At 42.4% G+C, this 72,089-nt stretch overlaps 1 protein-coding gene across 2 annotated transcripts; it reads left to right on the top strand.

Moving 5' to 3' along the window:
- The first annotated feature begins 1,080 nt into the window (after window positions 1-1,080).
- On the top strand, window positions 1,081-57,126 carry STAM (signal transducing adaptor molecule). 2 transcript variants are annotated; one of them, XM_077490907.1, is made up of 14 exons: window positions 1,081-1,423; window positions 18,927-19,011; window positions 20,929-21,004; window positions 24,765-24,860; window positions 26,101-26,247; window positions 29,189-29,279; window positions 32,015-32,201; window positions 35,167-35,261; window positions 37,280-37,368; window positions 40,217-40,304; window positions 40,475-40,529; window positions 42,889-43,042; window positions 43,198-43,370; window positions 46,093-57,126. In XM_077490907.1, the coding sequence occupies exons 1-14, from the start codon at window positions 1,384-1,386 to the stop codon at window positions 46,307-46,309; spliced, it is 1,593 nt and encodes a 530-aa protein (XP_077347033.1). In that variant the 5' UTR covers window positions 1,081-1,383; the 3' UTR covers window positions 46,310-57,126. The 2 variants fall into 2 exon arrangements, with proteins under 2 accessions (XP_077347033.1, XP_077347034.1); XM_077490908.1 differs by having other exon boundaries at window positions 43,198-43,375; window positions 46,093-46,230.
- The last annotated feature ends 14,963 nt before the right edge of the window (window positions 57,127-72,089 follow it).

Raw genomic sequence — 72,089 nt, forward strand, 5'->3', positions numbered from 1 at the left:
GAGGGACACCTATCAGCAAAAGTATGTTGTAATAGGACACACCCCCTGCCACGCCCCCTTAAAGGAGAATTGTACAAAAAAATAAGATTGGTTAACATGGTTGTAAACCCTTACAGACCACTTTGACCTACAGGTAAGCCTAGATTAAGGCTTACCTGTAGGTCCATGAAATATCTCCTAAACCGTGTGCAAAAAGATAGGCACCGCTGTCTACGGCACATGCGCTGTAGACAGTGGCGCGTAGGCGCACTGAGCTTGCTGCTCCTAACAGCGATATGCCGTTAGTGGCGGCTCCTGTGCGCATGCGCGGGAGTGATGTCATCGCTGCTCCGGCGCTCTGAGTGGCCGGAGCAGCGATACCCGGAAGAAGATGGACGATCCGTACTACAGGGGACAGCGGTGACATCGCTGGCTCCTGTGTCAGGTCGGTGACACATAATGGGCTAACATGCGATGCATAGTAGTCCATTATGCTTTACCTTTGCAGGGAGACAAAGAGGAAGTAAACCCATCAGGGTTTACTTCCTCTTTAAACTCACAGTCACTTTTTTACCACTACTGTTCATTTATATTGGCTTTTGGAATTTACAAATACAACAATTTAGAAATCAGATGAAAGGTTTAGCGCTGGAAAAACCTTTTCATTGCTAAAAAGTGCATTTTTTATACAACTATATAGATCACACCAAAATGAGGGACAAATGAAAAGGAATGAGGGACAGAGGGACATTGCTCCAAATCAGGGACAGTTGGGAGCTATGTGTAAATGACTGAGTGACTGAAGACAAGGAATGGATGTGTGTATGTCATGTATAAGGAGCTTTGCATGATTATTCCTTATCCTTAGAACACAGGAGAAACTGTCTGAGGTCATTATAAGAGATCAATAACGAGTCACATGACCGGGAAGACATCACGTGGTGTTCTGTTTATGATCAGGTAACAAACGATCACATGACCGCATCACATTTTTTTCTACAGGGCATTCCCTTGCGCATGCGTACAACCTGACCATCCGTCAGCCCTCCCTACCCTCTGCAGTACGGCTGCGCAATACCTGGCCCCGCCTTCTCCCCTGAGGGAGCGTCATCAAATGCCAGTCCCAGCATCAGCCCAGGGAGCCGCTGACAAGCTCCTCTCCCCGTCTCCTTTGTTTCCCTATTATAATTAATAAGAGGGGACAGCCCGGCGCCGCTGACCTTTTTTGTGGTACTGCTGGAGACAGGCAATGGAATAGACAGCCGCATTTCCCGGCATGCTCAGTGGCCCAGGCAGCTGTGTGGCCCCTCTGAGGAGCTGATGCTCAGGCAGGCAGGATCAGGGGAGTGATCAGCAGGAATTCCCGGATCCAGCATCCTTAGGAGACCCTCCAATCCCGCAGCCATGCCGCTCTTCACCTCCAACCCCTTCGACCCAGATGTGGGTAAGTCATTGTCTGCAACTTGTGAGCATCCCAGGCCCATCCCTAACAGAACCGCAGCACCTGTGTGAGAAGCCTCTGATGGAAGCAGTCACATTACTGGGCCAGGGTTGCTGACAGCATCTTCCAGCAGAGGCTTCTCCCTCAGGTGTTTTCTCCTGGTGGGGACTTCCTTTGCATAAGGAAAAGTGCATAGAGGAGAACTTGGTAACCAATCAGATTTTGGCTCTTTCGGGTAGTCGAGTGAGTGGTTGCTATGGGTTAACGCGCATGGTCTGCTGCTGCTGGGCTCACTTAGAGCTGATGCAGAGGGGGTAAGAAAACAGGTCAGCAAAATTCCTACTGACCTCGGGGATCCCTCGCCGCAGCCTGTGCGCTATAAAATGCGCCCCCTGCTGGTGTGCGATGTGCAGGGGCCGTGCCGTCCATCATTACTACACAATGCACTGTTTGCTTTTATATTTTAAACACTTTATTGAAGTTGTGGTGACAAGTAAGGATGAGCTCAGGCGTGTTCACATGAGACACGTGTAGAGCCTGTTAGGAAGTGGGTGCAGCGCTAATCCCAGGCAGTGAGACATTGTCCCGGTGTGCGGCTGCAGAGATCGGGCAATGTCTCACTGCCTGTGATTACCGCAGCGCTGACTTCCTGGCGGGCTCTGTACGTGGAGCATGCCAACACGCCGGAACTCATCCCTAGTGAAAAGCGATGCTGTGCGTTTCACTGCTTTTAAGAAGAACTCTGCCCCTACCTAGCCTAAAGCGGGGGGCTCCACCCTAAAGGAGAAGCTCCACTTGACTGCCTCCTCTACACAAAGCTTCACTGCTGATTTTCCTTACCCAAGATTAAGGATGAGCTCTGGTGTGTTGGCATGCTCCACGTGCAGAGCCCGCCAGGAAGTTGGCGCTGCACTAATCACAGGCAGTAAGACATTGCCCTGATGCCCGGCTGCAGAGATCGGGAAATGTCTCACTGCCTGTGATTAGCCAGCACCGACTTCCTGACGGGCTCGGCACGAGTGTGCGAACACGCCAGAGCTCACCCCTACCCGACATGGCCTCTCCAGCACCCGAGAACTGATTTAAGAATTGGCTTGGGTGAGGACAACGCAGGATCCCTAGATGGGTAAGTGCCGTAAAAGTCAGCAGCTACAGTATTTGGGGTGAGGATTCTCTCCTACATGTAAAAATCATAATTTTTTATTTATTTTTTGCTAGAAAGTTACTCGGAACCCCTAAACCATATCATATTTTTTTTTTTGCAGACACCATAGGGAATAAAATGGCGGTCATTGAAACTTTTTATCTTGCACGATATTTGCGCAATTTTTTTCAAACGCCCCTTTTTTATTTTATTTTTTTTGGGGGGGAAAAAAGCGGTTTCATTAATAATTAAATAACAAAACAGTAAAGTTAGCCCAATTTGTTTTGTATAATGTGAAAGAGGATGTTGCGTCGAGTAAATAGATACCTAACATGTTGCGCTTTAAAACTGCGAACACACATGGAATGGCGCCAAACTTCAGTAATTAAAACTCTCCATAGGCGAGGCTTTGAACATTTTTACAGGTTACCAGTTGAGAGTTAAGAGGAGGTCTAGTGCTAGAATTGTTGCACACGCTCTAACGCACGTGGCAATGCCTCACATGTGTGGTTTGAATGGTGTTTAGGGCTACCGGGGACAGGGGCGTTTTTAATTTTATTTTTTACTTAAATTTTTAATTTTTGCACTTTTTTTTTTTTTTTTTTTACATTTTATTTTTATCACTTTTATTCCTATTGCAAGGAATGTAAACATCCCTTGTAATAGGAATCTGTGACAGGTCCTCTTTATGGAGAGATGTGGGGTTAATAAGACCCCACATCTCTCCTCCAGGCTGGAAAGCATGAGATCGGGGAACAATCAAAAATTCACAGATCTCATTCTGGCAGCCGCGATCGCAGCTTTGTTTACTTCCAGGAACCCGGGCGTGATGTCATAACGTTGCGCCCGGGCCTCCCGACGGTCATGGAGATGATTGGTGACCATTTGGTCACCGGAAATCTCTATCATTGTCATCCGGCGCCGGCCGATTCTTTCTTCGGGCCCCTGATGGTACGGGAGAGCCGACAGCCGCTATGATCGTTCTTATCATGCACAGAATTGCCGGTTTGAAAAAAATGATATCTGAATGATGCCTGTAGCTGCAAGGTATTGAAGTGTTTAAAAAAGAATGCATTGAGAAGAGGGAAAAAAAAGAAAGAAAAAAAAAACCTGTGTGTAGCTCCCCCCACCTCCCTCCTAAATACTTACCTGAGCCTCTGTCCCTAATAAGTACATTGACCCTTGAGTTTTGTATAAAGCACTGTCCTAGTGATGCCAGGCTGTAATGTCCCCACCATATACCATCACAGACTCTGCAGAACCTTTTCATGCCACTGTATGGGTTTTTGATTCCAGCATTTGAACCTGGGACCCGGGTGCTGCAGGGCAGTAACCCTTGCCCCTGTGCCTCCATGCTGCACATGGTGTCATTGTGGCGAGTTGTTTTCGTCTCTTTACATAGAAGCGTTCACTGTTTCCTCCAGACAAAACCCAGATCCATAAATACATCAGTGTTACAATTGTAAGAGGAGATCTCTGTTTACTCCATTCAACATCGGGGGGAACTTGTGCTGAGCCGCAGCCTCCAGCAGTGATGGTCAATTGGACCAAAGGACAATCAGCACCAAGTTTGTTTTTATGCTGTTAATTGGAGGGAGAAATCTCCATGAACAAAGCATCACTTAACTGTCACCTCCCCGAGACAGGAGTCTGCCCTGAGTGAGCTCTATATATATATATATATATATATATATAATTTTTTTTTTTTTAAAGCGCATCAATACTTATTAGTACTCGCGGATACCAGTGACTGATTCCTACTGCAACTGTTTTGTTTACACTTCAGCTGTCAGCAGTGGTACAAAGCGTTGAAAAGTTATTTACAAATTTTTTTACATTTTTGCGTTTTTTTTTTTTTTTTTTTCCCCCAATTTGAAACCTCTAAATTAATGTTAAAAGTGTAAAACTATTAACGAACAAAGCAAACAATTTTTTTTTTTTTTATTAGTTTATAAAATAGAAGTTAAAAAAATTAGCAGGAAAATAAATGGAGAAGGAGAATAAGGAGTTAATTAAGGCAGATTAGCATAAATTAAGGGTTAATAATGGGTTAAACAGGAACATTAAAAAAAAAAGAAGCAATGGGGGTTATTTACTAAAGGAAAATCCACTTTGCACTGCAAGTACACTTGAAAGTAAAGTCGCTGTAGATCCGAGGGGGACATACAAGGAAACTAAAAAACAGCATTTTTAGCTTGCACATGAGTGGATGATCAAATCAGCAGAGCTTCCCCTCATTTCAGATCTACCCTTTAGATTTAGAGCGACTGCACTTCCAAGTGCACTTGCAGTGTAAAGTGGATTTGCCTTTCGTAAATAACCCCAATGTTTCTTTTTAAGCAGCTGAACAATGTTGTTGATAAACATTGCCCGATTTTCATTTACATTTCAGCTGTCATAAGGGAAAGACCACTGACGGCTGAATGAGTCATTGGTTGTTAAGGACACGGCGGCCTCGCTCCTTAAAGCGGTTCTTCACCCTAAAGGGGAAGTTCCGCTAGTATTATCCCTCCCCCCCTCCGGTGCCACAATCGGCACCTTTCAGGGGGGAGGGGGGTGCAGTTACCTGAATAATCCAGGTAACTGCACCCACTTCCGGCCAGACCGCCGCAGACCCCCGCATCGCTCCGCCCCCCCCCCCCCCCCCCCCGTTGTGTTCTGGGAAACACACAGTTCCCAGAGACACAGCGGGGGACCATAAGAGAAGCGCAGCGCGACTCGCGCATGTGCAGTAGGGAACCGGGCAGTGAAGCCCTCATGCTTCACTTCCCGATTCCCTGACAGAGGATGGCGGCGGTGGCTGCAGCGAGACGAGCGATCGCTCGTCATCTGCCGCCGACATCCCTGGAACCTGGGACAGGTAAGTGTGATATTATTAAAAGTCAGCAGCTGCAATATTAGTAGCTGCTGGCTTTTAATATTTTTTTTTTTTAGGTGCAGCTCCTCTTTAAGATAATTGCCAGCTTTCCTTCTTTTTTTTTTTCTCCCCATTTTAGCTGTCAGTTGGGGAATTCCGCTGATCTCTAAAAGATCCAAGCCAGAAAAGTATCAGTTTCGGGTATTGGAGCATTTGCATGAGTACTGATACTCAAGCAAATGCTTAGGCCCCTTTCACACTGGGGCGGTTTTTAGGCGCTACTTTAAAAAAACAGAAAAAAAAACGGTCCCTTTCACTCTAGTGTGAAAGCTGGAGGGCTTTGACACTGGAGCGGTGCACTAGCAGGACCGTGAAAAAAGTCCTGCTAGCCGCATCTTTGGAGCGGTGTATTCACTGCTCCTACCCATTGAAATCAATGGGGCAATGTGGCTATACCACTGACAAAGCGCCGCTTTGCGGGTGGTTTTAACCCTTTTTCGGGCCGCTAGCAGGGGTTAAAACCACCCCGCTAGTGGCCGCAGACCGCTGCTAAAACGACGGTAAAGTGCCGCTAATTATAGCGGCGCTTTACTGCCGACGCCGCTCCCGCCCCAGTGTGAAAGGAGCCTCAGTATCGGTGCAACCCTACATGTGACAGTGTTTGGAGCATTGTCACATGTTTCCTGATATCTGAAAACCTCAATTTGTGACACGGGACAGGGAGGCGGTAAAGCAGGGCGGTTGGATGGGTATACTTGCTGGGGATGGGGGGCGTTTATCAGGGGCTGCTGACACTATTGGTGCCTCCCGGTAACTACAGGACATACAACCGGTGGAGTGAACAAGCATTCCACTCATCCCATGACTCGGGACTTGCAGTGGTCAATGAACAAGCCAGTTATTTTCTATACACAAGCTGCCAGGTAGGTAAGTAGGTATGTTCTTTCTTCTTGGGGTAATTTCACATTGACATTAAATCCTCAGCCGCTTTATAGCTTACCACACCGAGTACAATAAAATAAACATTCCCCAAGTAAACTTTATTTTTTTAGCTTGGAGTAGGTGAGAGAGGAGCAGTGAAGTGGAGTGCTTTGCTGTCCTAGGCTAGGGGGAATGTGTGTTTCTATTGCTGAACACAGTGTAGGGAGACACAACTGTAGCCCATGCATGCAAGGGTGACTCCATAGGATACTGCAAGAGAAAGGAGCCACCCTGAAAAAGGAAACCTGGGTCATGGCACCAACTTAAGTTCACCCTTACAGAAAAAATAAGTGCATGTAATTTTGCAGAAAGAAAACGTGCATTTATTATACTTTCTTGCAGGAGCCTGGAAAGCATTGGTCATGGGTGCAATGTGGGCTCCTGCAGACATGTCCTCCCGCTCTTCTGTACTCCTGTACGCATTTTCTGTTTGAAATCCAGTGGACTACGAGAGCGCTTATCAGCACCCCCACAGCCCATTGAAACTTGAAGACTGTCTGCTGCGGTGGCAGGCTATACTTGCAGTTTATTAATCGCAGGAATCTGTAAATGATGCGGCTGTGTGGGCGGAGCCCCGTTGTGCTATTCTTAAACCGTCATTGTCACAGAGAGAGGGTACAGGAACTGCAACATGTTTCAAACATAAACTTATGCTTTAAACTGTAAAATAGGCAATGGATGTGTTTATAAAGAAGCCACATACTCCGTAATTGTTTCATTAGGGCTCATTCACACAGACTGAAAAAAATGCTTCGTTTAGATATATATTTTATGCATGCCAGAAAGATTCTGCGTAAAATACACACCTAAAGTACTTGTGTTTGAGTAAAATATGCAGATCTACACATTCTACAATATGCTATTGGAAGTTCTGGTTTAAGAATTTATCCCCTGCCCCCCTCTTCTCTAACACCATTGGAGGTTTCTTTTTTTGGGGGGGTGGGGGGGCTAGTGGGTACATCATTTTGGTTGGCACCCGCTCTCAGCTTCCGCTGGAATCATCTAGGCCCAGGCGAGGATGGCACTGGATCCCTGGACACAGCGGATAGGTAAATTTTTTTTTTTTTTTTTAGGGCTGTGAAAATTAAAGATTAATTCCTCGATTCATTTTTTTTTTTTGATCGGTACTCACCTCTCCGCTGCCTTCAGGGAGTTCTGTTGGAGATCCAGTGACGTCACGACATGGATGTCACTGGACTCCTCCCCCCTTCTCCAAGTGCCTCCGTCCCCTAACGAAGGGAAGGGGGAGGAGTCCGGTGAGCTACGCATGACGTCACCCGCTGCTGCCCTACGGAACTAACACGATTGTCGGCATTACATGCTGTGTTTTTATCATCTTTATGTGAGTAGTTTTGTGTTTGAACACAAAAAATTAAATCTTATACTTAAGCGATGATCGCTTGGATCTTTTCTTTCTACCCATGACCTGGCGTCCTTGCTGAGATCTAAGGAGACGTGAGAGAAGTTTATGGTCCGTGTTAACCCTTTTAGTACCCGCTTGCATGACCACCTGTTTGCACAGGGGTCCATGCTATAAGGTGAGAGTGATTAGTTAGACTGGAGGTGGAGGGAATGTCACGCTACTGTGGAAAAAAAGATTACTTTTACGGTTTGAATTTAAAACTTATTTGTATGAACTGTGAAGTTAAAGCGGAGGTTCACACAAAAATTGAACCTCCGCTTTTTGGAAACCTCCCCCCTCCGGTGTCACATTTGACACCTTTCAGGGGGGAAGGGGGTGCAGATACCTGTCGCCAGCAGCAGCCAAGAGCCGATCGATTGCTCAGCTTCGGCTGCCGACATCGCTGGACTCCAGGAAAGGTAAGTGTCCATTTATTAAAAATCAGCAGCTGCAGTATTTGTAGCTGCTGGCTTTTAATAATTTTGTTTTAGGTGGACTCCCTCTTTAAGTCATGGATTGTGGAAACTAACTAGTGTCAGGTGATTGTATATAGTGTATACCACATTTATCACTGACTAATGTAGAGTTTCAATGCAAGAAGTTCAGCTAAAAGTATTTGGATCTGTATGTGCGTTTTATAATTAAAATTAATCGATTAAAAAAAATCGATTAATCGAACACAAACATTTTAATCGGCAACGGCCCTAGTATTTTTATTAAGTCAGCAGATACAGTATTTGACTGTAACCACTTGCCGACAGGCTCGCGCTGATATATGTTGGCAGAATGTCACGGGTGCGCAAAACCACTCCGTCATCGGGGGCTAGCACACACATGCCTCTGGTGGTGCCTGCCGCTGGAACGTACCTGCGGGTCCAGCAGCCTCGATGTCTGCCGGTGGCCCAAGATCGTGGCACAGAGGCAGAACGGGGAGATGTAAACAAGGCATTTCCCTGTTCTGCCTAGCAACATGACAGGGATCTACTGCTCCCAGTGATCGGGAGCAGTGATCTGTCATGTTCTAGTGAGCCCATCCCCCCTACAGTTAGAACATGCTGAGGGAATACACTAAACCGTTTCCCTGGCCCTGTCAGTGACATTTCTACAGGAATCAGTGCATTTTTATAGCATTGATTGCTGTATAAATGTCAATGGTCCCAAAACAGTGTCTGATCTGTCCACCGCAATGTCGCAGCCCCGCTAAAAATAGCAGATTGCTGCCATTACTAGTAAAAAAATAAATATAAAAAATTCCCTAAATCTATTCCCTAGACTCTATAACTTTTGCACAAACCAATCAATATACACAACATTTATTTTTATTTTTTTACCAAAAATATGTAGAATACATATTGGCCTAAACTGATGAAGACTTTTTTTGTTTTGGATATAACTTTTTTATATTTATTTTATTATATCTCTCATAATTTTTTTTTTTTTTTAATAGTGCAAAAAAACACATGCAAAGGTGATAATACCACCAAAAGGGCACTGGGCTGCTGCACAGAGTTTTTTAACTTCATGCGTAGGATGCATGAAGGTTAAAAGAAAAAAACCTTCAGCCTTAAATGTGTCCCTCTCCTTCCTGAACGCCTAACCTGTGTCTGAACTGCTTGTCAGGAACAGATTGTGCGGATGGTGTATCTCTGTAATATAATGCCATATGTTGCTGAGTGTTAGGTTTCCGACCATTTCTGTTGCTGAAAGAGACGATACAGCTAAAAGGCTTCTGTTAGACTGACAGCCCGGTGCCTGCAGTGCCTCCTGATTGGCTGGCGATCAGCTGGTGTTTGTGGGAAGCAGATATCAAGATTTTGAACAATCAAAAGTGCAGCTATTACGCTGACAGCTGGAACACTTTAGATTTCCCCTCCTCTTCTCTTCTCAGAGGAAGTAGGAAAAAATCTCCTCAATCTCTCCATCGGACTCACGTGTGTGTGATGTGGCCCCGGCTCGGTGGTTCAGAAATCATATCTGCATCACAGCCAGGCAATTGGCATTTCCATTTCTTTTGTCACGGGGTTCCTTATTAATCATTTAAAAGAAAAAGAAGGAAGGCTGACATGGAAAATTGCATTGGCTCACAGGATAATTAGACGTGCAAAATGTCCAGTCAACGCTCTGTAAATGTATATTTTAAAAGGCTGATCTTTTTTTTTTTTTTTTTTGTGCACTTGTGTAAAATATAGGGGTGTATTTACCAAAGGCAAATGGACTACAGTTGTACTCATTTTCCCCAGAGTTTAGCAGGTGTGGAGAAGCTTCACTTTGTCAAGAATATCCAATCACGTGCAAGGAATATAAAAAAAAAAAAAAAAAAAAAGACAAATAACAGGATTTTTGCTTGCACATGACTGATGGAAATCGGTAGAATTTTACCACATTCCCTAAGCTCTAGGGAATATGAGTGCAACTGCTCCTGTCTTTTGTCCCATAGAGGGGTTGATTTACTAAAGTTAGTTTGCAAAGTGAAATTGCTCCAGAGAGCTTAGGCCAGGTTTACATATGTGTGAGTTGGATGCGGTATGTGAATGTGAATTGTGTTAAAATAGTGACCGGTAAAACACCTTAAAACAGCTGCTCCTTTCACTCCAGTGTGAAAGCCCTCGGGCTGCCTCACTGGAGCGGTGCGCTGGCAGGGCGTCAGAAAAATTCCTGCCAGCAGCTTCTTTGGAGCGGTGAACTCCCTGCTCCTTCATCACTCCTCCCCATTGAAATCAATGGGGCAGCTCTGCGATACCTCCGGCGTCGTTTTCAGGGCGGCTTTAACCCCTTTTCGGGCGCTAGCGCCGGGGGGGGGGGGGGTTTAAAACTGCGCTGCTAAAACGATGGTAAAGCAGCGCTAAAAATAGTGCCCCTTTACTGCTGGCGCTCAATGTGAAAGGGGTCTTGGATAAAATAGCTGTCCAAAATACCAAGTTATTGACTGATTTAAAGCGGGAGTCTGTCTTTTTTTTTTTTTTTTTTTTTTTTTTTTTTTTTTTTAAAAAGACAAATACTGCAGCTGCTGACTTTTAAAATAGTGACACTTACCCGCCCAGTGCGCCCGCGATGTCGGCACCCGAAGCCGATCTCACAATCGTCTCTCGGGTGCTGCAGCCGCCATCTTGGGTATGGGAATCAGGAAGTGGAGCCTTTCGTGTTCATTTCCCGGTTCCCTACTGCGCATGCGCGAGTTGCGCTACGCAATAAGGATGGTCCCCGCTGTCTCTGGGATCCGTGTGTTTCGCAGCGGGGGACTTTCGGAAAGGGGCGTAGATTCTGCGGAAAGGGGCATACCTTCTGCAGAATCTACGCCGGAAGTGGGTGCAGATGCCTGTACTGTACAGGTACCTGCACCCCCCTCCCCCCTGAAAGGTGCCAATTGTGGCGCCGGAGGGGGGGAGGATTCCAATGAGCGGAAGGTCCACTTTCGGGTGGACCTCCGCTTTAAAGCACCTGTGCAAGATAAAGGAAAACCTGCAAATATGGCCTGTTGGGGGTACTTGAAGACTGGTGTACACTGTGCTGTATGCAGTGCACTCTAAACTGCTTGACTGTGTATTGTATTCCACATTTGTCATCTTTGTACACTATGCTATTCGTTATATACACCGCTGTGCACGTTTTTAGAATATTGTACACTTTGCTGTATGCAGTGTACGCCACATTGCCTGACTGCGTGCACTGTCCTATTTGTTATATACTCTGTGCATTGTACGCGTGACACACCTTCCCTTTGTACAATTGGCTGGACATTATATACTGCATACAATGTTCTGTGCGTTATGCATTCTACATTCAGCAATACTACCCCCTCTGTACCATCTGCTGTATGTTGTATACCCCACGTTGCTCCCTATGACTGTATATCACTTGACTCTGTACACTGTGCTGTACGATATATACTCGGCATTGCACAACTCTGAGCATTGCTTTATGTATCCCCAGTAGGGGACTTTTGGGGGTGTTCCCTATATATGAACACACAATGCTAGGGTCTTTTAATAACTGCATGATAATGTGGTAACATGTACCGCACCACCACTTTTCACATTTTTGCTCTCTTATTGTATCCACCTTTCAGTGGGCTCTGGTGGCAGCCTGTTGTGTTCCTTTATCTGGGGAAGCAGCTGGGAATACATTTGTGCAATTAGTCACATCGTATGTGTGTGTATATGTATATATGTGTATATATATATATATATATATATATATATATATATATATATATATATATATATATATATATATATATATATATATATATATATATATATATATATATATATATATATATATATATATATATATATATATATATATATATATATATATATATATATAATGACATGGCTACCTTCATCAACATTAATATTCTAGTGCTGCAATATCCTTGGGAAGTAATCAGCCTTCACAATTTCGCTTATTTTCTTTTTTATTTTATTTTCATTTTTTTTTTTTCATTCAATTTGATTGAAATTCTAATAGTTTTCATGAGAAAGGTGATTGTTAATTTCAGTAACTTTCTTTTTTTTTTTTTTTTTTTTTTTCTGCGTGCTATCAAAGATGGGCTTGAAAAAATAAATGTGCTAAATTTTCGACGCATAATACAACTACATAGAACATAAATGGTGGAGAAAATTATCTTAAAAATATTTCTGTGAAGAAAAAAACACGACTTGAGGTCTTATTTGTGAACATAGAAAAGAAAAATATGGATGGAACGTGGGGGGGGGGGGGATTGGGTCAATGCTTACTAATAAGGTTTAATCCTTCAATCCCTGGGGCAATAAAACGGGCAATCTGATCCGTTACTTTGAGAAGCTGCTTTTCTTTTTTGCATTTCCTTTGCTGTAGGTGTTTTTTACTTTAGCACAGGTACAGTTAGACCCCTTTCACACTGAGTTGCTTTGCAGGCGCTATAGCATTAAAAATAGCGCCTGCAAAGTGCCCTGAAACAGCGGCTCCATTCACTCCAGTGTGAAAGGCAGGGCATCATAAAAAGTCCTGCCAGCAGCTTTTTTTTTTTTTGGCGCATTAGAAGCGGTGAACTCTGCACTCCTAAAGCGGCCCTGACCATTGAAGTCAATAGGCAGCGCCGCTGTAGCAGTGTTTTGCGGGTGCGTTTAACCATTTTTCGGCCGCTAGGGGGGTGTTAAGAGCACCCTGCTAGCAGCCGAATAGCACCGCAAAAAATAGCGGGGTTTTACCACCGACGCCTGGGGCGGCTCCGTGTGAAAGGACTCTTAAGACTATATAAAGATGCTTGGTGACTGCACTCTGAATTCTTTATTGTCATTTATCTATAACATCATATGCAATACGGCAGGAGAAGTGAGACCTCTGTGTTTCATGCTGTAGAGCAGGGGTCTCCATACTTTCTGAACCAAGGGCAGGTTTACTGTCCTTCAGACTTTAGGGGGGCTGCACTGTGGCCAGCGGAAATAGAAAATTTTGATGACATCAGCGGGAGTAAACCGTGCCCCACCTTTGGTATTAAGGGGATGAATTGTGCCCAATTGTTGCTGTCAGTGGGAAAAATGGCACCCCAATTTTGGTGTCAGAGGGCAGACTAGTGTCTCATATCAGTGGGATAAAGTGTGCCCCAAGGGCTGGATAAAGGCAGGCAAAGGACCACATCTGGCTCCCGTGCCGTAGTTTGGAGACCCCTGCTATATATAGAGTGCTGAATCATGAATGCGACTAAAGCTAGCCACATATATGAAACCCTGCTCCCCAAAACTGGAAAGTTCCTTGGCTAATGTGGCCATTCCCTGTGCCTCCATCCTTGTTTAATAGTCATCAGGGAGCCAGCTGTCTCTTCCACGTTCTCGCAGCGGGGCCCCCTGATGGCCTGGTACCTACTGGGGTTTTTGACAGAGGTGTCCCAGGAGGTAGCAGGAGTAGGCTTCACATCAACCTTGCATTGGGGAAATTGGAAGTTGTGGTCAGGGTCAGCAGTGAATGGCTCAAAGGGGTTGTAAAGCTTCGTTTTTTATTTTCTAAATAGGTTCCTTTAAGCTAGTGCATTGTTGGTTCACTTACCTTTTCCTTCGATTTCCCTTCTAAATGTTTTTTTTTTTTTTTCTTTGTCTGAATTTCTCACTTCCTGTTTCTCCTCCAGTAAACACCATCACCCGAGTGGTGTTTAGTCAACCAGAACAGTTTACTGAGGAGGAACAGGAAGTGAGAAATTCAGACAAAGAAAAAAAAACATTTAGAAGGGAAATTGAAGGAAAAGGTAAGTGAACCAGCAATGCACTAGCTTAAAGGAACCTATTTAGGAAATAAAAAACTGACCTTTACAACTGCTTTAAATGAAAGGAAAATAATATTAATGATGATAAAGTAAAAAAAAAAAAAAAAAAAAAAAAAGAATTGGGCTTTAATGTCGAGTGGCCACATATATGTGGCCATGGAAAACTGTATTCTGTGCTGAGGGCGCACTTCCAGTACAGTAACTAAGGAATCAAAAAAAGCTCCTGATGCATACCTGCGAATGGCTGTCACATGATCGAAAGCCCCCAATCGCAATGATCATATGATCAAAATGCCCATCACCACCTCTCCGTATTTTGCTTTTCTTGAGCTGGGGGGTGATTGGTGGCAAAGGGTTAAAGGTGCATTTTCTTTATTTATTTTAATGTTGCGTGTGGAGGAAGGATAGGGATGGAGGAAGCTCTCCTCTCTCCCTTCCAACGGTGCAGCCTCCACCAGTCTCTTCAGGGCAGCCCAAATGGAGCAGTTTTAAAAAAAAAAAATTTAATTTAATTTTTTTTTTTTTTTTTTTTTTTTTTTTTTTTTTTTTTTTTAGTATCCCCAATTTCCGCTTTCAGCCTTGGTTCACACTATTACGAACACATTGCTGTGCAGATCACATGCGATGTCTGTGCGATGCAAATTTAGCCATACAGTTGTTTGGCTGAACTCGCGTTGCATTCGCATAAAAATGCTGTATGGAACTTTATTTTTATTTTTTTTTTTTCTTCTTCCTTCCCCTAGCACTGTAATCGGATCTCATGGGTGTGATTAACTTTTATATTGACACCTGCAGCAGTTCGCAGAGGGCAGTGTGAACTGCCTGCATGGGAGATGCGATGCGAGAACCGGCACTGGAATTGCGCTGGTTCCCACATCGCATATGTGTGAACCCAGGCTAAATGTATCTTGCTAAATGAGAGCAGTACAGTTCCCTGAATTGGACCCCATACAGTCCCCTATAAAGCAGGGATGAGACTGGTAAAGGACAGTACAAGGAGACTGTTAGTTGAGCTGCGGTATAGGCTAACCAAGAACATGCTGATAGAAGGAGAGATCAGAGTGACAGATGAGATCATCAATCTGCTGCTTTTCCTTTTTTGCTGTCCGGTCAGGCTGGGGGAGGGACAAGACCTGTAAGTGGCCAGGCGGAGCTGTGTAAATCACAGGACTGGATATGGACTTGTATTTAATCTTCTTATTTAGCAGTTTGCCTGGAGTTCAGCCTTTTTAACTGCTGTAAGAAAAGAGACTTGCGTAGAAATTCATCCTTTGCGCTGTTAATAGATTAGACATGGAGATTTGCCCTGAAGGTAACATTTGCTTATGTGTTTTCTTTTTTTTTTTCTTGGATGTTCATTTAGAATTTCCTGGCTTTGTGAAAGGTTTCCTTTTACTGGACGCATTTTGCAGCATCACTTTTCCCATCCACAAAGTGCACCTCTAATTACAATTACTAATAGAAGAGAATATCATTTCTTCAAACCTAAAACATCCTTGGTTGATCCACACAGGGAGCCATTATTTACAAGTTGTCATCTAGAAAAGATGGCTTCCTTGTGGTTAGAATAAAGGAAAGTGACAGCAATGTATCTTCTAAAAGGCGAGCATGGAGGTGATCCTGCTGAGCGCTGCAGGCGCCATTCTGTAAGCGCAATTAGTGATGAAGAATGTTAGAAATCACAGCATTCCTGCGTATAACCTGCACATAAAATGCAATGCCACCTTCCTATGGGGGAGACATTAATCATTTTAATAACCTGTCCAGTATATTAATTGCTGATCACATCCAGAATTCCAGTGATGGGGAAGAGAAAAATCTCTACTGCAATGTCAGGTCTGTGAGAAGAAGAAAAAAAGAGTAATTGAAAGCAGGATATTGTTTGAAAATTCCATTTATTCTTTTTCTATGCATAATGTCATATCTGCTGATTCTATTCAGACAATTTAAAGGGATCCTAAAGTGACTTGGTTTCTATTATAAAAAAGAAAAATGTGATTGTAAGACCGCTGCTCCTCAAATACGGTGTGATAGAAAGTATTGCAACGACCGCCATTTTATTCTCTAGGGTGTTAGAACCCCAAACATTATACATTTATTTTTTATTTTTTCCAAAGTAATTTTCTAGCAAAACAGAAGCAGTTTTTTTAACTTGTAAACAACAAATCTCAGAAAGGGGCTTGGTCCTTAAGTAGTTAAACAGGTGTACCTAATAAAGTGGCCGATGAGTAGAATGTATAATATAATTTATATACATATATTGTGCAGGATCCCTAAATTACAAGGTGGGGAAAAAAGGAAAAGGAAGCCGGGGGAGGGGGGGGGGGGGGGTATACCAACCACACTTTAGAATGACACTAGGGCTGTCACTGAAGTCATGAGTTGAGTGCTCTTGATTGGGATGCCGGTGAGGAAGGAGGATGATCCGGCTGGATGACGTTGAGGACCTCGAGTCCCACTAGGAGAGAGTCAGTTGTTGGTGTCCTCTTACCCAACTGGTATTGGGAGAGCCCCATAGTATGAGACAGCATTTTCATTGTTGTCGAGTTCCTCCTTGAGATAGTGTCAATTTCATGAAGGCCTGCCATCTGGAGTAGAGACGTTTGCTAGAGGCTTTGTGGTTGGTTGAGTTCGGTGTTGAGTTTGTCTTTGTGTACTAAGTGCAGAAGCTCTCGTTTGACCTGCAACATCTTTGGACAGTGAGAAGTCCAATTTATTTTTTAAATGGATTTTTGGATGACCAGGAGACAGATCAAAAACCAGTCTTTTTGTGTGGGGGGGTTGGCATTGGAGGACCATGTTATGAGTTTGTTCCAGTACCCAAATATGAGTAGGGTGTCTTTTGATTTCAGCAGGGTTATTCCGTATATGAAGGATATGACTTGATCCCAGAAGGTGGAGATGTATGTGCAGGACCAGAAACGGGGAGTCAAGGAAGGTCTTGCCTGATGGCATAGAGGGCAGGTGGCGGAGTCCTGGTTGTTCTTTTTCAAGAGGAATGGTATATAGGCATGGTGGAGAATTTTTCAGTTGGGTTTCTCTCCAAGATTTGTTGGATCAGTTGTAGGATTTTGCTGTAGCCTAAAAGGAGTTTATCTACTATATCTGTGTCAAAGTCTCTGCTCCAATTCGCTGCTGATGAGGATGCTATAGTAGGAGTGATCTCTTACATGAGAGGTTTGTAGATGTCAGAAATGGTATAGGAGACTTTGTGGAGCAGATGATCTGTAATAGTTGCGCTTTTCTCTGCATGAGTTGCGGATGAAGCTGACACATTGCCAAAAGTGGAAGGCATGTGACGGGGATTAGAATTTTTCAGCAGTGACTGTGAGGGTATGGGGTAGCACCACTTCTATGTTGCAAAGGGTAGAAAATTCTATGAGGCCTTTTTGTTGCCAAATAGAGAAGAGTTTGTGTTCCATCCCTAGTTGGAAATGTTGGGTTGCCCTGGATTGGTAGGTGTCTGGACATGAAAGGGGAGAGCTTCAGGCATTTTCTTCTCTCCCAGGCTATGGCAGTGTCCCAAAGGAGGAGATTGTGTTGCATGGTTGAGGTATAGATTTCCACTTGCAGTGAAGAAGGGCTACCAAAGAGTAAGAATAGGCCATCAGTGATTCAATTGAGTAGTTTGGATATCACAATCCTCCCGCTATTCAATCTAGGCCTATTCGGAGAAGTTGTGTTAAGTTGTAGGCTCTGACATTGGGAAGACTAATACCCCCTTTGCGCCTGGGAAGATATCATTTTGTAAATGAATTTCGCGGCCGCTTATTCTGCCAAATAAATTTGGCGATATCTTTGTTTGTTTAGCAACTGAATATCCTCGTGTTTCAGGAGTAGTGGAATCTTTTGAAGCAGATGCAATAAGTGTACAAAGCAGACCGTTTTTACTAAGTGGCATCTTCCCAGGAGCGAGAGAGGCAGATCCATCCAGTTCTTGGGATTTTTTTTTTTCACCAGATGGTGATGGTTTAGGTGGTATATAGATGATGCCAGTTTCCCTATTTTGATACCTAGGTAAATTATGTGTGATTGGGCTACTGTGAAAGGCGAATGGGAGGACCACAGAGGATTTGAAAAGGGTGCCTATGGGGTGGGGATTTCACTTTTATTGTAGTTAATGCAAAGACCCGAACATAGTTTAAATTCATCAAATATTGTTTTGATAGAGGACATGCCAGAGAACATCGGCAAAGAGGGAGGTGCGAAGCTCATGGTCATCAATGTTGATCCCATGCTGTTGAATTTTAAATGGAGGACACTTGTCCCACGATGTCCTCACCCGAAGCCGGTCTGTTCCCTTGGCTTCGAGGTGCATTGCTAGTAAGAGCACCGGGAAGTTAAGCCTTGTTCCCTACTACGTGAGTTGGCCTGCGTGTTCTGAGTGTTTCCTGCTCTCTTCTGGGACCTGTGTGTCTCCCAGAAGACAGCGGAGGAGGGACAGGACATGGTGTAGATCGCTGCGGATACTGTGGGGATCTTTTGCCGGAAGTGGGGGCGAATACCCCCCCCCCCCCCAAAAGGTGCCAAATGGGGGAGGGGGGGTGAGGATCCAGATAGCAGAAGTTCCATTTTTGGGTGGAACTCAGCTTTAAGGAATAGGCTTGCTGAAGAATCTTTAGCCTCCTACACTTCGGGAGTGTTGGATTCCCGGCCCCAACTGAATGCTGTGTTTCCTCCAGCTGACACCCCCCTTCTGTAGGAGCTGGCGGTGGGTGAGGCATCGTGGACCTGGCATATAACACCAAGGTTTGTCGGATGCTGATGATTGAAGATGTGCTAAAGGGAACTGGTTGGAAATTTTAAGTCTGCTGCTGCTTAAAAAAAAAAAAAACCCCCAAAAAAAAACCTTTGCTAAAACTTTATTTTATTTTTTGACAGAGAAAGCTACAAGTGAGTTGAACACGGCTGAAGACTGGAGTCTGATCCTGGACTTGTGTGATAAGGTTGGGCAGTCACGTACCGGGTAAGTTCTTTCTTAATATCGGTCTACTTGGTGTAAAGGGACAGAATTCGAATATCTGCTGCGGTTGACGCTTGTTCTGTTATGTTAGCGAGGATAGAAAACATTTCGTTCTGCTTTGCAGTACAGGAGATAAATGGAGACCGCCATTGCTGAGCTCTCCTCCTGACAATGTTGGCTGCTTACTTGTCATGCTGATCCAGTGGTTTTTAATACTTTCTGAGGCACCGACGGGAACAAGTATGCAGTTTGGGAGTTCTGACTTCACGCTGTCTAATCTGCAAGCTTGTTCCAGGTCACTGACTCGGAACATTTTAGAGCGGAACTTTAGGCATACATTTTAAAATTTGCTTTTGTGCTCATTGTAGAGCAGAAATATTATATTGCTGGTGCAGTGGCAGCGAGTGCAGAAGTGTGCAAGGGGGATATTGCATGTTGGTGTAGTGGCAATGAGTGGGGTCTTGCGCCTTTCACAGTGGTGATGAGTGGGATATTGCATGTTGGCACAGTGGCGGTGAGTGGGGTATTGCACACTATGCAGTGGCGGTGAGTGGGGTATTGCACACTATGCAGTGGCGGTGAGTGGGGTATTGCACACTATGCAGTGGCGGTGAGTGGGGTATTGCACACTATGCAGTGGCGGTGAGTGGGGTATTGCGTGTTGGTAAGTGGGGGGTTGTGAATGGCGGTTCACTGGTGGTGAGTGGGGTATTGCATGTTGTTGAAGTTGGCAGTGCAGTTGTAGTGAGCTGGATATTTCACGTTGGTGCTGCAGCAGTGAGTGGGGCATTGCCTGCCATGCAGTGGCAGTGAGTTATTGCCTGTTCAGTGGCGGCGAGTAGAGTATTGAATTGTTTGGGTGCAGTAGTGGTGAGTGTACTATTGCGTGTCAGTGAGGGGCAGCAAGTAGGGAGCACACAGATCAGGGATGAGGTGGACAAAATTAGTTGCCAACTGAGGACAAACTACATGACATAACTATAAAGACCTACCGCGACAACCAGCTATCCACAGGGCAAAAGAATACTAGGGCTTTACACTTGTAGTCTGTACTACAACCACAGGCTACTCTGTCATTCAGTGCCCCATAGATCTGAATTTTTAATTTAAAGTGTTACTAAACCCACAACAGTAATATCAGTCTGTATATCTAATAAAGCATGCTTGTTATACTCGGTGTGGAATCTAAGGGATTAATCTTCTGCATTGTGTATAAAGGCTGTGTGGTCCTGGCTTCTCTGATCCTCCCCTTCTATAACTGACTCCAACCCATCTACTGATAGAACAGAGCCTTAGGTGTCAGGCTGCACATTCTCAGTGTGTGTGTATTTTTTGTGTGTATTGTTTGTGTGTGTGTGTGTGTGTATTGTTTTTTTTTTTTATTTTATTTTTTTTGGAGAGTGCATATGATCAGCACAGGGCCAATCACCACTGTCCATGGAGAGGATCAGGGGTGAATAACTCCTCCAAGCTTAGCAGACACTGATAGAAATCACAAGATTGCTGATGAGAAAAGGTATTTAGCAGTTTATATTTACTAAAACTATTGCATTTCCATGTTCTTTGGGAGACCAGATATAGTGAATACAGGTTCCTGGGTTTAGTAACACTTAAAGGCTCCATTCACACTAGTGCAACATGTCATGTGACCTTTAACACAAACTTTGCATGACAAGGCGCAGCCAATTGAGTTCCATGGCACCTGTTCCAATCTATGCGACTTAAAGTAGTGTCTCTGCACTACTTGGAAGTGACTTGCATGTAAAGTTGCAATAAAGTCACACTCCAAATCGCGCTACTAGTACTCTGTACTGTACTCGCACTAGTGTGAATGGAGCCTTAGAGTTCTATGGAACATAAATGACAGTTAAGTGTGCCCCCCCCCAAACATCCTCTCCATTTTCCTTTTTTATTTTTTAGGCCTAAAGACTGTCTGCGCTCTATTATGAGAAGAGTGAACCATAAAGACCCACATGTAGCAATGCAAGCACTAACGGTGAGTGTTATTTTTGGGTAATCTTGATTTTTTTTTTTTTTTTTTTTTGACCATTACAATTTGTAGGTCGACTTTTCCTAGAAAAATTGTGTGTCTTCGTTTTTGAGGTGATTTCCTGGAAATAGTTATCAAAATAGGAAGAAATCTCTCTAAAATATACACAGAAGGCAGTAAAAAGCTGACAGAGGTTCCAAGCCTCCTCATGGAGATCCTCCTTGAGGGGTCAGTGTGAAGTACCGACTTCCCATTGGAATGCATAACGATTGCAGTACATCTGACCCAACAATGAAGGTTTCGAGGAGAGACACTGTAGTAATGTGCAGGCCACACAGCGCAGATCTCCACAGTGATCCGTCGGTTAATTGGCTTCTGTCCAAAATTGGTCCTAGTATATGAATGGGGACCTTGGATTGTGGGCTCCTTGAGGGTAGGGACCGATGTGTGAGTGCAATATACAGGGATAGGATCAATTGTAGACACTCACTCAGGTTGAACTGGATGGACTGGTGTCTTTATTCAACCTTACGAAGTATGTAGGAGTGGGGACAGGTAGTTGTGTTTTGTAGGACTGACTAGGGAGGCAAGTCAAACCAACTTGGCAAATGTCCACTAAAAGTGAGCTTCCACGTTAAAGAGGAGCTTTTCATAACTGAGCAGGCAGGCTTTTTATTACAGAAGAGACCTGCAGTGTGTCTTCTGCAATAAAATAAACTTGCCTGCCTGCTCAGTCTTCTTTGTTATGTACACTGAGCTGCATAAGCACAACTCTGTTCACAATCTGGCCCTTGTACATGTGCAGGAGTGGCGTCATGCCGTACTGATTAATGAGGCTGCAACCCTGCATCGGGCGCTTGGGAGAATCCCGGTAGAAGATGCCCCACTAGCTGTCATAACGGGGGGTTTGGGGACCAGTGCATCTGTTGCACACTGAATATTGGGTGTGACATTTTCCAAAAGGTGAACTTATCCTTTATCCAGCTGATGCCACAAAACTGCTGGCTCCCGGCTACCCAGTAAGAGTGACCTGCCACTTATATGGGACTTGTTGGCCCCCTTGTCATAGCAGTAAATAATGGAAATAACTGTTAAATGTAAATTTTATAATAAAATATTAAATTAAATTAAAGCAACTGCGTCACCACGCACAAACACGTGAATGCAAACACTCGCATGTATGTGAAGAGCGATAGCCCCACACATGTTAAGTATAGCTGTGAATGTCAGCGTACAAATATTGTACAATATCAGAAAATTGCAGTTGTCACCATCTTATTCTACAATGCCTCTGTTTTTAGAAAATATAAAATTGTTTGGATGTTTAAAGTAATTTTATAGTATTAAAAAAAAAAAAGTGCAAACAAAATTGCTCCACACGCAAAGTGGTTAAAACAGGAGCTCTTCTTCCCCTTCCCCCATCCGATGTTAGATGGGTCATAATTGATGGAGACAGACATGTTGGTGGTCTACTCCTAAATAAAAGCTGTGTGAATTCCTTCTTGGTATACTAATAGAACATGTAGTAGACACCCAGCGACCTCATTGGTTCTATCTGCCTATATTGGACACAACCCTGGCAACCTGAGCACTGAAGCATTTGAAAATACAGCACTATTGTATTGATTACGTCTGTAGCTGTCCTTCTATCATTTTTCATGTTTTTTTATTTCCAAAACCGAGACAAAGGGAATTGTTGATGTGTGTGTGTGTGTGTGTGTGTGTGTGTGTGTGTGTGTGTGTGTGTGTGTGTGTGCACCTGCTCTGTGATAGTCTCAAGGTTCTGTTGAAAGCGCAGAGAGCATCATGAAGACCAAGGAACACACCAGGCAGGTCCGTAATACTGTTGTGGAGAAGTTTAAAGCCGGATTTGGATACAAAAAGATTTCCCAAGCTTTAAACATCCCAAGGAGCACTGTGCAAGCGATCATTTTGAAATGGAAGGAGTATCAGACCACTGCAAATCTACCAAGACCTGGCCGTCCCTCTAAACTTTCAGCTCAGACAAGGAGAAGACTGATCAGAGATGCAGCCAAGAGGCCCATGATCACTCTGGATGAACTGCAGAGAACTACAGCTGAGGTGGGAGAGTCTGTCCATAGGACAACAATCAGTCGTACACTGCACAAATCTGGCCTTTATGGAAGAGTGGCGAGAAGAAAGCCATTTCTCAAAGATATCCATAAAAAGTCTCGTCTAAAGCTTGCCACAAGCCACCTGGGAGACACACCAAACATGTGGAAGAAGGTGCTCTGGTCAGATGAAACCAAAATCGAACTTTTTGCCCACAATGCAAAACGATATGTTTGGCGTAAAAGCAACACAGCTCATCACCCTCAACACACCATCCCCACTGTCAAACATGGTGGTGGCAGCATCATGGTTTGGGCCTGCTTTTTTTCAGCAGGGACAGGGAAGATGGTTTAAAATTGAGGGGAAGATGGATGCAGCCAAATACAGGACCATTCTGGATGAAAACCTGTTGGAGTCTGCAAAAGACCTGAAACTGGGACGGAGATTTATCTTCCAACAAGACAATGATCCCAAACATACAGCAAAATCTACAAAGGAATGGTTCACAAATAAACGTATCCAGGTGTTAGAATGGCCAAGTCAAAGTCCAGACCTGAATCCAATCGAGAATCTGTGGAAAGAGCTGAAAACTGCTGTTCACAAACGCTCTCCATCCAACCTCACTGAGCTCGAGCTGTTTTGCAAGGAAGAATGGGCAAGAACTTCAGTCTCTCGATGTGCAAAACTGATAGAGACATACCCCAAGCGACTTGCAGCTGTAATCGCAGCAAAAGGTGGCTCTACAAAGTATTAACGCAAGGGGGCTAAATAATTTTGCACGCCCCACTTTTCATTTTTTTTATTAGTTAAAAAAGTTTCAAAAATCCAATAGATTTCGTTCCACTTCACAATTGTGTCCCACTTGTTGGTGGTTCTTCACAAAAAATAAAAATTTTATATCTATGTTTGAAGCCTGAAATGTGGCAAAAGGTTGAAAAGTTCAAGGGGGCCGAATACTTTCACAAGGCACTGTATGTATGTATGTATGTATGTATATATATATATATATATATATATATATATATATATATATATATATATATATATATATATATATATATATATATATATATATATATATATATATATATATATATATATGTGTGTGTGTGTGTGTGTGTGTGTGTGTGTGTGTGTGTGTTTTACACATACACTTCTTTAGCTGAGCTTCTGTGTTCAAAAAATATGTAGTGTTTGGGCATGTCTGCCTCTTCAATTCACTGTATAGCAGAGCTCAGACTTTGTGAGGGTAAGCAGCACAAGGAGCCAGTCAGTTGTGCCGCAGTGCTCATGTGCTAACAAGGGACACTGATAGGAGCAAAGTAAATAAGAGATGAATTCATTAGTGTAGGTCTTCTCCTTTACGGTTACCAGCTAAGGGAGTGAGGTGGGAGACGAGATGTAGTAGAAAGAAAGAGAATCTGGGTCTACTGTCTCTTTCCATCAGACAGGATTGTGCTGTCCTGCACAGCTGTGTACATTTTGGAACTGGATGGACAGAATTGCCAATCCTCTGAACCGGTTCTACCAGCCATATGTGTATTTAGCTGGAGTCCAGCTTTATTATGGATATGAGTTATTAAGCCACAAAACATTTTAAGTATTTGATTTATGCTGTGTCTTCTTGAACAAAATGGTGTGCACCCTACAGCCATTTAATGTGTGCGGAACCAAATCCCTTTTTGTGTTCCAGCTGCTAGGAGCCTGCGTGTCCAACTGTGGGAAGATCTTTCACTTAGAAGTGTGTTCAAGAGACTTTGCAAGTGAAGTTAGCAGTGTGTTAAATAAGGTAAGCGTATTATGTTTTTTGAGTTCCATTCATGTTTTATTTGTTCCTATGGAATGTTTTTCTAGTAAATATTTATGGGCTTGTTCTCACCATAAAGTGGGTTCTAATGCAAGCAGTATGTTAGATGTGCATGCAGTTATTTACCTCCCAACACACCTGTGCTATAGCTCATCACAGTGCAGATGCACTATATGTGTGTGTGTGTGTGTGTGTGTGTGTGTGTGTGTGTGTGTGTGTGTGTATACACACACACACACACACACACACACACACACACACACACACACACACAGAACTATTTATGTATAGAGAACTCTTGCCAGAAAGCTCGAAGAACTGAACATTTTGGATTTATTGTACATTTTGCACTGCTTTAGGCGGTTTTCCAATCTTCATTTTCCCTGCAGAATTTTACAATATTGCCGGAGTGACTGCAGTCTTTTATCGCCTATAGCACTTAGAAGGAATCCTGCAGTGGTTTTAATGGGCTGAGAAAACCTTACTGTCCAAATGTGTTGTATGTTCTCTGTGGAAGATAAATGGATGGCTTTCCTCATTCATTTCTGACATTCATTGTTCACACTCGGCTCTTTCTGGTCCCTAGTGAGGAAGAGGCAACTCTCCAATGTCTGCAGCGAACAAAATGTCTGTAAAAAGTGCCTTGTTTAGTCGCATAGCTACTAACATGTTTTCTAACTTTCCCTGATGACAAGAGATAGTCAAGGTTTGTCTTGGCGACGTATTATTTTTATTTTATATTGTTTCCTTTGGAAAAAAAAAAATGTTTATTTTATAAAGCAGATTTACATCTTACTCAGCCCTCTCTTTCTATTGGAGGGGTATGATTTATGATGGACTGTCAAGGTGTATCCAAGTGAAAAAAGGTTGGAAACCACTGCTTTAATGTATTCAGAGCAAAGTTCTGAGCCCTGACCTGAATGACGTCATAAAAAAAATAAAAAATAAATGTATTTGATGAATTTATCCACCCTGGCTACAGTTGCAGAGGTCATTGAGGGCCTAATTTTAAAACATATTTGCTATTTGTTAAGCAAACCTGAAGCTCAGAGCTACTTTAAAGGGCCTAAATGATCCAAGGCTTTATTCATCACGTTTCAGTGGGCCACAGCCCACCTTTATGAAGTCAGCTACGTTATTATTTCTTTCCATAGCCTTCCCTTTCCCTCCCTCCTCTTTCTTTTGAATATAGTTGGTAATCTCTGTTTGCTCTCTTCTACAGGGGCACCCTAAAGTCTGTGAAAAGTTAAAAGCACTAATGGTGGAATGGGCTGAGGAATTCAAGAATGACCCACAGCTTAGTCTAATTTCCGCTATGATCAAAAACCTCAAAGAACAAGGGGTCACCTTTCCGGCTATTGGATCCCAGGTATGGCTGTGAAGTCAAAGTGCACGCTTTGTCATCAGAAGTGAAAGTAGAATTGGACTGAGTAACATCTTATTACCTCTCAGGGTTTTGAATGTTCATCACTGATCAATAAATAAGTCTGATGGTTGATCCCTAGTGAACTCAACACTGTAGATGCCTTCTGGCCTCCTGACCCAATCATAAAAGCACTCTGGTATTCCCAATACCCTGGTGCTGCATTATACAAATATTTTAGCTGGGTAAACATAGTTTATTTTCCGTTCAAGTAGCAGGTTAATGGGGGGGGGGGGGGGGGGGGGGGGGAGGAGACTGAGATCCTGTATCAAGACATGTTAATGCAGGGTGCAGACAAAATATGAATCAGAAAGGAACTCAATACATGAATAGTGATATATAACTCCTGTGTAAGAAAATGCAATAGTGACACATATAACTCAAGAGTCTCTTGTGATATAAGAAATGAAAATAAAATAACTTTAAAGAAGATGGTAGGTATATCAAAATTCCTTGAAGTTTCCAACGCCACCAAGAGCAAGGGTAAAATCCCTCTGTGGTGCGAGGACCAGATGAAATTAATACTCTTACAAGAGGATTTAGACATATACAGCAGCAGATATAACCCTCTGCAGGGTCTGAGATGGGTCCCTGGACCAAGACGTATAGATCAGCCATGGACGTCCTCCTCACTCGCTGGCCACCATCCGCACGCTTACTTCCAAAAATAGTTTCAATCTCCCAAAATGAGCGTGGAGCAGGTAAAGGGGAAAAAAAAGGCTCCAATGCTGCACTATCATTTAAAACACTGCTCATATATTTATAAAAGTTTATCCATAAAATTATACAATAACAGGTTAAGAAGCACTTGCCGGCAATAAAAATTTCAAATACGAACGCCTGTGGTTTCCGGGGTCACATGAGGCATGATTACGTCGGCATGTAACACCGCCCGACATGTTTCGTCATACGTGACATCTTCCTGGGGCACGGGTGATGCACTGAGCAATCACCTTTTATACACAAGTGATCAGCAACTATATCACGTATGTAGATGGTTTTAAGCAAATTAGGGACACATCCAGGTGTGACATTCAGACCAGCCTACCACAATGGCTTAGTTGTATCAATCGAAAAATTATTGTAATATAAAATTAGATGGCATTAAAAAGGCCAGAAATCACCAATATTACTATATTAATTATATAACGTTAGCCATTTATCACACTGAAATGTGTACCCTTAATGGACATAAAGGAAAAAAGTAACACACACTATAATTTTTATAGAGAAAATAACATATATACACACACACTATATAATTATTTATTTTTTAAAAAGGGCCTTACATAGACAATGATCTATAAATCAAGAATGATCTATAAAAAAAGGCATTAATTTAAAAAGTCAGCATTTAAGCCAAATTTAAACGCGGTATATCCAACTAATTTCTAATTTGGTATTTGCACATCTCTTGGGCCCCCCTCTACAGTGTATTTTAAGTTTGTCTATCCCCAAAAATTATGGGGAAGACTCCACGTATGGCGAAACATGTCTTGCGGTGCTAAGCGCTGACGTCATGTGACCCCGGAAACCACGGGCGTTCGTATTTTAAATTTTTATTGCCGACAAGTGCTTCTTAAGCTGTCGTACAATTTTATGGATAAACTTTTTATAAATAAATAAGCAGTGTTTTAAATAATGCACCACTGGAGCCTTTTTTTCTTTACCTGCTCCACACTCATTTTGGGAGATTGAACTTTTTTTTGGAAGTAAGCACGCGGGTTGTGGCGAGTGAGGAGAATGTCCGTGGCTGATCCATGCATCTTGGTCCAAGACCCATCTCAACCCTGCAGAGGGTTATATCTGCTGGCATATATGACCATGCTGTAATAGGAGGGATAAGAGTATTCATTTTATCTGCCCCTCGCACCATGGAGGGATTTTACCCTTTTCTCTTGGTGGCTGAAAACTTCAAGGAATTTTCCATCTTTCTTCAGTCACATCACTGCAGAATTTTAATATACCTACCATCTTTAAGAGAGACTATATTTAAAGTTATTTTTATTCTTATTTCACAAGAGACTCTTGAATTATATGTGTGACTATTGCATTTTCTTACACAGGAGTTGTTTATCAATATTCATGTATTGAGTTCCTTTCTGATTCATATTTTGGCTGCACTTTATATTAGCATGACTATTTTGGACCTTTTAGTTATTGCACTTGATTGTATCGCATGTTTGTGTCGCTGCTTTTTACTTTTACAGGTGTATTGTTACTCAGTAATTTCATTAGCGCAGTATATACACTTTGAATTATTAATGTTAATGTAGGGATCTCTCCCATTCTTCTATTGTATTCAGACTGGGAATACACTGATCAGCACTCATAGCCAATGACTGCAAGAGCTGATTGAATGCTGGTTTTCCCAGCATGCCCATTTTAATAGGAGCCGATTGTTAGACCAGCTTTTGTTAAACCTACTGGTGTACACTAGGACCAAAAGCTGGCCAGTTCCTGCTGAACCGGCCGATTTTCAGGCCTTGTGTACTGGGCTTTAGGTTAGAGCACAGCCTCACTTGACCAATCAAGTTCTTAGTAACATGCAAGTATAAAGCAAACAAAGGCTGATCTAACTTCATTACCTTCCCTGCCTGGAAGATGGCTAAAAAATGACAGCAGTATATTTGCAAACTTTAGAACTGCCTGTGCCATGCTGCTATTGGTCTGGTGCAGCTCCCATGAGTGGTGCTGACACTGGAGTTAAATGCACTGAGCTTGTCTGCTACATTTGCATACATTTAGTTGGAATGATACAGCTTCACTTCTAGTGGGTATGAACAAGGGTAAGGTTTCTTCAGAATAAAACTTTACCTACTTATTTTTCCCCTTTTGTAAAAAAATAAAATAAAAAATTTTCTTTTCTTCTTTTTATTTTTTTAAGGCAGCAGAACAGGCTAAAGCCAGCCCTGCTCTAGTGACGAAGGACCCAGGAACGGTGGCTACAAAGAAAGAGGAAGAAGACCTTGCCAAAGGTGTATATATCAGTAGTGCTCAACTTGAAACCTTGAGGGCCTCAAGTGTGGCACCCGTCACTTCCAGAGGGCTGCACAGTAGTGGAACATTTTGTGCATTGTGTCAAAATGAATAGATTACAACGGATCTCAACACCCAAAATTTCAGTCTTGAAATTTTTGCAGTGTATTGCCATGCTTTCTGAAGTTGGGTTTCAGTGGCAGTAATAAGCCCCAAACATTGGTATCAGTGGCTACAATAATAACTCCCAGCATGGTTGTCAGTGGCTGCAATAATAACCCCCAGCCTTGTTGTTAGTGAAGAACACCTAGCATTGGTGTCAGTGAGTGCAATAATAACCATCAACATTGGTGTCAGTAATAACCCCCTAACATTGGTGTCAGTGAACCCGATATTAACCTACATCATTGGTGTCAGTGGATGCCTTTACCCCCAACATTGTTATCAGTGGACACCATTCACCCCCATCTCTACTTTTAGGGGGTTGTCCCCCCCCCCCCCCTGCACCCAAAATCTTTTTGTATTAGGAAGACCAGCGGTGGGGCTGTTAAGAGTGACCCAATATCAGCAAAATAAATATTCACACTAAATGGAGTGTAAGCAACACATCTGTGTGACAGCTGCAGTGGTGGAATGGGAGCTCAGCTGCACTCAGGATGGATTGTCTGTATGGATACATGAATTTATAGCAAGCACCACATGAGGAGATGCACAGAGACTGCAATGTCCGTACAGCACTCTGTCCTCAGTACAGCTGAGCTCCCTTCCCACCACTGCAATGCACGCGTACATTCTCCGTTTTGAGGATAGCCTGCTACTATGCTAATATTGGGCAATGATACACAGGTTCACAGTAACCCTGAAGGTCATATTTGAATTGGCAATTAAGGTATGTAAATATGTGAAACCTTGTGAGCTGCTATGTTAATCTAATTAAAGCTGCCTGCACTAAACATACCGTAATTATTGGTGTATAACATGGAGGGAATTTAAAAGAAAAAAACTTATGAGGGAAGTTTAAGGAAAAAAAAACAACTTGCATTTAAATGCCCATCAATTCAGCCTTGCCAGTCATTTTTCAGCCTTGCCAGTCATTTTTCAGCCTTGCCAGTCATTTTTCAGCCTTGCCAGTCATTTTTCAGCCTTGCCAGTCGATTGCAGGCTTGTCAGTGTCATTTAAAAAATGGTGCCACCGAGATACAGAGCAGATGTCCTGTTTATCTCGGCGGCGCTCGTTCTCAGCAGCTTTCGGGTATTCTCGGCCGCACTCGGGTGTTCTTGGCTATTTTTGGCCCTTCTCGCCTATTTTCGGCCGAAAATACCTGAAAAACGCAGAGAGCAGCACAGAAGGTTAGGTAAGGAGGGGTTTCGGCGTATAACGCGTACCCCGATTTTTTTTTTTTTTTTTTTTTTTCCCTGATTTTAGGGGGAAAGTGCGTGTTATATGCTGATTTAAATACGGTACTTCCTGAAACATGAATAATCAAACTAAAATTAATATAAGTGCAGCGCTAAGGTATGTACCTCTTTACAAAGAATTGTATAATGTTTTTAAAGCAGATGTAAACCTGTACTAAAAAAAAAAATCTTACAAAACAAAATGTGGGGAAGGCAATCTTTTCTAAACATTTTTTCTTTAGAAGAAAGGTGTGTGTGTGTGTGTGTGTGTGTGTGTGTGTGTGTGTGTGTGTGTGTGTGTGTGTTTTGACGCTAGCTAGATCTGCATGGAGTTGTAAACGTCAAGTGTGTCACTTCCAGTGAGATCAATGGATCAGTTTTACTCACGTCTCCTATTATTCAAAAAGGCTTTTCGGCATGGTGACCTGAAAGCGGAGTTGCACCCAAACTTCTACTTTTTGAATTCCTGGGCATAGATCACCGCGGCGATCTACACCATGTCCGGCCTCTCCTCTGTCCCTGGTAGGGAACCAGGCTGTGAAGGTGCAAGGCTTCACTTCCTGATTCCCTTACCCAAGATGGCGGCGCCTCCACCCGAGATCTGAGGGACAGATCGGCTTCGGTTGAGGACATCGCAGGGGCCCTGGACTGGTAAGTGTCCATATTTTAAAAGTCAGCAGCTGCAATGTTTGTAGCTGCTGAATTTTAAAAAATAAATAAATTTTGGCGGAACTCTGCTTGAAGTCACAAAGCCAAAGAGCCCACATTGGATTGACAGCACCACGGCTGCATTAGGAGAGCATTATTGCAAAAGTGATAGGGCTGGGAGCCACGCCGGAGAAAAGTGCATGGCAGATTGACAATGCCACCACTCACTTTGGGTGAGCATTGCTGCCCTGGAAAAATGAGCGGCAATTTTACATGGTTGATGTGAAGCAACATATTGAAAGTTACTTTATGGGTATACACACGTTTAATAATTGCTGTTAGCAAATGTACCTTGATAAACCAGTTATTCAAAATGAATAGCAAAATGCCTATTCCTTTCTCTTCTGTTTACCATAATAGGCCTTCTGCTTGAAAGTTTCACAGTGGAACATGATGGTGGTGTTTTTTTTATTTTTTTTATTTTTTTTTTATTTATTTTTTTTAACTAAAGCCATGCAGAAGAGAAGATGGTTACCCATTACTTGCAACAATTTAATGTATGTGTATCTAAGTGAGACCTAAGTGCTGGCTCTGGACAGACAAAACTTGGCGCGGTGTTCATAGCCTGAATATTGTTGAAGTGACCTCTTTGAACTCTCATGTTTTTTTTTTTTTTTTTTTTTTCCAGCCATTGAATTGTCACTAAAAGAACAGAAGCAGCAAAGCACAGTGTCTAGTCTCTACCCAAGTACAAGCTTCCTGACAAATCACAAATCGGAAGGAAGAAAAGTGCGAGCCATCTATGATTTTGAAGCTGTAGAGGACAACGAATTGACATTTAAGGCAGGAGAGATTGTTACGGTGTTGGATGACAGGTAAATGCTCTTTGAGATGTAATTGTAGCTGGGCTGCTATTCCATTTATGGCCAGCAAGTGGCATTCTATTTAAATGTTGCATTTCTATGTAACCTGTTAAGTTGCTATGCCCTCCCCAGTGAGCTTTGGCCAGTGGGGTTTGCAGGTGATCCCTAGAGGTTGGGTTGTAGCCCAATTTGGGTGAAAACATTTATAAAAGCTCCAAGCACTCATTAAAATCTGAACCTCCCAATCAGTGTTGCCAACCCCCCTAAGTGAAGCTTACTGGCAGAACAGTACTAAATATGGGCAGTCTATTACTGTGTTTTTCCCATAGCACCAGCAATAATAAATATAGAAGGATACAGAGGAAAAAAAATAAAAATATTACAGGTACTACCAATTTCAATATTATTCTTAAAGATGCTCAGTAACAGCGATATTGTGCAACCAATGCACTGGAAAATGCAACAATACCAAAATTCCAATAATAATGTAAACAATGAAGGGGAATTTGTGCAAACATCTGTACTAAAGTGCAATTGAACCAGTGATAAATATATGTAATATATTAAAAAATATATATATGAATTAATATCGTGCAAATAGCAGCGTACTCTACACCCAACCTGTGCAAATGTGCATAAATGTTACGATAGCAACAAATACCTTACAAAATAATTCACTCCAAATGCATAAATGAATAGGTATAAAAATATATAAAATGGAGCTATTTTTCTATATATAGGTCAGTAAAAGTAAGTAGACGTGTTCAGTCCATATATAAAGTGCAAAAAATACGTTTCTTAAGTGCAAGTGCTTCACTGTGCAAATTGTGTAATCTCTCCAAAGAAAAGTGACAGCATCCAGGTGTTTCTCCACTTTGTGCAAGCACACACTGATAAGTAGTGGCCCCTTACCTTGCAGCAAGGAGATTCCCGCATATGTATATAAACACATTGGATGTTTCAAATTCTTCTCCCCATGTCCACAGATATTGGTGGCAATCAATCCTTACTCCTCTTTTTCCGTGAGAGAGAAACGCCTGGATGCTGTCACTTTTTCTTTGGAGAGATTACACAATTTGCACAGTGAAGCACTTGCACTTAAGAAACTTATTTTTTGCACTTTATTTATGGACTGAAAACGTATACATACTTTTACTGATCTATATATAGAAAAACACCTCCTTTAAATATTTTTATACCTATGCATTTGGGGTGAATTATTTTGTAAGGTATTTGCTATCATAACCTTTTATGCACGTTTGCACAGGTTGGGTGTAGAGTACACTGCTATTTGCACTTGTGCACGATATTAATTCATATATATTTTTTTGAATATATTGCATATATTTATCACTGGTTCACTTTGCACTTTAGTACGAATGTTTGCACAAATTCCCCTTCATTGTTTTTACATTAGTATTATTGGAATTTTGGTATTGTTGCATTTTCCAGTGCACTGGTTGCACAATATCGCTGTTACTGAGCATCTTTAAGAATAATATTGAGATTGGTAGTACCTGTAATTTTATTTTTTTTCCTCTGTATCCTTCTATATTTTATTGCTGGTGCTATGGGAAAAACACAGTAATAGACTGCCCATATTTAGTACTGTTTTACTAGGATATAGAACAGCGCAACACCACCCCCTCTAGTCATTTTATACTTGTAGTGGATACGGTCTGATACACTTCGGTGTATGCAGCAGTCCCTTTCTTTATTTTATATATTCTTTTTACATGGTAGCGCAGGAAAATTTATTTATCATTGAAGTTTACTGGCAGGATGCCAAAATTTACAAACTGCACCAAATTTTTTTTTATTTATTTTTTCTGGCCAAAATCATGAAATTTACTGACGGAGCAACTTTTCTTTTTTTTTTGCAGTGCCAATAAAAAAAAAGTACCTAAAAATTACAGTTTTCAGTGCTAAACAGTGCAAATATCAATATCTAAACTATATAAACACATAGCTAGTGCTATTAGCAATGTGTTTTAAGTTGAATAAAAGTAAAAAAAAAAAAACTTATTTATCCATTGACATGAAGATCAGGTTACTATAGCCAGCCAGTACAGAGTTCCCCCAGTTATAGTACACACACACACACACACACACACACACACACACGTCTGACGACTCCTATGACCCTCATCCTAGCAGCGCTCTTCTCTCCAGACTCGGTAAGAGACTGCGGACATGATAAAAGATAAGATGGTCAGAGGCTGCGGATGGTAGTGTCCTCTGTCCACCCTCATTACCTCTCCACATCAGTGTGTCCTCTTCCTGTGCCCCTTTCGCTTCTCCACAGGGCAGCACATCAGTGTCCACTGCACGGCTTCACCTGCCTTACCCCCTGGCTTCTATTTAAAAATGGCGCCAGGCTGCGCTCATCCATGTGTTTATGGACCTTGCTTTGTGCATTGGTCCAAATAATTTGGTGGAGGAGGGATTATGGTGCTCTGCTGTTTTTCAGAGGTTGGGCTTGGCCCCTTAGTTCCAGTGAAGGGAACTCTTAAGGCATCGGCATACCAAGACATTTTGGAAAATTTCATGCTCCCAACTTGGTGGGAAAAGTTTAGGTGATTCCTTCCTGTTCCAACATGACTGTGCACAAAGCAAGGCCCATAAAGACCGGTATAAGCGCGTTTGAGATGGAGACCTGACCTCAACTCGATACCTTTTTGGATAAATTAGAGCGGAGATTGCAAGCCAGGCCAGACCTCACAAATGCGCTTCTGGAAGAACGGTCAAACATTGTTATAGCTGCAAAGGGTGTGCCAACTGAATATTGAACACTACAAAAAAAAACTTTAAGCCTGATGAACCAGCATCTCTATCTCCATCATCTCTATCTCTACATTCTCTAATAAAATTGTGTGTGTTGCTCAATAGTGTAAAAAATAGCCTATTGGTGGTAGTTTTCAAAAAAAAAATTTTTTTTCTTTTATTTTCTTTTTCAAACTGCTCATTTTCATTTCAGTGACCCCAACTGGTGGAAAGGAGAGACTAACGAAGCAATTGGATTATTTCCCTCCAACTTTGTCACAGCAGACCTCATGGCAGAACCGGAGATGAGTAAGTAATGTCTGTTATTCCAAGTCTCATTATGTACTACTGGCAGTAAAATATCTGTTCTTGTCAGGGGTGGATTGTATTCTGCACGCTGTCACCTCCCTGACTTCTCCATTAAATAAAGTTCTTGTTTGTAAAGGAGTGTGTGTGTGTGTATGTGTGTGTGTGTGTATATATATATATATATATATATATTATAGTGTGTGTGTGTATATATATTTATATTATGTCTCACACAGTGCCTTGCAAAAGTATTCGGCCCCCTTGAACTTTTCAACCTTTTGCCACATTTCAGACTTCAAACATAAAGATATACAATTTTTATTTTTTGTGAAGAATCACCAACAAGTGGGACACAATTGTGAAGTGAAATGAAATCTATTGGATTTTTGAAACTTTTTTAACTAATAAACAAATGAAAAGTGGGACGTGCAAAATTATTCGGCCCCCTTGCGTTAATACTTTGTAGAGCCACCTTTTGCTGCAAGTCGCTTGGGGTATGTCTCTATCAGTTTTGCACATCGAGAGACTGAAATTCTTGCCCATTCTTCCTTGCAAAACAGCTCGAGCTCAGTGAGGTTGGATGGAGAGCGTTTGTGAACAGCAGTTTTCAGCTCTTTCCACAGATTCTCGATTGGATTCAGGTCTGGACTTTGACTTGGTCATTCTAACACCTGGATACGTTTATTTGTGAACCATTCCTTTGTAGATTTTGCTGTATGTTTGGGATCATTGTCTTGTTGGAAGATAAATCTCCGTCCCAGTTTCAGGTCTTTTGCAGACTCCAAAAGGTTTTCATCCAGAATGGTCCTGTATTTGGCTGCATCCATCTTCCCTGTCCCTGCTGAAGAAAAGCAGGCCCAAACCATGATGCAGCCACCACCATGTTTGACAGTGGGGATGGTGTGTTGAGGGTGATGAGCTGTGTTGCTTTTACGCCAAACATATCGTTTTGCATTGTGGGCAAAAAGTTCGATTTTGGTTTCATCTGACCAGAGCACCTTCTTCCACATGTTTGGTGTGTCTCCCAGGTGGCTTGTGGCAAACTTTAGACGAGACTTTTTATGGATATCTTTGAGAAATGGCTTTCTTCTTGCCACTCTTCCATAAAGGCCAGATTTGTGCAGTGTACGACTGATTGTTGTCCTATGGACAGACTCTCCCACCTCAGCTGTAGTTCTCTGCAGTTCATCCAGAGTGATCATGGGCCTCTTGGCTGCATCTCTGATCAGTCTTCTCCTTGTCTGAGCTGAAAGTTTAGAGGGACGGCCAGGTCTTAGTAGATTTGCAGTGGTCTTATACTCCTTCCATTTCAAAATGATCGCTTGCACAGTGCTCCTTGGGATGTTTAAAGCTTGGGAAATCTTTTTGTATCCAAATCCGGATTTAAACTTCTCCACACCAGTATTACGGACTTGCCTGGTGTGTTCCTTGGTCTTCATGATGCTCTCTGCGCTTTCAACAGAACCCTGAGACTATCACAGAGCAGGTGCATTTATACAGAGACTTGATTACACACAGGTGGATTCTATTTATCACCATCAGTCATTTAGGACAACATTGGATCATTCAGAGATCCTCGCTGAACTTCTGGAGTGAGTTTGCTGCACTGAAAGTAAAGGGGCCGAATAATTTTGCACGCACCACTTTTCAGTTTTTTATTTGCTAAAAAAAGTTTAAAATATCCAATAGATTTCGTTCCACTTCACAACTGTGTCCCACTTGTTGGTGATTCTTCACAAAAAATTAAAATTTTATATCTTTATGTTTGAAGCCTGAAATGTGGTAAAAGGTTGAAAAGTTCAAGGGGGCCGAATACTTTCGCACGGCACTGTGTGTGTGTGTATGTATGTATATGTGTATGTATAGTATATTATATTATTTTTATCTTTTTGCCCTCTGTTTTTCCTGCTTATGTCATCTGTACTAGTGGTAGTAGTATTACTCTTATTCAGGAGCTCCAGAATTATAATTTTTTTTTTTTCTCTTGCTTTTTATAAATATTTATTGAATTATTCCAGTGAAGACAGAAAAGAAAACGGTTCAGTTCAGTGATGAAGTACAAGTGGAGACTATAGAACCAGAGCCTGAGCCTGTCTATATAGATGAGGTATGTGTCTCCTTTTTGTCTTATGTAGTGTTTTTTTTCTCTCAAGGGAATTATGGATGGAGGCTGCCACTGCTGCTGTCCTTCTAAAAAATATTTACATTCCTGCCTGTCATGCTGATACAGTGGCTTCAATACCTGGTGCAAAACAAGCATCTGGATATAAAGTTTGTCTTCTCTCACTTTCCTGATTTGGGCAAGTGTTATAAGTCAGTTACTCAAAGTATCAAAGCTTTTAGATCAGTATTCTAGTCAAGCAACTAGCATTTTCAGGAGCCGTCTAGATATTACATTTGGTACAGGTTTCTTTAAAACAGAACTCTAGACAAATTCAAAGATACCTACCCTTATAGAGGATCAGAACTCTGAAATTGTCCAATAAAGCCAAACGGAGGCAAGTGACTAGTCAGCAGTGTTTGTGATCTCCTTGCAGTTGATCTCTTCCCCCATTACTGATGTACTATGTTCTGCTCTGCACTGTCTGTGTGGAGGTGACCATTTTGATGGAGGCAAGGCTGTGTTTCCTCATGTCAGAGCCTCCAGCAAGGAGTACCGTGAGCAGCACAGTGGTGAAATCACCAAATTGACTCCAGATTTCCCAAGACTGTCAGTAGGAGGCAGCAGTGCCTTAAAGTGTAAGTTCCCCTTTACCGAAAATATGAAAGGTGAAATTACACTGGACTCCCTCCCCGTCCCACTATACAGGAGTCCCGTGATCTTCTGTGAGACCCCGGGTCGCCGCTTCACCGGTCTGGGGATTTGAAATCCCAGCGGCTTAATCTCCTCCCATCCATACCACTGTGTATATGGCTAGGAGGCATCCTAATTGGTCGGCGCCATCACATGGACAGAACCCGCCTAGCCCTTCCTGTCAGCGCTGGAGAAACCGAGGAAGGCGGGGATTTCAAATCCCTGGACCAGTAAAACGACGTCCTGGTGTCTCACAGTGGGTGATCGTGGGACTCCTGTATTGGGGGGGGGGGTCCAGTGTAAGTTCACTTTAAAGATTTTCTGTAAAGGTGATCTTATCCTTTTTAAATGAACACTGCAGCAATATAGATAGTAGGCGATAGGAATACCCGGAAGTGTACAAAAGTTGAACTGTTATTTATCAAATAAAGATTATTGCGCTAACTCAAAAATAAATAAATAAAATAAATAAAATGGCAGCTTGCACTATATTGCAGGGAACAATATGCACAATATAAACAAAGAAAATGCGGCGCACAAAACAAAAAATAAACGCATTTAAAGTAACGCATTCATGTGTAAAAGTCCAAAACAGGTACTGAAAGTTCAGTGAATCCACAACAGATCTCCCTCCACCTCATTCAGCAGAGATAAGGATAGTAGGGGTCCCATCACCATCACCCAACACGACAGGCCCTTACCATCAGTGCAACGATAATGCACAAAATAGAAAAGCCACTTTGCTCCACTACTCCTCACAAGCAGTACACTGGAACCAGAAATCTCTCCAATCATGAACAGGTATTAAGATTCCCATGCAGTTCAGCAGTCATGTGGATATAGAAAAATAACAACGCTCATTGCGCTGATATCTTAAAAAACGATGCCCAATTTATTAAGAAAAAAACAATTCCACTCACATTTATGTTGATTAAAATAGGCAAAACAACTGAAGCGTCCAGCGCTTCAGTGATAGTTGCTGTAGTGCAGTCTGTCCAGGTCCCACGTTAAGCCAGGCTCTGCTTGTGAGGAGTAGTGGAGCAAAGTGGCTTTTCTATTTTGTGCATTATCGTTGCACTGATGGTAAGGGTCTGTTGTGTTGGGTGATGGTGATGGGACCCCTACTATCCTCATCTCTGCTGAATGAGGTGGAGGGAGATCTGTTGTGGATTCACTAAACTTTCAGTACCTGTTTTGGACTTTTACACATGAATGCGTTACTTTAAATGCGTTTATATTTTTTGTTTTATGCGCAGCATTTTCTTTATTTATACTGTTATTTTTCAGAAGGATATCCAGGTTCTGCATTGTAAGCCTGTGTGTGTGTGTGTGTGTGTGTGTGTGTGTGTATTGCAGCGTGCATACAATCTTGGATGTTTCAGACATTAGGTACTAGAGGGGAAGGGTAGCTTCCAGTGTATACTAGAAGGAAAGGAATATCTTTATCAATTTGATGAAGCTCTTCCCTAATCCAGTGGTAGGCATAGTGATGTCATCCTGGATATACAGTAAGGCCGGGATTCCTCAAATGAGTGGCTATCAGGAAAACTTTCACTTACAGAAGGCAAATGTTCACATTTTCAAGCTGTCAGCTTAACCAGTGGCTTCTGCGCTTTAAATCACAAACCCAAAACAAGCATGTAGATCAGGAGATCTCACTTCATTTTGACTTTACTAACTGCTTGCCTGTTCCAGGTAAGTGAGTACCAAAGCCAGGTACCTAGCGGTTTCAGGAAGATCAACGATGATTTTATTTAGCATGCACTTTCATAAAGTGACCCTGTCACTTTCATGAAGAAACACAAATGAATGTACCCTGCAGAAAAAAAAATCAACTTTCCTTTCCCATGGGTGGTGTGTTGAGTGTTCACGGTCTTGCAGAGCCTCCGGTGCTGCTATTAGACACTTCCAGAAATATTGGATGGCTTGTTCCCCACCTGTCCACTTCTATGTCCCTATGTTCTTCTGCAGTGACTTAAGAGATATCCTGTTTCAGATGTCAAAAGATGCTTTGAATAAAGATGGCAAAACATTTGTTGTTTATCCAAGCTCTTCATCTATATGTTTTAAGTGGAGTTTTCTTAAGTACGTTTGTCATTTTCTTTCTGTCTCTGCCTGTGTGCGAAATTCATGAATGAGTTTGTCTTAATACTTTTCATAGGATAAAATGGATCATTTACTGCAGATGCTACAGAGCATAGATCCAGCTGATGGTTTGCCAGACCCAGCAGATTTCGTACACCTGGAAGGTGAGTTTAGTCTCAACATAACCCCCCCCCCCCCCCCCCCAAAAAAAAAAGAAAATATACCCCAAACAACTGTTCCCACCTGTTTTGTGGATCCCTCTCCTTAGACATTTAGACAATAGGATCTTATTTTACTCTTTGAGTTAACTCTTTCTGTGTGTTTTATCCACCAGCTGCTTGCCACCAGATGGGACCATTGATTGATGAAAAACTTGAAGATATTGACAGGTGGGTGTTTACTCATGATCACTATCGGGTACCTCTTCACATTACTGCTCCTGCTCTCTCCCTCTCAAGGGAGGCTCTATCTCTGACCTTTTCCCATAGTGCTTAACCTTTGGCATTGCCAATGTTTCTGCACCTACTCAAGGGCAGATCCATGAGTAACCAGCTACTTTGCCTGAACATTTAAAAAAAAAAAGGCAAATATCCTGTGGCTTTGTGAACTCTTTGGCTGTATGCCCAAACAACGTTGCCTACGTATTGCTGCCATCAATCATGATAGTCTTGCTTCAGGGTGTGAATCATGCTTAGCAGATACCAAGCACTGAAGTGCTCACATGCTCCATTTCCTTGGGGATTGTATAGTGGTTGTGACTTATGAATACCACTCAAATGGCACAAATTGGGTGAAAAAAATAGCAATTCAAAATTAGGACCTTAAAGCAGAGTTCCAGGTATTTTTGTTGTTGTTGTTGTGTGTGTGTTTTTTTTTTTTTTTTTTTTTTTTTTACGTTTTAATAAAAGTCAGCAGCTACAAAAAGTGTAGCTGCTGACTTAATAAACAGTCACCTGTCCCACGGTCCAGCAATGTGGCTGCCCGAAGCCTCGCTCCTCTCCGCAGAACCGGCATTGCAAGTGTGGGCACCTGGCTGTGACAGTTTGCGCCTTCTCAGTGGCCAGGCAATCTTGGACCTGCGACATGTCCTGAAAGATTGCGGGGGGGGGGGAGGAGTCATCGTCGTCTAGGCGGCGAGAGTGGAAGTGGGAGCTGAGTACCTGCTCCCCTCTAAATAAAATTACATGGGGGGGGGGTGTTGCTCTTTTGGCAGAGCAACGCCCCCAAAGCACCTTGCCCCCATTTTGATAGCTGCATTCTCGGATAAGGATCTGGTATATATATTTTTTTTTTTGTTTTGCAACTCCATTTTTAGTGCGATTTTCATTGAAGTCTATTACACGCAAAACAGTCCCCGACCCTTTTCAAAAATGAATAGATGTGAACGTGTAAACATAGGAAACCACTGCAAATGGACTGTAGTGTGTTTTTGCAAACTGCAAAACGCACAAAAAAATAAAACGCATAGGTGTAAATCTTCAATAAATGCACAAGTTTATATTAAGATTTTTGTTCACTTTTCTTATTCCATCAATTGAAAGGATGTTTGGGGATGACCTTATTTTTCAGGATAATAATGCATCTTGCGATATGGCAAAAGCCATGAAAACTTTCCTCCAAGAAAGACCTATAGGGGTTTATTTACTAAAGCTAGAGAGGGCAAAATTAGTCACAATTCTACAGAGAAACCAATCGGCTTCCATGTTTTATTGATAAAGAATAGTTGAACAAGCTGAGGTTAGAAGCTGATTGGTTTCTCTGCAGAGTTGTGACAAATTTTAGTAGCGTGTGTATGTAATGTATTTTTATATATATATACACACAATTTTCCTCTTCTCTTTTTTTTTTTTTTTTTTTTTTTTTTTTATTTCCTTTTACAAGGTAATCGTTTGCAATTAGTTTAACTTTCCAAGCATAGGTTAGGATTGCATTGGAATAGAGCTTTAAAAGGATGGTTCACATTTCTCAACTGTGTAAAGAAAATAAGATGCAAAGATGTTACCAACCCATTGATCCATCGCTGTTTTCAGCCGATTAAATATTTTAAAGCATAGCTATACCCAAAAGCAAAAAATATATTACAGCTTACCAGACCAAAGATGTGTTTGCTGCATTTGTTTTTATCTCATATTTTCACCTGGTCATCCTGCGAATAACACGCTTCATGTCTATGGGTTGCCTGGCTACCCATACTGCTCCACTGTATCTATGGAGGGAGCAATGATTAGCTGGACTTCAAACATGTCTGCCTTTGTTCCTTTTTCATTACATTAGGGCAGATGAGATTGGTAGTTGGCAAGATCAACGGGTAGTTTTTGTAATTGCCGAAAATGTTTTTCACTTGGGGGGGAAAAAAAAAAACAAATGCCGCCCCCGGATCTAATGTCTAGTAAGCTGTAGTATGTTACATTTTTGGTTTTGGGTGTAGATGATGATATCCCTGTAATGCTGCACCTAGCAATAGTGTCCAGTTTCCAGCATTTTTCTACCAACACCATCTTCCCACATTTGGACAGTGGGTGCGTGTCCGACTTTCCCTCACTTCCTGCGTGGTCTGACATCAGCCATACAGGAGAAATTTCCTAAATGTGGACACAATAAAAAGCTGCTATTTATCCTAAGCTAAGTTTTTGGGCTGGAGTCGGGCTTCATAAAATTTGTGAAATTTAAAACTACTTTTAAAAATTACTTTAAAAAAATAAAATAAAAAATGTGAAACTAATTTCGTAATCGTATTCTGTTTTCCAGGAAGCACTCGGAACTATCAGAACTGAATGTGAAAGTCATGGAAGCACTTTCTTTATACACAAAATTAATGAATGAAGACCCCATGTATTCAATGTATGCCAAGATGCAGAACCAGCAGTACTACATGCCGCCAGCAGGGGCTGCTCCACAGCAGGTATGCCATTCTTGTGTGTCCTGCATTGTCCTATAGGAGAGGACATCCTACTTCTTTTGTGTTGCTAAAGCTTATCATCCAGGAAGGTAATGCTCAGCATCTTGTAGGCTTTTTTTTGTTGTTGATTTTTCTGCTTCTCATTTTTGTCATTTTAGGCATATCAAGGACAACATCCGAATGCCACCTATCTTGTCACCGGAAATACACAGATGGGCCACGTTCAGACCTACTCTATTCCTACAGAACAACTTCCGTCTCTAAGCCAAACGGCGGCTCCACATCCTGCAGGCTCTGAGCTGGCCGGCCAGTCTCCGCAAGCTTCCTATAAGTAATGTGAATAGTTTAATAGTTTATATTTTTTGTGCTTTTAAGTGCAATATAAACAACAATTTTGTGTTTGTTCATTTTAAGTATTTATGTAGCTGTGACTCATTTTTTTGACAGAGATTTAAAAACCAATTCTCTGTTCGATTCTTTATTTGACCAAGCAAAAGGTGCAGAACCATAGAAACTAAAGAAAAAATGTCTTAGTGTAACTTCTTAACCACTTCAGCCCTGGAAGATTTGGCTGCTCAATGACCAGGCCATTTTTTGCAATACGGCACTGCGTTGTTTTAACTGACAATTGCACGGTTGTGCGACGCTGTACCCAAACAAAATTGACTGACACTATTTTGTACTTTTTGCTTAATATCCCCAACTTAAAAAAAAAAGCTATTTTTTTTTCCTCAGTTTACGCTGATATATATTCTTCTACATATTTTTGGTAAAAAAAATTAGCAATACGCATATATTGGTTGGTTTGCACAAAGGTTATAGCATCTACAAAATAGGGGAAAGATTTATGCCATTTTTATTTATTATTATATATATAACTGCAAAATTATGGCGGACAGATCGGACACTTTTTTTGACACATTTTTGGGACCATTGGCATTTATACAGGGATCAGTGCTATAAAAATGCACTGATTACTGTGTAAATGTCACTGGCAAGGAAGGAGGGTTAACGCTAGGGGGCGAAAAAGGGGTTAACTGTGTCCCCCAGGTATTGATTCTAACGGGGGGGAGGACTGGCTGGGTGTGGAGACCGCTCGCGGTTCATACTTAGTATGAACAACAGATCGCTCTCCTCACCCCTGACAGCACGGAGATCTGGCTGTTTACATTGACGGATCTCGGTTCTGTCTCTGTGTGGAGCGATCACGGGTGCCCGGCAGTCATCACGACCCCCTGGGCACAAGCATTGGCTCCGGCGTCGCGCCATGGGCGCGCGCACACACCCAATAGTGGTCAAAAGGTGACCTGATATACAATTGCGTCAGTTCACCTAGGGAGCTAATCTGCCACAGTACAACTGCAGCGGCTGGTCGGGAAGGGTGTAAAGTGTGTGTGTTTATTTTTTTTATTTTGGGTTTTTTCTTAAAAAAATAATAATTCCATTACATATGGGACAACAAGTCCCCTATGATGCATTTTTTTCATGACCGGTTCTCTTAATGAGACATCAGGGGTCCAAACCCCTGACAGGTGAGACTCATGTTGTTTCACCTGCCCTCCAATGGAGCACAGATCGCACTCCATTTGTTTGTTCCTTAGCCATACTGGCTGGGAATAGACACCAGGACCTGGTCGCTTCCAGGTCATTAGTTGGAAGGGGAAATCAGTGAACGGATGTTTCTCCCCTTTACCTGGCGACACCCTTCTTGCTGGTCCCAGGTCTACCGATGGGCGTGTTGAGTAGGGGTGGGGGGGGACCTCGGGTTGCTGGGGGCCAGCAGTTACTGGGTGTGTGGAAGTGATCCCCTAAAGCTGTTGCCGTAGTATTTACGGCAGTGGCAGTTAAAGGCTTTAAAGGACCAGTCCTCCTTATCCCTGTTGGCCAATATCCAATGAACAGTACAGTCTCTGCAAAGCTTAAAAAGATAGGCAGTTTTCTGTAAAAGTGAACTATCCAGGTAAGAGATGTTTGCAGATTAAAACATTGTGCAGCTCTGGCTAAAGATTAATAATACCCTTGCTAATGGCCTGTGGCCACCACGCGCATGGATGGTGTATGCAGGGGATCCAAGAATCAGGAACCAGGAAGCAGCTGATCACAGCCGTGACCAGCGTGAACCGCAGGATGGTGCCGGGCTGGACATGACGTCACAGGAAGAAGATGATCAGCTCCTTTTTGCTTCCTGATTCTTGGATCCCTTGCATACATTATCCGTGCTCGCGGTGGCCACATGCCATTCTGACGCTGTTACACAGACTCTAGGACTGGCGATTTTTTTTTTTCCATTATACATGCCTATTTGATTCTTCAATCTTCTGAGCTGCTATTTGTTTTTACAAATCTGTGATTTTAATATTGCACTTTGACGCCCCTGTTTCTGCTCTTCCTGCCTTGGGTCAAACTTCTGCCCCTTGATTCTCATGCTTGGGCCCTCTGGGCCTCCTGTAGATTCCTGCAAGGGTCTCCCTGCCTCTCCTTCCACCATTATGTGAATCAGATAAGCTCTCATTAGAGCCTATGGTCTGAGGAATAGGGTTCCTCCCTTCCCTGTTAAGGTGCAGTCTACAAAACCTGTTGGGGCTTCGTGAGCTTTCAGCATCAGGCATCTGTTTCTAAGATTGGTGTTTTTGCTTTGCCGTACACTCCTCATCTGGATTGATTTTGGACATCCCAGTCATAATGATTGAATAGCTTGTGCCCTGCACTGTGGTACTACATAAATCTTATTTCTAACAGGATGTTGAGGACCAATGGGGAGTTTTAAGAAGGACAGGATCAAGCTTGGCTTTTACAGAAAGTCAATATTTTGCATATAATTTCTGTTGCTTATCTTTCTCAACCTATTGATGTCTTTTGACACATGAGTTTCATTAGAGATGGCTTCTGCTAATTTTGCATAATGTACTCCGTTTGAGTTGGGCAGGTTTGTGACGGATCCCTTTGTAATATGTCCAATTCTGCTCTCTGTTTTTATAAATGCATTTTTCTTTTGTGGAATAACGTTATTTACTTCATTTACTGACCAATTCTCTTCTCAAATTGCTTTATAGAGCCACAATGGTCGGTTCCAGTACAGCAAGCACATACATCAACCCAGCTTCTGGTTATAGCGCCAACTCTGCCCCTGTTGCTGGAGATCTCACTATTTATCAGACTGGTACCAGTATGCCCCAGGTCCCAAATTACACACTACCCTCTGCAGCGCTATCTCCACCCACAGCCAGCCAAGATCAACAACAGACTTACCAACAGAAAGCTCTTCTATAGGTCCTAGCATCCTGGACTTTATATATTAGCCCTAGCACCTATATAATACCTGTAAGTAATGTGACCTCATTCTTTGTTAAAGTGCACCTGTCACTTTGTAGCAGATATAATGCTCTTAAAAAGTCAAGCGAAGACCAGATACGTCTTAGTACTGTAAAGGTTTTAGTGTATTTTTTAAAGGAAGTTCTGACTCTACTTTTTGTTTTTTAAGGTTTTTTTTTCGTTTCTTCTCAGTTCTACCTGTTACATGTCTGCTATGCATAATAATTTATTGTATCCTTTGCCCAGATCTGCTACCTGTGTTGGAAAGGATTTTTATAAACTGTATTTGCGAATCTGCTTCTCTTCAGGAGATAATACGAACGCCCTTTTTCTAGTGGATGACAGGTTCTGCCACATGGATGAGTGTGTGATATATAGTCATTTTTATTTTGGAAGTAGAACAACATGTCCCATCATCCCTCTGTGCTCTCAGGGCTGTGCTTTGAAGCATAATGAGTGTAACAGTCCAGTTTTACAAGTTGGTAGACTTTTCAAAGCTTGCTCTAAAGGATAAGGCCTGGTTCACACCTATGCATTTTTTTTTTTTTTTTTTAAGTGCATTTTCAGTTTTTCAGAAACACATTACAGTCCATTTAACATGGTTTCCTATGGCTGTAGTTCACATCTGTGCATTTTATAGAAAGGGTCTGGTTCCATAGACTTTAATGGTTTAAAGATGTGTACTGAAAAAAAAACGCAAAATGCACATTTAATATGCAAACTGCACAAGTGTAAATCAGCCCTTTGTTCACACTTTTGGAGCGTGTTACACCCATATTTAGGGTGTAGCATGCTTCTATGCACCTGCTGCCATGTTTTGAAATGGCACAACCGCGCAGGGCTCCAGTCCACAAGGCTGCGCCATTCATTCAGTTTCCTATGAATTGGCTACAAGCACTGACAGCCATTGCGGCTTATTGATTGTAGTTCTCAATGAACTGTTGAGCACTCTCATAGTTCATTGATTCTTCCTGCCATTGAGTAATTGCCTGCCCGTACGGCATGATCCAGGCCTTGATTTACTGATTGCAGGTGCAAAGCGTTACAGGATGCAATGTAGTTTAAAAAAAAAAAAAAAAATGTGGAGTTTTTTTTTTTTTTTTTTTTTACAAAAAGGTGGACATAACCTTTTTAAGCTTATCTTTGATCTGCCCACTGAGGTTGCAGTGTAGATTTTTTAAGGTAGCAGACCAGCTTTGTATGTTGCCTCATTGATGACTTAATCTGTTTAGCACAGGAAGGCAAAGTCTTCCAGGGTGTAATGTCATCAGGCTGGTTCACACTGGTGTGATGTGCACTGCGACTTTGAGAGCACAGGTCGCATGACAAGTCATACCCCATTAAGTGCCATGAATCCGTTATAATAGGAGCGACTTGATTAAAGGATCCTGCACTACTTTTGGTGTGACTTTGGCACAACTCGCATCAACATTTGTTAAAGAAGCCGTATGCAAGTTGTGCCAAAATCGTGCTGGGATGTCGGCTTCAAAGTCACGGCAGCGGGAACCGAGCCTAAGACATTTTAACGTTGCTATTCAGATAACAGAAATTTTTACTGCAAGCTCCTTTTTTTTTTTTTATTATTTATTTTTCCTGAAAGGTGATGGCTCCTTCAGCTGAAAGTACTAGCTATCCTCCTCCTTTTGCGACATTATGTCTGCTATAAAGTTACAGGTCCATTTTAAACATTGCCTTTTTTTTTTTTCCCTTAGTCCATTAGGTAACCATAAATTGAACAAGACCTAGATTGCACTGACCTTAATTCACTTTAAATTTTGTATCGTACACTACAAAAGTATAAGCTGTATTGGATAAAGCTGATTGAATGATGCTTATGCTTTCTGTTACCATTGTCGCACACACGTGCTGGGCGGAAGGCCATGTGTCGTGAATCCTTTTCACCAGTGACCATAAAAGTTTAATTTGATGGTGACACTTGTAATTTCGGTTAAACTATATTTTTGTAAAGATAATCTGTAGTACTTATTATAGAATTCAATTTTGTGGGGAATCTGAAGGAGAATGTGAAAGTTGGTGCCCTATCAGAAAATGTAGTATACATGTATTGATGTTCATCACCCATTGAGGGATTTCTGAGAATTAGACTGTTATATTGCTGCCTACAGGTGAAATGGGCAATGGCAACAAAAAAATCACAGGATAACCCCATCAACAACTATCGTGCCTCCGTTTTTTGCTAGTGTTGTCATGAGTGGATGTGGTTTTTTTTTTTTTTTTTTTTTTTTCTGCGTTTTGGAAGAATTTTCAACTATCAACAGCTTCTGGGTTGCTTTATGCTAGATATATGAAATTCTGTAAGTCAGCTTACAGCATTGGTAGATTTAATGTCAGATATATAAAATCCTGAAAATCCCTCTACAACCAACATCCACTGGTAGATTTATGCCAGATATGTGAAATCCTGGAGATTTTAGTGCACGGGTTTTCCTAGTTTTTATACGGGTGTTTTCTCTGCACTAGCTCTGCATTCTTGGAAGCTTCTCCAGTCATCTACAACTGCTGATGAATTCAGGCCAGACACGAAAATCCTGGAAGCCTTTCTGGTCAGCCAAGGAATCTGTTTAGGTCAGGCCAGTATGTATGGGGACTCTGTGGCAGGGTATCGGGGCCAGAGATGCAGCAGTTCATCTGACCCCATCTCTGAAGATTCCATTTTCTGTTTCAGTTACCGCATGACTCTGCTATTCAGGTCCAGAAATGAGGCAGTTTTCCTGTTCCTTTCTCTGTAGCTCACTGTTATGAGTGTCTAACCGGCCTTAATGGGTTGAGCTTTTCTCAGGTTAGTACTGAGGCTGTTTTATATCTACTACAGAAGCCAGTGTAGCTAATGGGCCTTTTTTTTTTTCTTTTATTTAAAAAGACATTTTATTTGTAACTTATACCTCCCTGTGTGGCAGGTTAGCCACATAGGGGAGCCCTTCCCACGTAGTGTGGTTGTGCCTGCACTGCATGGGGCAGCTGCTCATTTTATCTATGGTTGAGAGTTTTTACTCACCCGTTCCTTTGTTCCACTGGAAAACTGCACCCCCATGGTCCAGCCGTGAACTCTTCTGGTCTATGGAGCCTGCGCTTTACTTGATGACATCAGAAACAGTCCACAACTCAAGACTGCTGCAGTGCGGGGGTACAGAACTGATTTTGTGTTGGGAGGATTGGAGGCTTAGGTTTAGTAATCACATGGCCTCTGTTCTACGCTGCATTAGGAGCTCAGGGAGGAGAAACTGCTGCATACACCCAGTAAATGGTTGTGGGGGGGGGGGTTATCACAGTAAGTCTGATCATTTGAGGAGAGCAAGATGAGTTCCTAGCACAGCCAGAAAACTGACCATTATGTGTTCTGCTTAGTGTGGTCAGTTTTTAATAGGAAAGCAGAGGGGCTGGCAGGAACACCAGGGATTTCACACAAAGGAAGCAATATAAAGAGAACAGTATACTTGTTTATACAAGTAAATGGTACAGCAGGCACACATATATCAGGAATATGAAATGTTGGGGTTACATACTCCTCTAACCCGTGCAGTGCGAGCACAGCCCCACTGCATGGGAAAACTTTTTTTTTTTTTAAAGGGACAATGTCCCTTCTGGTTGTAGAAAAAACTATGTATGCAGATTGTAATTCACAGCTAGCACACCCATCTAACTCGGTGGACGAATCTTGCAGAATAGCATGTTAAGTCTTTTCTCATTCCTGGCTGCTTAAAATTATTATTCATTTTTTTTATTTATTTTTATTCTCCTAATTGAAGTTCTCGGTCTGCAACTCAGTCTGCATAAATCCTCAGACAAACATTGTGGACATTCAGACCTACACTTTCTAAAGTTGGGGGGCTGCTGGGATGTCTTCTTTCCCTGTGACTTGCATGCCAAAAGTGGTATCCAAGAGCTACAACTGAAGTTTAGCTCCCTGCTTTTTCACCACTGTTGCCCCAGAGTTTGGCAGATCTCTCTCCGGTCCCCTAGCTTAAGGTGTCATAGTCCCAGTTCCTGTGGCAAACAGTTTCAAGGTTTTTTTTTTTTTTTTCCCCTTCTGCCTTTTTTAACATTCTATTCCAAATGGATTTCACCTGACCTGGTTTCACCTCCCTTTTCTGACTTTTGTGGCCATCAAGAATGAGTGATTGTCTGCATGTTACCATCTTTTCACCATATCCTCATTTCCTTGCATTTTGCTGTTGGAATGGTTTGCTTGGAGTCCATTGAGGGACACAGAGCTCCTCTCTGTTTTATGCCTTGCTCTCAGTACTACTTTGCTACAAAACTGAGACAAATATCCTGTGCTGGCCAACAGCTTGGTTTCCAGGGTCCCTTTTCTCTTGTAGGTGGCAGTATAACTGTCTAAGAATTCTTAAAATGCCTGTGTCCCTCAGTGGACTCTAAAAGAAGGATTTTAGGGCAAGTACAAAAATCTTATTCTACGCATACTGGATATTCTTTAAGAACTGTTCTACCTATTTAAGAGGGTAGACTAGTAATGTGATTTGAAATGTGAGGTTCTCACCAAACCCCCCCTTAGTACCTGGGACTTGTGGTGTAATTTCAAGCAGACCTCGAGTGTAGGTGTGCTTTATGACACCACTGTATAAATGTTGATGGTGACCATCACATATCCTGATTTGTCATGGATATCAAACCAATTTGAATCCCAACCGAACTCTCTTTAAATCAGCAAAATACATTCTGGTTGCATTAAAAAATTAGGTGTGTGCAAAGTCTTATTTTTTTTTTGTTTTTTTTTAAAGCAGCCACAGCCTGAATATAAGCCTACCCCCTGCCACTATACTTTTAAGAATGTCCCTTGCTTTGTGGGACGTTGGTGATCTCTTTGCAGAGACTGGGACCCTACTTCTTGAGTCAGACTTGTAGCTCTCCAAATAGTAGGGAGTAGGAGCCTTGCATATTACAGAGCTATAGGTTTGACTCAGCAGGGGGCTTGCTGGCAGGATACAGGCATTTCTACTGGGGCTGTGCATTTCTACTCGGGCTGTGACTGCTTTAGAAAGAAAATAAACTATAAAAGCAAAAAATATTTATATAGCTTGCATAGAGCTGCACAATTAATCGTCAAGAATCGTTGTCACGATCTAGACTAAAGTGTTTCACAATTCTTTCTATGCAAAGAATTCTCTCTTCTCTTCTGAAGCCACAGCCCTCAAAAGAAAGGAAGAGAAAAACTGGGCAGTCTGCCAAGAAGCAAAACATTCTTTATCAGTTTAACTGAAGTATAAACATTGTAACAATTTGTCAACGGACTAGACTTTGTGTTAAATGAAAAAAAGTTTAAACACTAAGCCTTCTGACATTTATTGGGTTTCAAGTTAAAATATATATATAGTGAACATTCTATATATTTTAACAAGTCATAAGGAATCCATAAGTTCATAAAACGTGTGAAAAGTCCAAATCCACAAACAATCATCCAAGTGCCATGAAAGGGCTCACATGTAAACCAACTTGTGCTCCAGTGTTCTAGGTGCTGGTTCTAAAGGCCCGTACACACTATACGAAAGTCGGACGTAAAATTTCGTCTGAACAATCTGCTGATTCTCGGATCGTTAGTATGGTGCTTTCAACAGCTTATTCCAGTTTTTGCATGACAAAAGACCTTGACGATGCAGAAATGGGTGTCCTGTATCCATCATGTTCAGCATAAGGAAGGTCCAGGGGAGTGCACACCCCAATGGCTCAGCAATGCTATGTCCTCATTTGGCAAAAGCTGGATGTGCAGACTTGCATTTTAATCATACCTGAATACAACATCCGTTTTTCCTATTAAATAGTATGGTTTTCGTCTGAAAAAAAAATCGTAAGAGCAAGACTACGCATACTCAGAAATGAAAATACATACAAAATTTCAACTCATGACGTCACTTGTGAAGTTGAATTCTATCATACGAGAAATATCGTATGGTGAGTAAAGTCCCACCCCATTGTTTGCTCTCCTCTCTGTATGGTGAGTAACCTCTTCGCTTTTGATACAAGACTTGCATGCACCAAAAAACAGACTAACGTTCGTCTGAAAATCTGATCGTGTGTACAAGGCTTAAGCCTCTTACCGGACAGGAATAATCTCAGAAGATCACAAATGATTTTTTCCAAAGGATGACCGATGCTCTCACCGTCGGTGTTCCAGTTATGTTTGTGACCTCGTGAGCAAGGATTCAACAATGATGTCCCCACAGCAAGTTAAGCCCCCGAGCCACCAGACTCACTCCAACAAAGGCATCAGTTAAAGGAGAAGCCTCATAGTGCAATGTTTATCAACAATGTTTTAACGTAATGGGTATTGCACTTACGTATTGAGTAAATTTTACATTTGAGCAATGGCTACTTTCATGGCACTTGGATGATTGTATGTGGATTAGGACTTTTTACATGTTTTATGAACATTAAAGGATTCCTTATGGCTCTATTGTTCAGTTATTGTTAAAATATATCGATTGTTCACTTTATTATATGATCTGTTGAGATAGATATAGATAGGTGAGATATAGTAAAGGGACGTCGCACCTCTAACTTTAAAAGCAGTTGGAGCCAGCTATGAAGGAGACGAGACATTCTGAGCAAGCTGCTTTGAGAGAAAGGTATAATAGGCGGTGAAGAGAGCTCTAAACTAAGAAGAAGCAGACTTTAGGCAGCGGTATGAGGAGATTTCCTAAATAAAGACCACCTTGCACGATGCAGAAATAGGTGTCCTGTATCCATCTTCGGCATTAGGAAGGTCCAGAAGAGTGCCCACCCCACGGCTCATTTGGCAACGGCTTGTATGACAGAATAGTAACTAAAGCAGCATAAACTAATGCAATGAGACTATCTAAAGGTTCTGAGCGATATTAAGAGTGTTCCTCACCTCCTGCTGCCCAGAGCCCTGACCAAAGTTTGCATGCAAAGAAAGCACTGGCCAATCACAACATAGTCAACGATCAAAGCAACATGCAGCTTCATTAAAACCAGCTAGTCATTAGTCGCTCATAAAACAGAAGTCAACTGCAAAAAAAAAAGGAAACCACTAAGATTTTTTTTTTTTTTGGGCACCTAGAATGTATTTAGTAGATTTAAACTCCAGTTGGGCTTGCATATCAACATCCAGTGTTTCTAAAGTGTACTGATCATTATCTGTCAGTCCACTGATAGTTGGGTAGATACCAGTAGCTTCATGTGTGTCTCTGGGACTGTTATTGCAAGAACTCTGCACCTCCCAAATTCACTTCTGAAGTAAGCATCACAAGGATGTGTTATTCTCCCTGCTCATAGAGATAGCAGCTGAAGGCGAGGTGCTACCCCTGCTGTAGATGGGAGTAGTCATGATTCTTGAGGATGCAGAGCTGGGAAATCTGGAAAAAGGAACCCAACCTCTGCAGCTGCTGAGAGAGGGGGAAAAAAAGTCAGCAGTTTAACCCCCCCCCAGTGTTCACATGTATCTAAAATCTCCTTCCTCTTCCCTTTTATTTATTTATTTATATATATATATATATATATATATATATATATATATATATATATATATATATATATATATATATATATATATATATATATATATATATATATATATATATATATATATATAAATATTTTATCGAATCTGTCCTTTTTTGAGACAATATTCATTATTCAATGCAGGCTATAAACCGTTTGTTATGATTGGCTGTTTTCAGAATTTCATCTTTCTGCAGTAAAACCACCAGAAACGGAACAGGTCCCCCTTCTAAGGACATGTCTACTTAGATGCCTGCTTATGATATCCGCTCAATCCCTACTGCAAACTAGCACTAGCTTCTCCACTCCTTTTCCTGTCTGACATAAAGTAATCTAAGGAGAGAGACTTGGTGGTGCCTACACGTGTCTGCAGCAACTTTCAGCTTGTTCTGAATGAATTGTGAGGGCACTGATGAACACCCTTGTAGTTCAATAGCAAGCCTTACAACTTTTAAACAAACAGCCTGAATGGAGGTATGGGCTGAAAGCTGCAGGGCTTGTCTGCAGAAGCCTGACCTTGCTCCACTGATCATGGGTGCAATGCTTTCTTGGCTCTCACGGGGAAAAAAATATTAAATGCACTTTTTTTTTTTTTTTTTTTTTTTTTTTTTTCTGCAAAAATATGTGCATTTATTTATTTTTTTCTAAAAAGTTGAACTAATCCTTTAAAATAAAACTATCACAAACCCTGGTGAAAAACTACGTAAGCTGAGGCTGAATGAAAACAATCTGCAGATCAACAGATATGTGCAGCTGAAGTCATATGAAAATCTTGTTTCCTGTAAAAGTTGTATCCGATCTTTCTCAAACCTTCCTACTGGGAAGTAATAAGGAAGCTTGGGGTTGTAAGGGGGCTGAGCCATGGTTAGCTTTTACAGAAGAAGTGGAAATCTCTGGATCTTCAGACATCATAAAATGTCATTTTCATCGAACATACCCTCGGTGTATATGTTCTTCATCATACACTCTGTTTGCATTGCCTACCTGACATTGATTTTCTTTTTCAAAAGGGAATGACCTGTTTAGTCTGTAAATGAACTGATTTACCATGTAAAAGATCAAGCACAGTGTCATGTATGCAGTTTTGCCCAGGACACAAAAAGCTGTAGGCATCCTAATTTGTCCATTGTGTTGGTGGAAGTTCCTGGAATACCATAATAGTGACCACTTTATCTTAACTGCTGATATGCTGCCAAATCTTTTGAAGATTCCCTGTAGAATTATTAGCATGCTAATATCCGTACATGGGTGGTCAAACTATCCTTTATGTAATAAAATGTAAAAGAAAATGGGCACTAACTGCATTTACAAATATGCATGTAACAGTATCATTTTCCCTCTGAAATATGTGTCTTTTGTGTAACTTGATTATGCAGCCTTTTATTGTTAGGTGTCAAAGTAAGCGTACAGCACACTCTCACACTGGGCACATGCCTGGGTTCAATTATCCCCATTGCCCTGCTAGTCTGGCTGTAAAGTGTTCCCAGGCATGCTTACATCATCAGTTCTGCCAATCTATCCACAGTGATCCCTGTTTCTGTGCTTGGTTATCTATGGAAACTGTATTGGACCACAAGTGAACCGTGCCTGGGACACACTCCTTCCAAGTGGTCCTGGGCACAGCACACTTTCCCAGCATGATTCTGAGCAAGCACACTACACAAACCAAAGGGGTGAACTGTGCCCGGGTATGGTTAAAGCTGTCAGTGTGAGTGCACCCTAAACAGAACATGTCGGGTCTTACCGAGTTTGTAAACTAACATTGCTGGTGAGATGCAGACATGAAATTGTTTTTCTTGACAAATCCTGTGCCTGGAGAGAACCCGGAATCCATTTAACAGTCCAGTACCAGAACTTCAGTGGCCAGGAGAGGCTCTGGCATTGCACTGTTGAACAGTTAGTGGAAGCTTGGCACAGTGCTCTGCGCCCCAAGCTGACCCTTTTTTAAGGCCAATTAGAGCCTCAGGCTCTATTCATGTGCTTAAAAATAAAATAAAACCACCATTGAAATCAATGCATCTGGCACCCTGCATGTAGATTAGGAGCCGGGCGCATTGGATTAGTCGGCCTCCCCTAACGGAGCGGACACCACTGCTATCTAATTGGTTTTCTTGTTCTGTATGACCCCAGTGTTAACAAAATTCCCCTGTATTTTTGTCTAAACTGCTTATTTTTTGATCAACGTACCATAAGTATTTTTCTACTTGAGGTATTTCAGGAAAATACCCCATTATGGCCATTTAGATGGAACTCCTTATGGGGAAATCCATTAGACGAAAAAATGTGTTACAGCTGTGCAAATGCTTGTGATATTCGCCCAGCAAACATGGATGCGATGCCTCACTTCACATTTTTAGTTTTCACGCTCCATAGACCTGACAAGTTTAATTTATAAATCGCATGCACTAGTAATTGTGTACAGGATGACTGTACAAGAACAATATTGTCTGGAAATGTCACTCTCCTTATTATCTCTCATTATTTTTGATAAGGCACTGAAACTTCATTTTTATAAATGTTATTAAAATCTCTCTTCCATAAACCCTTTTATTTTATATTCGAACTCCAGAAAGTGGGAACATGTAATATAGATTTAACCTAAAAAAAAAAAATTCACTTTTACGTGTATGTTACTAGGTCAGAAATGTATGGCTGTATTGGTTACAGGTACTATTTAAATTAATTCAGGATCTGTGTTGGGTAATGTACCTTGATAAGATAAAGTGTTTTGTATTTTTATTTTTATTTTTTCAAAAAAAGACCAGTAAAACAGTATGAAAGGTAAAGGCCAAAAATGCATTGTCTATGAATTCTGATTGGTTGTCCTCGGTTATCCTGCTTGCCACGTTGCTCCCTGTATTGTTTATTGTGACCTTATGGCCTTTTGAGGTATGAGATTTTGCACCAAAGAGTTGGATAAAAATGACGCAGCTTGTTTTAAAGACACCCACTACAGTATGCAATGGAAAATGTATGTATCCTGTTAAATAACACATAAAGGAACATTTAAAAAAAAAATTTTCCCCAGGACATTTTAATGAAAAACCACATTTTATTTTTTATTTTTATTTTTTCTCCGTGAATCTGTTTTTATGGATACATTTGTACATAAATACACTTGTATAGAAATGTTTAATTTTTAGTAAATAAGTTATTTCTTTACTTGGGTTAATTTGCTGAATTTGGTCTTTGTGTCACAGACATCATCCTTGTTTTGTGTTTCTCAGTCATTGCAAAATTTTGTCTGTTATGAGAATATAATAAAACAGTAACAAGAATTGTGTCTAAGGATTTATTTAATTGGTTAGTCATCTGTGATTTTGGTTCTCTTGCCATGGTTTGCTTATTAGCCCTTAACAACCCCTCTTCTCCTACTGTCCTTCCCTAGGCCACCTCATTTTGCCCATCGGAGCCAAATGGAAAATAAATTCTGTGTAAGCTAGGCAGATCTTTCAGTAACTTTTATAAGACTCATATATAAATAAATATACAATGCAATAATCAATATATCATAAGTACAATAAGTTTCAATCCAAAATCTATGTGTATACAATTTTGAATCTTCAGCCACCACCGTAAATATGGAAACTGATCAGTATGAACCACCCAAAAGGAAAGTAGCTTACCTTTTTTATGTTGGACCCCCCTCCAGACAAAGGAAGGTTAGATAGTGCTCAATTGATCCACCCAAAAAAGGCCCTTTCCACTCGTAATCAAACTTGGGGGATGCAACCATCTCTTGCAGTTCAGAATAGCATATATAAGTTCATAGGAATAAAATAAACACGCAGTAGAGAAATACCGCTTTGGCGGGAATTTTATATTTCAGATCTAAGTCTGTTCCATGCCAATGGTGTGCACGGTATCGATTTGGACCAAAAGCATTTGGTACGCGCAAAGTTGCAGCTTTGCAATCCAGTCAGTGGTTTATTTTTTTTACTTGTTGCAGGGCAATTTCATGTTATAGATTAGGGGTCTTCAAACTGCAGCCAGGGGGTCGGATGCGGTCCTTTGCTTGCCTTTTTATCCCACCCTTGGTGCACTAGTCCTCCCACTGAAACCAAAAATTTATATTTCTAGTGCCGTGTGCACTGTTTGTCTCTGTTACCAACCTTGGCGTGTTCTCAACTGTTCCTGTCTGCTCCTGATCCTGACCTTTTGGCGTGTCCCCGACCATCCCTGTTTGCCTGTGACCCTGAACCTTTGGCATGTGCTCTGTTCCTGTCTGCTAGTCGCCCTGACCTCTGCCTTATCCCTTTACTATCCTTGCTGTTCCAGCCTACTGCTTCCTCTATCTCCTTTAGTCTACCATGAGCATGAGCTGAGACCCTGGGGGCTGTGACCTGGAACCAGACTGCAGCGCAGTCCATCTTCACCACTGGAGGCTCTGGTGAACACCTGCTGGCTTAGACTCCGCACCCTGGGGAATCTATGCTCTAGCTCCCACTGGGATCTGTGTTGGTGATCGAGCGTACCTTCTTCCTGAACTTCTCAGGGTTCAATCCGCAGCAGTCAGTCCTAGGGTCCACTACCTTAGCGGTGCACTTCTGACTCCTACCGAGTGCATCTGTCACCTGGTCTCAGGTGACCTGACACCCAGTTATAAGAGTTGTGCACACTTTTGGTAACCACATTATTTATTTTATTTTTCCATGGACGCCCTCCCAGAATCTTGCTCCCGGGAATATCCGAGACCGTGATCACGGATAGGGATGAGCTTGGTGTTCGTGTCGAATACATGTTCGACCCGAACACCGGCTGTAAGCCCGTTCTGTGAAGCCAGAACTCTGTGGGCCGCTTGCACCAAATTCGTGTGGCGCTCACGGCCCACAATGCACTGCGCCATCACAGCGCATTGCTGGCTCATGATTGGCCAAGCATGCACAGTGTTCCTGCGTGCTTGGCCAATCACAGCGCCGGCAGTGAGGAGAGCCATGATCGTGCCACAAGCAGGATGCCTGTGGCCAATTATAGCTCAGGCTGTGTAGTACACACCCCACACTATATAAGGCCGCCAGCGTGGCGGCCTTGTGTAGTGTTCCGGCGTCTGCAGGAGTTAGTGGGTGTTGTCTGTGTGCCTTCAGCGCAGTATACACCTGTATCTACCTATATTGCTGTTCTCTAATTGAGCAATCTGCAGGAGTTAGTGGATGTTGTGTGCTTCCAGCGCAGTATACACCTGTAGCTACCTATATTGCTATTCTCTAATTGAGCCATCTGCAGGAGTTAGTGGGTGTTGTGTGCCTCCAGTACAGCACAGTATACACTGTTATCTACCCTTTAATTGCTGTTCTATCATACAGGCATCTGCAGGAGTTAGTGGGTGTTGTGTGCCTCCAGCACAATATACACTATCCAATTGCTGGTTTTCCCATCTCCCTGCAGGCCATTACCATGTCTGGAAGGCCAACAAGGAGAGGCAGACAGGCACAAGTCAATAAGAGGGCAAGCAGGCTCTGTATCTAAAGACAACAGTGCTGGTCGTGGACTCATAAGCACGTGGCCATGAGACACGCTTGTCCTTATTTTCGGCAGCTGGACGTGTTGAGCCGCATAATGCCGAAGACTTGCTAGAGTGGATGACCAAGCCCTCTTCATCCTCCTCATCCTCTCTCACCCAGGCTCAGGGTACTAGCAAAGCAGCTGCCAATGCATCCTCTTCCCTCGTCTCAATGTCAGCATCAGTGACTCCTTCCCTAGACCCACCATGCCCTCCGGATGAGTCCCCCGAACTGTTTGAGCACAGTCTTGGGTACATGCTCCAGGAGGATGCCCAGTGTTTTGTAGGCTCTGATGATGATACTCAGCTAGAGGAAGGCAGTAGCGTGAGCGCAGAGAGAGGGTATGCTCAAGAAGGACAGCAATATAGCAGTCATGTTCCACAAGCTGCAGCATACTGCCAGGTTTGCTTCAGTGATGAAGAGGGAGGGGATGATGAGGACACTGACTCCACGTGGGTGCCTGGTAGGAGAGGGGAGGAGGCACATCTCCGAGGCAGGATGCCCTCCGGGGGGCAGCACACTGACTGAATCACACCGCAGAGCTCCGCCTGTGCAGGGAGCTGCCTCTGCATTATTCTAAAAGTTCTTTGGTGTGGGCCTTTTTTTTAGACAAGTGCATCAGATCGCACTGCTGCTATTTGCACCATGCATGTGCTGCTATTGCGCACCACATGCTTGACCAGACATATGTTGACCTGCCATGCAGCTCGTTGGCAAGCTTACCTCAAAGACCCACATCCGATTGTAGCAGGCAAATTTCCCTGCCCCAGCTGCTGCACCATAGAAATAAGTTCACTCCCAGCCATCCACATGCCCAGCGGTTGAATGCTAGCTTGGCTAAATTGCTAGCACTTCAACTGCTGCCTTTTCAGTTGGTAGACTTGGCCCCCTTCCGTGAGTTTGTGCAATGTGCGGTTCCTCAGTGGCAGGTCCCCAAACGCTACTTTTTCTCACGGAAGGCGATTCCTGCTCTCTACCAGCATGTGGAAGGCAATGTCCTTGCCTCTCTGGATAGGGCGGTCAGTGGTAAGGTGCATATTACCACTGACTCGTGGTTCAGCAGGCATGGACAGGAACGTTACCCATCTTTCACGGCCCATTGGGTCACTCTTCTGGCAGCTGGAAAGGATGCAGGACAAGGTGCAGTAGTGTTGGAGGTTGTTCCGCCACCACGCCTCCAAAATGCTACTACTGGTTGTGACACACCTCTCTCCTCCACCCCCTCATCTTCTTCTTCCTCCATGGCCTCTTCCTGTGCTCTGTCCTTGGAACTAGCGGTGCTCAAGGGGCTACGTAAGTACGCAGGCAAAACAATGCCATGCCGTGCTTGTGCTGGTTTGTTTGGGGGACAGGAGCCACACTGGGGCAGATATTTTGTCAGCTCTGCAGGGGCAGGCCGAGAGGTGGTTGACGCCACGCCAGCTTAAGTCGGGATTGGTGGTTTGCAACAATGGCACCAACCTCCTCTCCGCCCTCCGACAGGGACAACTGATCCATGTGCCCTGTGTAGCTCACGTCCTTAACCTGGTGGTGCAGCGGTTCTTGGGCAGGTACCTGGACTTACAGGATGTCCTGAAGCAGGCCAGGAAAGTCTGTGTGCATTCCCGCCGATCATTTAATGCCAGTGCTCGGCTAGCTGAGCTCCAAAAGGAGTTGAACCTGCCCAAGAACCTCCTTATATGTGACATGCCCACCAGGTGGAACTTAACATTGGCCACGCTGCAGTGGCTGCACACGCAGCAGAAGGCCATCAATGAGTACCTGTGCGACTATGGCACCAGGACAGGGTCAGGGGAAGCTCTGTTTTTTTCTCACCACGTCAGTGAGGCATGATCAGGGATGCATGTACTGTCTTGTCACAGTTTGAGGAGGCCACAAGGATGGTGAGCAGTAACAGTGCATGCATCAGTGATACTGTACCTCTTGTCCACCTGTTGGAGCATACACTGCGTGGAATAATGGACGGGGCACTTGAGGCAGGAAGAGCAGGTCTTCCTTGCCTCTCAAGGCCCCCTTTATCCAGATAGTGTTCCTGCTGTCCCGCCCATCACACAGGAAGAGGAGGAGGAGGAGGATGATTGTGTCAGCATGGAGGTGGAGCCTAGCACTCAGCATGGGCAGGAGCAGTCTTGTAGGGATGATTTACAGTCCCAAGAAACCCGTGGACTTGTACGTGGCTGGGAGGAGGTAGCTGCGGATCATGTTGTCTTTAGTGACCCAGAGGACTCCGGACCGAATGCCTCAGCTAACTTACGCTGCATGGCCTCCCTGATCCTGCAAAGCCTCCGGAAGGATCCTCGTATTCGGATCAAGGAGAAGGACCATTACTGGCTGGTCACTCTCCTTGATCCACAGTACAAGGGTAAGGTTGCTGACCTTATCTTGCCGTCGCAGAGGGAGCAGAGGATGAGGCATCTCCGGGAGGCCTTGCAGAAAGGTCTGTGCAACACGTTCCCAGAGACTGGGAGGTTACAAACTCCTGGTCCTGGACAACGTGTTGCTGAGGCTTCGGTCAGAAGGAGCGGTGGAGAAGGTCGCCGTCTGACCGATGCATTCAGACAATTTTTTAGTCCCCAGCCCCAAGGTATGATCGGTTCCAGCAACCATTGCCAGCGTCTGATTTACATGGTGCAGAAATAAGCTAGGGTCAAGGTCAGACTTGGACACCTTTCCCACTGAAAATCCTCTGGCTTACTGGGTCTTGAGGATGGATCACTGGGCAGAGCTTGCACGGTATGAAATTGAGCTACTGGCCTGTCCTGCATCCAGCGTTCTTTCGAAACGCACCTTCAGTGCCGCTGGTGGCTTTGTAACCGATCACAGGGTGTGCCTGTCCACCGACTCGGTTGATCGACTGACCTTCATAAAGATGAATCAGTCTTGGATCACCACCAGCTACCAAGCACCTGAAGCTGATGTAACCGAATATTTTTTTTTTTTTTTTTAAATATCACATCCCTTCAAGACTGCCTATGCTGATGATGAGTGACTGTCCTGTTATGTTGACTGTCTATCCTCTTCCTACTCCACTGATATCTTGGAAGAACATTTTTGGTTCTGGGTGATGCCACCAGCCCAATTTTTCAGCCCCTGTTTAACAGGGGCGTGTAATTACAACTTTTGATACAATGCTTTGCAGCAGGGCTCATTCCTGCACTCCAACTAGAGTATCTGGGAGAGTTTGCAGTGTTGTGGCACCAGCAAGCAGTGCCTAAGACCTAATTTTCAGGCCCTGTTTATCAGGGACATGCAGTTACAATTCTTGATATAATATTTCACAGCAGGGTCTGTTCCTGTGCCCACCGAGAGTAACCTTGAGGACTTATAGTGTTGTGGCACCAGCACCACAACCACCAAAGGCCCAATTTTTCTACCACTGTTCAACAATGGCATGTAATTACAATTCTTAAAATCATTCACAGCAGGGCGCTCCAGCGCCCACCAAGAGTCACTTTGAGGGCTTACAGTGTTGTGGCAACGCCAACACCTTGTTCCGCCATTTCTGCAGAGCATATAGGGCAGGCCCCTACTTTCAAACTTCCAACTTACAAACGTCTCCTACCTGGAAACGGAAGGAGACAACAGGAAGTGAGATGAAAAAAGACGGATGGCAAAACAAATTATACAGGGGTGATAACCCTTCCCTATGCTTTCCTAAAAGCTTAAAAATAGATTTTTTTTGACCGGAGCTACACTTTAAAAATTTACTAGTTCCAAATTACAAAAAGATTCTACTTAACACAACAAACCTACAGTCCCTGTCTTGTTTGCACCGCCTGCATGCTCCTGTTCTGAGTATATAGGGCCTGGGGACCCCAGGCCTTTCCTTTTTTTTTTTTTAATATGGTTACGGGGTTCCCTACAAGACCAAAAGGGGCTGGTAATGGGCAGGGGGGCTACCTATGCCATTTTTCTCAATGATTTTCATCCATATTGCCAGAACCAGATATTACATTAAAACCTGCAAGCAGTTTTAAATTACTTTTTTTCCCGTTAAATGTAATTTTGTGAAGGGACTGTTCTAAACACGGGAAACACGTGGCACTTCACAGGCATACTATAGACACCCCCCACGCACGATATTTAAAGGAATATTTCACTTTTTTTTTCACTTTAATCGTCATTAAAATCAGTGCTCCTGAAAAAACTGCCATTTTTAAAAACATTTTAGGCATTGACCCCTGGTGCAGGAGCCAGGTCCCCAAACCCTTATTAGGACAATATCTTGCATATAAGCCATTAAAATTAGCACTTTTTATTTCGAATGTTTGAGTCCCATAGACTTCAATGGGGTTCTAAAGTTTGCACGATTTTTTGGTCCGTTCGAAAGTTCTGGTGTGAACTAAACCGGGGAGGTGTTCGGCTCATCCCTAATCACAGATCACGTTGATAGCGGGCGTTTACCACGTGATAGCGGGTGTTTACCACGTGATCGCTCCGTCAAATGACGGAGCGGTCACTTGCAAACAAACCGGCGTCACATATGGTTCCTCTCTCCCTCTCTGTACAGATCGGTACAGAGAGCAGAGAGATCAAGTGCTGTGGGCTGGATGTGTACAACCACAGCACTGATATGTCCCCACTTCAGCACTAATCCATCCATCCCAGCAATACTTATCAATACTCATCCATCCCAGCAATACTCTTTTGCCCTGTACATGCGATGTGTTAAAAATATTGTAAAAATTGACAACTTTGTGTAAAAAATGTGTTCTCATTTTCATTTTCTTTCCACATTTTCCAAAAACTTGTAGAAAAAAAATGACATATTCAAAAGACTCAATATGCCTCGTAGATTATACGTTGGGGTGTTTTCTTTCCATAATGGGGTCATTTTTGGGGAGTTTTTATTGTCCTGGTGCTCTAGGACCTTCAAAAGTGTAAGAGGTAGATTAAATTAGATGTGTAATTTATGCTCCCAGAACGCCTGATGGCGCTCCCTGCATGTTGGGCCTCTGTATGTGGCCAGGCTGTGTAAAAGTCTTGCACGTGTGGTAGTGCCATACTCAGGAGGAGTAGTAAAATGTATTTTGGGGTGTAATTTGTGGTATGCATATGCTGTGTGTGAGAAATAACCTGATAATATGACACTTTTGTGAAAAATAAAAAAAATAAAATAGATTTTGCAAAGAATTGTGGGAAAAAATTACAACTTCAAAAAACTCACCATGCCCCTTTCTAAATACCTTTGAATGCCTACTTTCCAAAAAGGGGTCATTTGGGTAGTATTTGTACTGTCCTGGCTTATTGGAATATCAAGAAATTATCTAGACCGTCAGTACTTGAGGTGTGATCAATTTTCAGTGCTTGGCACCATAGATTGTAGACTCTAACTTTCACACAGACCAAATAATATACACCAATTTGGATTATTATTTTTACCAAGGATATGTAGCAGTATACAATTTGGCCAACATTTATTAGGAAAAATTACTAATTTGCTAAAGTTTATAACAGAAACAAAGAAAAATTATTTTTTACAGAATTTCCGGTCTTTTTTCATTTATAAAAAATGAAAACCCAGCAGTGATTAAATAGCACCAAAAGAAAGCTCTATTTGTGTAAAAAAAAAAATCATATGGGTACAGTGTTGCATGACTGAGTAATTGTCATTCAAAGTGTGAGAGCACTGAAAGCTGAAAATTGGTCTGCTTAGGAAGAGGGTTTAAGTGCTCAATGGTCAAGTGGTAAACAGGGGTGTGTAGACTTTTTACCTGTATATCCACTGTATATATCTGTCAGTCTTGGACTGTATTCCTAATATTGTAATCGTTTTGAATGTATAGTATTTTTGTTCAGTAAAAGCACATTTACACACTGCAGAGGTCTGAGTTACCTTGCTTATACTGCAAAGTAACCTTGCTAGATAGACACAAGCAAAACAATTGGGGGCTCATGCTGTGATCTGCACTATAATTCAACTAAAGCAGACCTGTTTTATCTTTGGTGTGTTGTGTAGCTTGTGCTAGGTAAAAATGCTGCGTAAGCTGTTTAGGAAACGCAAGGCTGCAGAGGGTTCTGGTGGCCAGAAGGAAGTATGCAGCTTACCTATCTGGGCCAGGGTCAATGAGTGGGAGCCTCTTGCAAAAGAATTTGTAAAGCATGCTTATCCCTTGAATAAGACTTGGGGTGATAAAATCCCAGATCATTTTGTTGATTTTAGCCTTAAGGGGTTGGGTTTAAGTAAAGCAGAGAAGAGGACAGTTTCCACAGTGGATTGAACCTCCTTCATGCTATCTATACTGAATCACAACGGAGGGAGACAGCAGAGCCAGAAGTTAAGGTAATAAAAGACCAGCTAGCAGTTGCTTCAGAGTGTGTTCGTTCAACTTCTAATCGGGCTGATGATTTGCAAGAGCGGTGTGCAGCACTCATGACCAAATCAATTAATGCCTTAAAGCGGTTGTATAGTCTTTTTTTTATAACTTTTACCTACAGGTAAGCCTATAATAAGGCTTACCTGTAGGTAACAAAAATATCTCCTAAACCTGTATGGTTTAGCAGATATTTCCCTGGCAATGCGCCGCTGACTGCAATGGCACTTGCGCACAGGGGATTCTCGGCTGAAAGTCTGGCAGACGCCAGACCCCGCCGGAAAGAAATCTCCAGCGTGCATGTGCGGGAGTGACGATATTGCGATACCCGGAAGACACGCCAAGGGAACATGTCAGCTCCCTCGGCGTGGATTGGGCGCAATGTTGGGGCCTTGTTCTAATGTAAGTATTTCATAATGAGCTTGTATGCGGTGCAAACTAGCTCATTATGACTTTTCCCTTGCAGGTCAGAATAAAAAAAACCTCAGCGGGTTTATTCCCGCTTTAAGGAAAAGGAAGGGCCATAAACCTGTTAGTAAAGCCAGGGTACCTGTCATCATCACATCTCAAATCTGGGATTATGAGGATATGTTCTCTTCAAATTAGAGTGAAGATGAGCAGTTTGATATTTCAGATGATGATGAACTGCTAGTGGGAAAGAAAAAGTATAAAGAAAGGGGTCCCCTATATGATGGACTTTTAAGGCACACATTTTTACAAAAAAGGATTTAAATATTTATGTATATAAATATTTATGTATATATGTATATATATATATATATATATATATATATATATATATATATATATATATGCTATTTATGAAACATTTATTCAAATGAAATATAAAGATCATAGAACATAAATGTATAAAAGCATGAAGTGTTTAGACATCTGTTAATACTAATACAGTGTGTAATTTCACAGTATAATTATGCATTCTTTTTCACACCGACGCATTTCGGAGTCTATAATGTCCTCCTCCTTCAAGGGTGAAACAAGGAGAAACACTATTGTGCAAATACATTAAAAATTACAGATGTTCAAACTGTGTATAGCGAACACTTTAAAGACTTTAAAAGCATGTACATGGGTACAGATAGCTCCCAAAACTTCCCTGCAGGGTTCCCCAGTAACGCAGAACATGCAATGAGGACTTGGAAGTCTGCAGTAGTTAAATGGAGAGCTCAAAATGCACCAGTTGATGGAAAGCCCCTCCCCTCCACTTGGAGGACTAGAGTACAAACTGGTGGGTAAAAAGAGCGCCCAAAGCACTGGGGTCAGATACACAAAAAGGGAGCCCTCTAAAGTAACAAAGATATAAAAACAAAAAAATTGTGGAAATCTGTAGTTTTAACTGTAAAAAATTATAAATAAGAGATGACATAATTTATGAAAAAAAAAAAAATATATATATATATATATATATATGAATACCTGTGATACTTGAGCTATTGCCTGAACCGAGGGCCTAAGATGGTATAAAGGTCACAGCTGTAAGGATCAGCAAAAATATAATATTAGTATATGGTGGGATAGACTTTCAATGTCCTTATTTAATAAATAATTAATTTGAAAGTAACATATATTTTATTAAAAAAAACATAATGTATGTTACATTAGTCCATCTAAAAAAAATATAGTAAAGGTGGAAGGGAGATACGTACGGGTCCTATAAGAGTGGCCGTACCATATATCTTAATCATTGATGATGTATTAGCTCATAACTTAATATATAATGCTATTCCAAAGCAACCACATGCTAACAATGTACTATAATTATCCTCAATTCAATTCCCAAAATTATTGGTACTAATAATGAGTGTCATTCCTAATTGAATGTATAAGGTTGGAATCTAAAAAGTATTTTCAAGTGGTTGTCCTCTTCAGAGCTTAACACTTAAAGGGATTGTAAAGTGAATTTTTTTATTTTTTAAAAATAACAAACATGTTATACTTACCTCCACTGTGCAGCTCGTTTTGCACAGAGTGGCCCCGAACCTGCTCTTCTGGGGTCCCTCGGCGGCTGTCTCTGCTTCCTCCCACAGGTGCTTCTCACGTTCATGCGAGCTCCCTCACATGGTGAGAAGCACTTGCGGGCGCGCTCCCGTGATACAGCCGGCGGCTATAGCCGCTCGCTGTATCACACGGCCCCGCCCCCGGCGCTCCACGTCAGTGGATGTGATTTTCAATCAAAAAAATGTGTCCCATAAAGTTGCAGGAGCCTCAAATCAAAACCCCCTCACTTACCTTGCAGTGTGTTGTCCTCTCCAGCAATGTCTCTTGTGGAGAGGTGCGTCCTCTCATACTTCCTGGTTCCTCTCTCCTGGGTGCATAATTGTGAAGTGGAAGGAAAATGCTAAATGGTTTTCAATTTTTTTTACAAATAAATCTCTAAAAAGTGTGGCATACGTTTGTATTCAGCCAACCTGAGTCAATAGCTTTCGCTTCAATTACAGTTGCAAGTCTTTTTGAGGATGTCTCTACCAGATTTGCACATCTAGAGAGCGACATTTTTGCCCATTCTTCTTTGCAAAATAGCTCAAGCTCTGTCAGATTGGACAAAGCGTATCTGTGAACAGCAATTTTTTCTTGACACAAATACTTAATTGGATTTAGGTGTGGACTTTGACTGGGCCATTCTAACACATAAATTATGCTTCCTTTTAAACCATTCCATTGTAGCTTGGCCCCAGTCTCAAGTCTTTTGCAGACTCTAATGCCGTGTACACACGGTCAGATTTTTCGTCAGCAAAGATCTGACGGAACAAATCCGTCGGACAATTTGACCATGTGTGGGCTTCATCAGACCTTTGCTTTTGAAAAATCAGATGGACTTTAGAACATGTTTCAAATCTTTCCAACAGACTCGAGTCGGGTTTTAAAAAAAATCCATTCGTCTGTATGCTAGTCCGAAGGACGAAAACCGACGCTAGGGCAGCTATTGGCTACTGGCTATGAACTTCCCTATTCTAGTCCAGTTGTACGTCATCACGGTCAAATCCTTTGGACTTTGATGTGATTGTGTGTGGCCAATTCCGTTTGTTCAGAAAGGACCATTGGACCTAGTCTGCCGGAAAGTCTGGTCATGTGTACACGTCATAACAGGTTTTCTTCTAAAGCCCCGTACACACGAGAGGACTTATGTCCGACAGACTTCCGAAGGAGTTCTGCCGGAGTTCCGACAGAGTTCTGACGGACTTTTCGACTGAGCGGACTTGGCCACACACAATCACACTAAACTCCGACGGATTCGAACGTGATGACGTACGACTGGACTCGAATAAGGAAGTTCATAGCCAGTAGCCAATAGCTGCCCTAGCGTCGGTTTTAGTCCGTCGGAATAGCATACACACGAGTGAATTTTTCGAAGGGACCGGGTCCGGCGGAGTTCCGTCGGAAAAATTTGAAGCATGTTCCATATTCTAAAGTCCGTCAGACTTTGGTGAATCAAAAGTCCGTTGCAGCCCACACACGATCGAATAGTCTGACGGAATCAGTCCGTCGGACTTTGGATGTTGAAAAGTCCGCTCGTGTGTACGCGGCATAAGATTGCTCTGTATTTGGCTCCATCCATCTTCACATCAACTCTGACCAGCTTCTCTGTCCCTGCTGAAGAAAAGAATCCTCACAACATGATGCCGCCACCACCATGTTTTACAGTGGGGATTGTGTGTTCTGGGTTATGTGCAGTGTTAGTTTTCCACCACACGTATCGTTTTGTTTTTAGGCCCCCACATGGCTTCTCGTAAACTGCAAATGGGATTTCTTATGGCTTTCTTTCAACAATGGCTTTTCCAAAAAGGCCAGATTTGTGGAGTGCACGACTAATAATTGTCCTGTGGACAGATTCTCCCACCTGAGCTGTGGATCTCTGCAGCTCCTCCAGAGTTACCATGGGCCTCTTGGCTGCTTCTCTGATTAATGCTCTCCTTGCCCGGCCTGTCCGTTTAGGTGAAGGGCCCTGTCTTGGTAGGTTTGCAGTTGTGCCGTACTCTTTCCATTTTTGGATGATGGATTGAACAGTGCCCCATGAGATGTTCAAAGCTTGGGACTATTATTTAATAACCTAACCCTGCTTTAAATTTCTCCTCAACTTTATTCCTGACCTGTCTGGTGTGTTCATTGGCCTTCATGATGCTGTTTGTTCACTAAGGTTCTCTATCGAACCTCTGAGGACTTCACAGAACAGCTGTATTTATACTGAGATCAAATTACACACAGGTGGACTCTATTTACTAATTAGGTTACTTCTGAAGGCAATTGGTTCCATTCGATTTTAGTTAGGGGTATCCGAGTAAAGGGGGCTGAATACAAATGCACGCCACACTTTTTGGATATTTATTTGTAAAAATTTTTGAAAACCATTAATTATTTTCCTTCCCCTTCACAATTATGTGCCAATTTGTGTTGGTCCATCACAAAAAAAAATCCCAATAAAATACATTTACATTTTTGGTTATAACATGACAAAATGTGGAAAATTTCAAGGGATATGAATACTTTTTCAAGGCACGGTATATGAGCTCTACTGATGGTCACTTATTGTTCTGGAGAAAGATCGTTAAGCAAATTGGCACTGATAAAGAATTATATTAGAACCACAATGACCCATGAAAGACTAAGTGCTCTGTGCCTACTGGCTGTTGAGAGCAGTGCCCTCTAGAGGATACAGTTTGATTAGTCAGTAAAAGATTTTGCAGATGCTAGGAAGCATGTGCAGGAAGAAATATTGTAGTGTGATGTATAACTGGAACTTGAAACTGTACGAGTTCCAATTACCTGTATAATGTGTATTCTTATAGTCAATAAAATTGAGAAAAAAAATCAGACAAGTGTCTTCTTTGGATACCTAATATATATATTTTAGACCAAATGCAATTTAGCATTCATTTCAGTTCACTTTTCTATTTGTCATATAAATTAATTTCTCTGTTGAGGGGCCCCAAACATGAAGTGCCCAAGGCTCTCCAAAGTCTAAATCTGGCAATGCCACAGGCTCATTTAAGTGAAAACACCCGCCCTGAGAAAGAAGATTGACTACACTTAGCTTTTTCTGTAGCCTGTGTCTTAAAAGGGCCTCCACTTGTCTCCTCTCCATTCGACCAGTCAGTAGGGGTCCAATACCACCATACGCAGTGGTGAAAGGAGCAAATATTCTACACACCTAGCCAGTGCAGCTTACTGCAGTGGATGGTTAGCAGTGAAGCGGAACCATTTCAAGATATGGTCTGTTGAAAAGGTAAAGTGCCTCTTTTTTGCAGTGCTGATGTTTTTTTGTAAGTGACAAAGTAGGAATAGCGTCTGACCTGTTATCAGCCTGTTTCCATCTCTGTACAGCAGGGCTAGAGTGTGAGCAGAAAAAGCAGTAAGGAGCCAGTCAGGTTATGTGCTGCCAAGAAGCATGCTGATAGGAGGTGTTCTGTTTGAAATGCCACATTGTGCATTGGAATACCTCCTGAGACCCTAAGGCAGTGATGGGCGAACCTTGGCACTCCAGATGTTTTGGAACTACATTTCCCGTGATGCTCATGCACTCTGCAGTGTAGTTAAGCATCATGGGAAATGTAGTTCCAAAACATCTGGGGCGCCAAGGTTCGCCATCACTGCCCTAAGGTCTGTGTTGGATTCAACATCTCTCATTGAACTGGGGATGATGCCACGTTAGCAGATGACCACACTGTCTGGACAGTGTGGTCATCTGGTAACTTGACATCATCCACAGGCAACCTAACACTTCAATGACACAGAAGTTGAATCCAACACAATTTTACTTGAACTAATCGCAATACAGGAGGACATTTTCCAATCATTTAACCACTTCCCGCCCGGCCTATAACAGAATGATGACCAGGAAGTGGTTCTGTTATCCTGACTGGGCATCATATGACGTCCAGCAGGACAACATGCCGGCACGTGCATTCCGGCATTCCGTGGTTCGCGCTGACAGGGACAGCCGATCAGCAGTCATGAGCCTCCCAGCTGCTTGTCTCCCTGCAAAGATAAAGCATAATGGGCTACTATGCATCGCATAGTAACCCGTTATGTGTCACTTACCTGACACAGGAGCCAGCGATGCCACCACTGTCCCCTGTAGTACGCAGCGTCCACCTTCTTCCGGGTATCGCTGCTCCGGCCACTCACAGCACTGGAGCAGCGATGACTTCACTCCCGTGCATGTGCATGGGAGTTGCCACTAACGACATATCGCCGTTAGCAACAGCATGCTGATGACGGCGATAGTACGCCTGCGCGCCGGTGTCTACGGCGCATGCACCGTAGACAGCGGTGACTGTCTTTTAGTAAATATCTCCTAGCCTTAATCTAGGCTTACCTGTAGGTCAAAGTGGTTTGTAAGCGTTTACAACCACTTTAAGAGGGGTGACAAGGGCTGCTGCATGTCTGAACAAGCCTTAAGAAGCTATT

The sequence above is a fragment of the Lithobates pipiens genome, unplaced genomic scaffold (assembly GCF_037356315.1).
Source record: "Lithobates pipiens isolate NorthernLeopardFrog02 unplaced genomic scaffold, aLitPip1_a1.2 Scaffold_19, whole genome shotgun sequence".
In the NCBI taxonomy this organism is placed as follows: Eukaryota; Metazoa; Chordata; class Amphibia; order Anura; family Ranidae; genus Lithobates; species Lithobates pipiens.

Excerpts from the sequence above, each read along its gene's own strand:
- STAM (XM_077490907.1), top strand. The coding sequence starts at position 1,384 with ATGCCGCTCTTCACCTCCAACCCCTTCGACCCAGATGTGG. Across the intron at positions 29,280-32,014 it reads GGAAGAAGACCTTGCCAAAG|CCATTGAATTGTCACTAAAA; the intron begins GTGTATATATCA and ends TTTTTTTTCCAG. Across the intron at positions 35,262-37,279 it reads CATGGCAGAACCGGAGATGA|TGAAGACAGAAAAGAAAACG; the intron begins GTAAGTAATGTC and ends GAATTATTCCAG.